Source organism: Zea mays, chromosome 7, assembly GCF_902167145.1.
Source record: "Zea mays cultivar B73 chromosome 7, Zm-B73-REFERENCE-NAM-5.0, whole genome shotgun sequence".
Lineage (NCBI taxonomy): Eukaryota > Viridiplantae > Streptophyta > Magnoliopsida > Poales > Poaceae > Zea > Zea mays.
In genome coordinates, this window is record NC_050102.1 from 126,327,427 (window position 1) to 126,399,515 (window position 72,089).

The window sequence follows — 72,089 nt, forward strand, 5'->3', positions numbered from 1 at the left end:
AAACCACAAAGAAATTACACACGGCTAGACCCCCTATGCTGCCACATTTGAGTTGATATAGAATCTCTTTGTTGGGTCCAAGTTTGGTTATCATGAACTGCATCAATGGCACCTTCCACATTGGCAATGTTTAGAGCCCAAGTGTTTTCCGAAGAAAAATGTGAATCCAACCCATATCTAAGAATCCAGTTGTGAAGGATGGTGCATGCTAACACAAGCTTAACTTGTGTCGGATATGGATGAAAAGGCTTGTTGTATAGAATCTTGAATCTATTCTTCAAGGCACCGAAAGCTCTCTCAATTGTTACTCGGAGGGAAGAATGCCTTAGATTGAAGAGTTCTCTTGGATTGAGTGGATGGTTTCCTCCACCAAATTCTCTTAGATGATATCTTGTGCTACGGTATGGAGGTAGAAATCCAGGTCTAACAGCATAACCAGCGTCAACTAAATAGAATTTTCCTAGTTCAAAGAATTCTAGTTAGTTTGATTGTGAAGTAATTTAAAAGCATATTCAAACATGTTATGGAATTACCTGGTGGCACAATGAGGCCATCAGATCTTTCCAATGCATTCGATACAATCAAGGCATCATGAGATGAACCTTCCCAGCCAGCAAGAACATAGGTAAATCTCAAATCAAAATCAACAGCTGCTAGAACATTTTGTGTCGTTGTGTGCTTTCTACCCATGAAGGCTGCTCTCATTGAACTAGGAACCCTAGCCAATACATGTGTGCCATCAATGGCACCAATGCAATCCTAAATGTTTAAGTTAAAATGATTAAAACAAAGACAATACTAACATATTTCAATTAAATGGTTAATGTGCAATCCTAAATGGAATGGAAAGTACCTTGAAGTATGGGTACCATCTTCGACTAACATGAATTTTGGGATGGACAGAGGTGGAAGGAGGGGTGATCATCTCAGTGCGTAGCTCACCAATTGCACTTAACACCTCATGAAAATATCTACTAATAGTCTTAGTAGATCTTCGGAAGGTGAATTTGAGAACCCTAAACCTTTGATTATGACCAACAACATGTAGAAACATTGCAACTTGTTCTTCTACAGAACTGTGAATACTATCCCTTAGCAAGTGTCAAGACCGAAACAAACCACAAAGCTCAAAGAAAGGGACCTTAGACATTCTAAGCAGCTCCACACATTGGATGTCATCAGATTCATAGATAAATCTAAGATTTGCCTGCCTCTCAATGTCCCTTTGAAACATTGGACCATATGTGACACGAGGATGAAAGATTCTACGCCTAAGGCATGCAAACAACCAACAAGATATAGCAACAACCAATGCCGATGCTCTCAACTTCAGCAAATGACGATTTGGACCCAACATATCTGAATAAAGGGAAAAATTGTTGAATGAGAAACAATTGTACTCTGCTCAGACTGAAAAAAACAAGCCAGGGTTGCCACATCTAATGATGTTCCTCCAAACTGGCTTGATAACATCACTGAAAAATTGTACTCTGCTCAGATTAAAAAACAACACTGAGAAATTGAGGTCTGCTCAGATTGAACCAAAAACATCACTGAAAAATTGTGGTCTGCTCAGATTGAAAAAAAACATTACTGAAAATTGTGGTCTGCTCAGATTGAAAAAAAACATCACTGAAAAATTGTGGTCTGCTTAGATTGAAAAAAAACATCACTGAAATCTGGTCCTAAGCTCAGACTTTAAATAATTTCATCACTGAAAAATGATCAGAATAAAAGAAGAGAGTTATGGAGGTAGCAGCATAATATAATGCATTAACTACCTGCATAGTATAAAAAGAAGATAGTTATGGAGGTAGCTGCATAATATAATGCATTAATCCATTAAATTAAACAAGACAAGAAGCTACAGAGGGGGAGAAGAAAGGATGAACAAAGGTAAGATTGTTGTAAGGGAAGAGGAAACAGGAATAGATGAAGGTAAGAGGGGGAGAAGAAAAGAGGAACAACTAGCTACTTAATATAATAGACAGATTATGCTAGTTGCATAATCCATTAAATTAAACAAGACAAGCATGACAAACATGTTAAATTTAGTTAAGTCAATAAATAAACATGGCAAAACATGGACCAAACAAATAGTAATATTGAAAGATGGCTTAACTGAAAATTGAAACTATGCAGGTTTTTCAGTTAAGGTCAGTTAAGTTCAGTTAAGTTCAGGTCAGTTAAGTTCAGTTAAGCAGATCAGTAATGAAAAGATGCAAGTTTTTCATCCAAAACATGGACCAATCAGATATCCACCAACAATCAGTTATATACTAATATGAAAGTACATCACTGAAAAACTATGCAGGTTTTTCAGTTAAGTTCAGGTCAGTTAAGTTCAGTTAAGCAGGTCAGTAATGAAAAGATGCAAGTTTTTCATCCAAAACATGGACCAATCAGATATCCACCAACAATCAGTTATATACTAATATGAAAGTACATCACTGAAAAACTATGCAGGTTTTTCAGTTAAGTTTAGTTAAGTTCAGGTCAGTTAAGTTCAGTTAAGCAGATCAGTAATGAAAAGATGCAAGTTTTTCATCCAAACATGGACCAATCAGATATCCACCAACAATCAGTTATATTAATCAGATCTAGAATGAGAATATTTTGCCTAGATCAGCTAATATGAAACTAATCAGCTGCTTTGCTAGAATCAGCTGCTTTGTTTTCAGTTATATTAATCAAAGCAAAGCAGATCGAGAATATAACTAATTAATACAACAATGAAGCAAAGCAAACTGATTAATAAAACTAATCAGTTATATTAATCAAACCCTAATCAGATTAATACAATAATCAGTTTGCTAGAAACAGCTGCTTTCTAGACCAGATCTGATTAACATAAACAAAGCAAAGCAGCTGAAAACAGATCATTGCTAATATGAAACTAATCGGATCTAAAATGAGAAGACAAAGCAGATGAAAAACTAATCAGATCAGTAATGAAAAGCAGATCTAGAATCAGTTAACAATCAGACCTAAACCCTAAACCTGAGAACAGATCGAGAATAGATCAGCTAGGGTTCACTCGCAGCTGAGAACAGATCGAGGTCGTAGGAGAGCGATCAAACCTGAGAAGAGGGAGACCACACAGCTTTGGTTCACTCGCAGCTTAGAACCGATCGAGGTCATAGGAGAGCGATCCTTGCGAAGCAAATGAAATCAAATGAGAAGACAAAGCAGATGAAAGTAGATGAGCAGCCAAGAAAAGGGCTAACCTCTCGTCGCCGACAGCGAAGCAGATGAACCCGAGAGGCGAGAGCGAAGCAGATCGACAGAGAAGCAGATCGAGCTCGTCCGCGGGCATGGTGTCGTCACCACGGGTCGAGAGAGATGACGGCGGCGAGGGAGCACGGTGGCTGTGAGTGAACCCGAGAGGCGAGAGCGAGTGAACCCGAGAGGAGAGAGCGAGAGCGAGAGCCGCGGCGGCGGCGAGTCGCGAGAGGAGAGACTACAAACCCTAGACTGCGGCGGCCAGGCTCAATCGCGAAGGGAGATATCTGCGTTCCAATCAGGCCTAGCCACAATATTGCGTTGGGCTCATCTCAGCCAGGCCCCCAAGCTGGGCCAGGCAACCAAACATGGCGCTGTTGATTCAAATGGGCCTGACCGTGCACTGGGCCAGGGAACCAAACATATCCATAAGTCCCTTGCAGTTGATGGCATGATGTCATGGCTTTGTGCGGTCGCTAGGAGCAGACGAGCGTGTGGCTACATACTCTTGCAGAGTAATAGCTGCAGCCACACACGTTCGATCGACTACTAGCAGATGGCCACGCGCGTAACTGCAACGCCGTTGGTTGTGTCTTGCCCCGGTCACTGGCCGCCCAACCCCTCACGACCACACCGTCGGTCATCGGGGAATCGCCGCATTGGGCCTCAGCGGCTCAGCCCCACGCGTGACACCACGGCGAGCTTCGCCGACCCACCATCCACCGACAAGGCCAGTGTGGGGGACAGATATCCCCTGGGTCCATTCGAAGGATAAAAGACCTCACGAAAGGCCCAAGAGCCCAATAACCCGTGAGGTCACTCCTTCATGGGCCTAGAGAAGAACGACCAGCGAAGCAGATCGACATAAGGCCGGGTTGGCGCAAACCCGGATGGCCCCACCGCGCAGAACAAGTGACCGCAACAGAAGACCCGACTTTCCCGCGCTGGAGCCCCGCACAAAGGAATCGGGCGAGGATAAGTCGGCCGAATCATAGGGAGATAAGCTCAAACAGTTCACTATCTTATAGGTGCACGTTGTTATCATATCGGCTTGTATTGCCTCACAGTCAAATATATAAGGCCTAGGAGGCACCCCTTCGAGACAATCAATCCCAACTCTACTACTACTTAGCCATCCACCTCAACTCTCTACCTTGTAACCCATTACACAAAGCATATTCGCCGGGACGTAGGGTATTACGCATCTCAAAGCGGCCCGAACCTGTAAACACTGTCCATTGTCTCTCGTGCATCCGGCACGAACCATTCAGCTACAGTCGGCGACACCGTCCTACTCCTAAAACACCTCGAGGGGCAACCCTAGGTGTGCGGTCGGACCTAAAACACCGACAGCTGGCGCGCCAGGTAGGGGGTGTGTCGACGATCTAAGCTAGCTCAATGGTCGTCACCTTCCACAGCAAGATCACCTTCCGTCCCGGATCCATGTTCTGCTTTGGAACGATCTCGTCCATAGCAGACGAAGAGGGAACTCTACACCGCATTGCAGATCCGCCAAGAAAGAAGTCTCCTCCAACAAACTCCGAAGATACCGGAGAAGCGCAACCTCCAGCTCTCCGAAGGAAGATTGCCACGACAGTCGCGCCATTCTACCCCGATGTTCTTTTCATCGGGAGAGTGGAGTCACCTCCCGTCTCCGACGACGAGCCAACCACGCCTGGGGAAGAACCACCTCAGCGGGAGTCCCGTTGACGAAGAAACCGGCGCCGAAACATCCGGCGACATCACCAAGCCGGAGAACGGGATCCGGAGCAGCCTGTCTCGCGAGAAAATCCACTCTTCGGTCGCAACCTGAACCCCGACTTCGCCCGAGCCATGAATACGCCGAGTGAAGTCGGAGGAGTACTAGCTCGGATAGCTGATGGACTCCCTCGGACTCCCGATGCCGAGGGCTATCGACGCCTGTTCACCCAAGCAGCCAACCATCTTCTACCTCTCGCTCACCCGCCGAACGATTTGCGACACGCCATCAACAGTCGCCGGGACGCGCGAAGCTCCATCAACGCTTCGCGTGAACGACAGCATGAGAACGAGATCCGCCGCCGGGAGGAGTACGACAGGGATCATGGCATCCCAACTCGGAGTCAAGCCACCAGAACCGAGTCAACGACGGCCTCGACTGGCGGTACTACCCGGGGACGGTCGAGGAACCTCAACAACTACTCCCCTCCCCGGGACAGACATCATCTCCGACGACAGGAGGACACATGTGGAGTTGCTGCCCTTACTCCGCGCCTTAGGGCCATTCAGTGGCCCCCTAACTTCAAGGTATCCAATGTCGACAAGTATGAACCCAAGCAGGACCCAGGAGGCTGGCTGGCCGTCTACACCACCGCCGCTCGAGCCGCCGGAGCATCCGAAGATGTGATGACTGCGTACTTACCTATTGTCCTCGGGCAAGACGCACTGCAATGGCTGCGACATCTACCTCGACACTGCATCGACGACTGGAGCGACTTCAGTCGACGCTTCACCACCAATTTTCAGTCCCTCTCCGACAAACCGGCGCAACCATGGGACCTCAAATCCATCAAGCGCCGGGGGGACGAAACTCTCCGGTCGTACCTCAAAAGGTTCCAGACCATGAGAAATCGTATCCCCGAGGTCACGGAGGCGGCTGTGATCGAGGACTTCTACCGGGGATCCAATGACTCGGCCTTCGTCCGAGCCATATTGCAGAAAGCGCCAACTACCTCTGAGCAGCTGTTCCGGGAAGCCGACCTCTATATCACCGCCGACGAGCGAGCTCAAGACCTCATCGGAGGAGCGAAGCCCGCACCGACAGCACCACAACGCGACGCGAACCAGCAGCCCGACAAACGCTGGGAGAAGAGACCACGTGAAGAGGTGCATGCCGCCAGACCACCTACCTCTCGCGCTCGGGGAGGACCCCGCGGAGGCGAGCGTACGCTGGACGACATCCTCGACGCCCAGTGCCCATACCACAAGGACATGCGCCACACTCTTCAGAACTGCAGGGACTTCAAACACTCTGTCGGGCACGGCCGACCCTTCCAACCTCTACCTCCTCCTCCGCCGCGGGGAGGACCAGAAGAACCACAACAACCCCAGCAGCAGGAGGAGGGAGGAGGAGGAGCCTTCCCGCGCGTTGACAGGGAGGTCAACGTCATCTTCGGCGGGCACGGATCGCAGGAGAACAGAAGACAACAAAAGCTCAACGATCGCCAAATACTGGTGGCAGCCACCGGTCCTCCCGCTCCGTACCGATGGTCGGAGCACCCGATCACCTTCACTCGGGCGGACCAATGGCTCAACTTCGATCACCCAGGCAAATACCCACTCCTCGTCGATCCGGTGATCCGAGAGAGCAGGGTGAAGAAGGTGCTAGTGGACGGGGGGAGCAGCATCAACGTCACCTTCCCCCAGACACTCCAAGGCTTGGGAGTTCACCTCAAAGAACTCCACGAGTCAGACACTCCTTTCTTCGGCATCGTGCCGACTGAAGGGGAATACCCGCTAGGCCACATCTACATGTCCGTCACCTTCGGAACTCCGGAGAACTACAGAACTGAATTCCTGAGGTTCGAAGTGGCGAGCTTCGACTGCGGGTACAACGCCATCATTGGAAGGTCGGGATTGGCAAAGTTCATGGCCATCCCGCATTACACGTACATGATATTGAAGATGCCAGGACCACAAGGAATCATAACTGTGCGCGCTGACCTCCAAGGCGCCGCGGAATGTTTTCGAATAGCCATCCAAGCGGCCCTCACCATCAAACCGTCGGCGACTTCTTCAGCGCAGGCGAACTCTAAGCCTGAGGAAGACCATACAGCACCGGCGAACGAAGCTCAAGCCGTGACCTCTATGCGGCCGACTGAAGAAACTAAAAGGATCAATCTGGGGTTTACTGATGAACGCAAGACTGCCATCATCAGCTCCAGCCTGGATGATAAATAGGAAGGCGCGCTCGTCCGGTTTCTGCAAGACAACCGAGACGTATTCGCATGGCAACCTGCGGATATGCCGGGAGTCCCGAGAGAACTGGCCGAGCACAAACTGAAGGTCTACCCCCAGGCAAGGCCGATCCGGCAAAAACTACGTCGTTTCACGCCCGACAAGAGAGAGGCCATTCGCGCTGAGCTAGCCCGCTTGGTCGCGGCTGGGTTTATTAGAGAGGTGTTACATCCCGAGTGGCTGGCCAACCCTGTTCTTGTACTCAAAAAGAATAAAGTGGATTGGCGCATGTGCGTCGACTATACAGATCTCAACAAACATTGTCCGAAGGATCCCTTCGGGCTCCCTAGGATAGATCAGGTGGTAGACTCCACCGCCGGATGTTCTATGGTGTCTTTTCTGGACTGCTATTTCGGATACCATCAGATCAGTCTGGCGAAGGAAGACGAGGAAAAGACAGCGTTCATCACTCCCTTCGGTGCTTTCTGCTATACCTCCATGCCGTTTGGCCTCAAAAACGCTGGAGCGACTTATCAGAGAGCCATTCAAACATGCTTAGCCGATCACTGGGGCAAGCGTGTAGAAGCCTACGTGTATGATGTGGTAATCAAAACAGAGAACTCGGAAAACTTCATCGAAGACTTACAGCTCGTTTTCAACAGTCTACGGTGATATCGATGGAAGCTTAATCCCGAAAAATGTGTCTTTGGGGTACCGGCAGGGAAGCTACTCAGATTTATTGTCAGCCACCGGGGAATTGAGGCTAATCCGGAAAAGATTGAAGCTATCATGAAAATGGAAGCTCCACGATCACAAAAGAAGGTTCAGCGACTTACCGGATGTATGGCAGCCCTGAGCAGATTTATATCCAGGCTGGGAGAACAAGGTTTACCATTTTACAAGCTACTCAAGAAGGTGGACAAGTTTCAGTGGACTTCAGAAGCGCAGGAAGCCCTAGACGCACTGAAGAAATTCTTGACAACCCCGCCAGTACTGAAACCACCACGGCGAGCCACATCGACTCAACCGGCTGAAGATCTGCTGCTGTATATCTCTTGCACGACTCACGTGGTAAGCACCGCGTTGGTAGTCGAGCGAGCAGAAGAAGGACATGCCTACCCAGTACAACACCCTGTTTATTTCATCAGTGAAGTTCTGGGTCCCTCAAAGAAAAAGTATCCTCAAGTTCAGAAGCTATTATACGCAGTACTTCTAACTGCCCGCAAGCTACGTCACTACTTTGATGACCACAAAGTCATAGTAGTCAACCGTTTTCCAATAGGGGATATTCTTCACAACAAGGAAGCCATTGGCCGAATAGCCAAGTGGGCCTGTGAACTGGGATCTCATGACATCGAATTTCGACCTCGTACTGCCATTAAAACCCAAGCATTGGTTGACTTCGTATCAGAATGGACTGAACAACAAGTACCAGAGAACCCAGAAACTGCAGAAGTATGGAGGATGTATTTTGATGGCTCGCTGAAGCTGTAGGGAACAGGCACGGGAATTCTCTTCATCGCACCTGGAGGCGAACACCTCAAATATGCCCTCCAGTTGTTATTTCCAGCCTCTAACAATGCAGCCGAGTATGAAGCTCTGATCCATGGACTAAACATCGCCATATCATTAGGCATCAAGAGATTAATGGTATACGGAGATTCTCTGGTAGTCATAAGCTAGATAAACAAAGAATGGGACTGTTCGAATGATTCAATGGGAAAGTACTGCACTGCCGTCCGGAAACTAGAAGATAAATTTGAAGGCCTAGAATTTCATCATGTAGAAAGAGATCGAAACACGGCAGCCGATGTATTGTCCAACCTAGGATCCAGTCGAACTCAGGTCCCACCCGGAGTCTTTGTACAAGAAATACCACAACCAAGCATCTCAATGGATCAGGCAGAAGAGTGTAATATCATGAATCAACCTGAGTTAGACTTTGATGACTGGAGAAGGCCGATCATCAGATATATAAAGAATGAAGAGGAACCAGATGACAAAAATGTAGCCAAGCGCATCGCCAGACAGTCAGCCCACTACACACTCATTGGGGAGACATTATACAGACGGGGCGCGTCAGGCGTCCTCATGAAGTGCATTCTCTCATCAACTGGGAAGCGACTTCTAGATGAGGTCCACGCTGGGCAATGTGGAATACACGCAGCATCCAAGACGCTAGTCGGGAAGGTCTTCAGGTCAGGATTCTATTGGCCAACCGCGAAAAGCGATGCAGCCGAGTTAGTGCAGAGGTGCGAAGCTTGCCAGTACTTGTCAAAGCAACAACATCTAACAGCACAACAGCTGCAGACCATACCAGTAACATGGCCGTTCGTATGCTGGGGACTAGATATGATTGGACCTTTCAAGAAAGCTCAAGGAGGATACACTCATGTACTGGTAGCAATCGACAAATTCACCAAATGGATAGAATTCAAACCCATTGCTTCTTTAACTTCTGCCAAGGCCGTGGAATTCATACAAGACATAATATTCAGATTCGGAATACCAAACAGTATCATAACTGACTTAGGATCCAACTTCACAAGTTCAGAGTTCTTCGACTTCTGCGAGCAAAAGAGCATTCAGATCAAGTATGCTTCGGTAGCGCACCTGAGAGCCAACGGGCAGGTCGAACGAGCTAACGGGATGATATTGGAGGCACTCAGGAAAAGGGTCTTCGAAAAGAATGAAAAGTTTGCAGGAAAGTGGATAAGGGAATTGCCCTACGTTGTTTGGAGCCTAAGAACTCAACCTAGCCGAGCTTTGCATGGAAACACCCCCTTCTTCATGGTCTATGGGTCAGAGGCAGTATTGCCTGCTGATCTCAAGTTTGGGGCACCAAGGTTGATCTTTGAAAGTATAGCGAAAGCCGAAGCAACCAGGCTGGAAGACATTGATGTACTCGAAGAAGAATGGCTGAATGCAGTGATTCAATCAGCACGATACCAGCAGACTCTGAGACGCTATCACAACAAGGCCGTGCGACAACGATCCTTCTCAGTGGGAGATCTCGTCCTCCGCGGAATTCTAACGGGGGAGGGATGACACAAGTTGTCGCCCTTATGGGAAGGACCGTTCATAGTAGCAGAAGTCACTCGGCCGGGGTCATATCGTGTGACTCAGATGGACGGCACAGAAATCGGGAACTCCTGGAATATAGGACACCTCAGGAAGTTTTACCCCTAGCTGAATTTCAAAAGCTATCGGGACGACAATGTACTCTGTAAAATGGGAAAAATGTCATCAATAAAAAAGGCTTCAAGAGTACTCAGTTTGCTCATGATGGACGTGCATTCTTACTTAAGTCAGGGTGACCACTATGCCCTTCTAACGGAGCAATCGGCTTAAGTCGGTAACGACTTGAGGCGGTGCAACATGCTCACGCTTACTTAACTCGGGGTGACCACTATGCCCTGCCAACGGAGCAATCGGCTTAAGTCGGTAACGACTTGAGGCGGTGCAACACGCTCACGCTTACTTAACTCGGGGTGACCACTATGCCCTGCCAACGAAGCAATCGGCTTAAGTCGGCAACGACTTCAGACGGTGCAACATGCTCACGCTTACTTAACTCGGGGTGACCACTATGCCCTGCCAACGGAGCAATCGGCTTAAGTCGGCAACGACTTAAGACGGTGCAACATGCTCACGCTTACTTAACTCGGGGTGATCACTATGCCCTGCTAACGGAGCAATCGGCTTAAGTCGGCAACGACTTAAGACGGTGCAACATGCTCGCGCTTACTTAACCCGGGGTGACCACTTTGCCCTGCCAACAGAGTAATCGGCTTAAGTCGGCAACGACTTGAGGCGGTGCAACATGCTCGCGCTTACTTAGCTCAGGGTGACCACTATGCCCTACTAACAAAAGCAATCGATTTAAGTCAGTACCGACTTAAGGCGATCTCGCATGCTTACGATTACTCATATAAGGGTGACTTCTATACCCCGTAAACAAGTTTCGAAACCATCACTCAGCATTTTACTACTGCAAATTTATGTACTATTGAAATTCTAAAACAATAGGAGAGTAGCAATATCATTCAAATGCTGAACTGGTGTCCTCTAGCAAATATCCGACCATGCTAACTGCGCGATCAAAGCATACAAAATATTTCTCTATTTTGCAATATCTTTCTCAGGAGCAACCGACGAAGACGGGCGACTTGAGGAATCAGGAGCAGCATTCACATCAGCCCTTATGTCGTCGGGAATAACTACGCTGGGTCTCCTCATCAAGATCCGCCCCGCACGAATGGCTTTATCCATAGCCCTGTCGCGCTGGGCCCTCAGAGTAACGGAAGTCTCTTCAGCAACTTTGACGGCCAGCTGAGCGGTCTCCAGCTCCTGGGCGATGGACTTCTTGGAAGCGCGCAGTTCCTTGATAGCAGCATCCTTAGCCGAGATCGACTGCCTGAGACGGATCACGTCATCCGTGGATTCCTGCAGCCTACAGCGAAGATTATCTAACTCCTCCATGGTGAAACGATGACTCCTTTCCAGAATGGTCAACGAGTTGCTAGAGTCACGATACAGTCTGTCTAGATTATCGCGAGAAGCAACAAGGGCACGTTTCTCTTCCTGCAAGCAAGAATCAACTTCTTCAAACATCAGGCCAGCAATAAGAACACAGCAATACAAGGCGCAGTTTCACAAGTCACCTTTTCAGAATCAAGCTGAACGCGAAGAGTAGAGTTCAGCGTGTTAGCAGCATTTAGAGCAGCAGAGACCTGGGACAGCTCAGTTTGGCTTTGGGAATACTTTTCCTCAAAATCGGAACACCGCTGGACCAGTTCAGCCTGACCTTGAGAATGTTTTTCTTCAAGAATGGAAATCTGTCGAGCCATATCTACCAAGAGACAATCAAGCAAAAAGAGTTAAAATGTAAAACAGTTCAGTAAGATAGACAAAGAGAAGCGAAAGAGTACTAACCGGCATTCGTCGCCTCCAAATCAGAGACACGATGTTGGAGCAACACCGGATTCCAACGTGCCAGAGATGAAGCTCCTTCTGGAACAGAAGCACCTTGCAACCTCAGCTGACTAGCCATCCCGTCCATCAATGCCTGATAGGGAGAATAGATGAGCGTGTTGATAGCAGTTCGTATGGTGTAAAAGTCAGGCCAGAATATATCACAGTACCTGGAGATTGGAGAAGAACGAAGGGACTCCCAAATCATGAGAGAGCAATTGATGACCTAGCATAAGGTCACCACCCGAAACAGCTTGCAAAGAACCAGCAGGGACCAATTCGGCACCATCAACGGGGCCCAAAGCTTGGTCAGCGAGAACGCTAGCCTCTAAAGCGACTCCCTGGCCTGAAGCTTGGGCTACCACCATGCCACCAGAGAGTGGAGGAGATCCGACATGAACATCCATGGAAGTACAAGAGGGAGACCCCGCTCGGACACCCTCGGGGGCTGGGTCATAGCTCACGCTACCCACTTGAGCCGGATCGTCTCCGGCAACACCCTCGGGGGCTAGGTCGTGACTTACGCCACCCACCCGAGCCGAACCATCCCCGGCAACACCCTCGGGGGCTGGGTGAGCGTTAACACCATCCCTGAGGGTCAAGCTCTCTACGGCAGCCACCTCTAAGGCTGAAGGCCCCTCAGTTACTTCCATGAGAGCAAGACAAACAAAGTCAGTTTCCTGGCCCTCAAGACCGCGCTCTAAGGTCGACGAGGCGCGGGACGCTGCCCGGGATGACCCCAACCCGGCGTCGAGCACATCAGCACAAACCTCCATCACACCATCATCCGCTGGCTCTGATAACAGGTCTTCTGGAACCATATCTTCAAGAGTCTGATCAAAGTTTGCCAGGGACAACTCCTGCAGACCGACGAGGGCTGACAGAGCAGGAGAAGGAACTCCACTACTCTCCCCACTAGCAATATACTGCCAACTGTTCTTCCGAGTCAAAGGGACCTCATTTTCTTCCTCCCCGTCATTTTCATCAACAACACACCCATTGGGGTCAGCGGCAGTTGGATCACACCCATTGGGGTCAGCGTCAGTAAATTCAGGCACGGGAACTTCTTCAGCAGCAGGAACCGAGGGACCAGCGCCCCGATCCAAACTAGATACTTGCCGAAGACGTCTCTTTTTCCTTTTCTGCTCATCAGCAGAAGGATCAAGTTGATTGGCTCGGCGAGGGCGTCTCGGGCGAACACTGACAGGTCTTTGAACATCCAAGGTTGTACCAGCTTCTAGGAGAGGCGCCACCGCCAATGTCCCAGCAGGAGCAACATCAGAAGAATCTTCGGCCAGCATATCAAGCATAGCACTTATTTCTACATCATTAGGATCCAAAGGCACCTCAAAGTGGACTTGTCGTTCATCATCGGGAATTTCTCCAATTGAAACAACCAAAGCACTAACTTCTTCAGCAGAGGGTCGCACTCTAAGGCCCAAACTGCCATCAGCGACAGGTGGATTCGACACAAAATGAGTAAAAGCCTTGGAAGGAGGCAAGTTCCAGGCCGAGTATGCGACTGGGGCACCAACATTTGATACCTTGCCTCTAAGAATCATCTGAAGTCGGTTCACCAAGTCTACAGAGGGAATCCTTCTGTCGGTAACCCGAGTCGGGTCAGCTAGGCCTCTGTACAGATAAGCCGGGTAAGCCCTGTCCTTCAACGGTTGAATGTTCTTGAAAACAAAATCAGCAACCACAGCCTCTGCAGTCAGACCCCTCTCCTTCAACAGTCCAACTTTAGCTAGCAAAGCCCCAGCCTCAGCCACCTCCTGATCTGTGGGGGACTCGGTCCAACTCGGGGTACGAATGTCCGGCTGTCTCCCCGACCATGGGGGAGAGAATTTCCGTGGTTCTCAATGATAAACCACTCCAAACGCCATCCCTTAATACTGTCCTTGAGAGGGATTTCAAGATAATCAGGCTTCCTTCCACGGCACATCTCTAAACTAGCACCCCCAACCAGCTGATGCTGCCCTCCGGCCATTCCAGGGCGACAGTGATACAGATACTTCCACAGTCCAAAATGTGGCAGAACGCCAAGAAAAGCTTCGCACAAATGAACGTAAATGGAAATTTGCAGAATAGAATTGGGATTCAGATGGGTCAAGTTAAGACGATAGAAATCAAGGAGGCCGCGGAAAAAGGGGGAAATAGGAAGAGCGAGACCGCGGAGAAGAAAAGGAACGTAAATCACGGATTCATGGGTATCCTCTGTCGGAACAGTGACCCTGTGGCAAATCCGCCAAGAACAGAGCTCCCTCGGGGGAAGAACCCCGATAGACACGAGGTGGAGGAGGTCAGGCTCGGAGACAACAGACATATGGTTACCTGCGAAAGGCAACTGGCTGTTGGGGTCGATGGGGGGAATCACCGCAGTGGATGAACTCGAGGCCTTTCTCTTGGGCGCCATCTCAACTCTACTGGCGAACAGAGCGAGAGCCGAATTGCAGAGAGGATCTGGAGGCAGGAAAGCAAGAACTAGGGCACGGAAAGCAGAGGCGGCTGAAAGCGCAGTATATGCGGGATATTCCCGAGTCAGATACCGTCTCCAAAAGCGCCCAGTCAGCACCCGGTAGTTACTTCTAAAACACCGGCGTGCCACGTCGGCATCCGGCGGCTACTTCTAAAACCCCGGTGTGCCACGTCATCACTCGGCTATTATCCTCAAAGTGGCCGACACGGCCCGTTTTAACTCGGCTGTTATTTCTAAGACGCTGACGTTATCACCAGTCGCTCGGCATTTATCTCTAAAGTGCCGACGATATCTTCAGTCGCTCGGCAGCTATCTCTAAAGCGCTGACGATGTCCTCAGTCGCTCGGTGGTTATCTCTAAAAAACGCTGGCGTTGTTACAGGTCACTCGGCTGTCGCATCTAAGAGCGCCGACGTGGTCAACAGTTATTCCGACGCTGGCATGGTTTCATCATCACTCGGACTCTATTTCAAATGCGTAAATATCGACAATAATAAGCCCGGCCATCACCCCTGAAGCGACGATATGATGCCCGAGTTATTCAGTTACTATTCCGAATGAATCAACTCCACAAATAAGAGATCGACTTACTACGAAGCAAAGTAACTGGTACAAGAGGAGACAAAGCCATTCTTCATTAAGGGAAGTAACAATACTTACAAATCAACTCATTATGAGTTGATACTTCCCTACTGCTACTACTACTACTACTACACTACACTATACTATTCTACATTACTAATACTACTACATTATTTCACTATACTACTTCTAATCTATACTAATATTTAAAAACCAGTGGCATTTAGCCACTGGCCTTGTTGCTGCCCTTGCTGCTGCCGCCGCCGCTGCTGCCCCTGCTGCTGCCGCCCCTGCTGCCGCCGTTGCCGCCCCTGCTGCCCCTGCCGCCGTCGTCGCCGCCATCGCCTCCGTCGTCGTCGTCGTCGTCGCCTTCGCCATCGCCGCCACCGTCCTCCTCGGACGAGTCCTCCTCATCCGAGGAGTACTCCGACTCATCCGAGCCCACGAGCCCGGAGCGCTCGACGGCCCGGATGTAAGTCCAGACCTTCGCGGCGATCCCCTAAGACTCAGACGACGCTAGGGGAGGGACGGGAGCTGGAGACCCCTCGGACTCAGAGGAGAACTCCTCCTCTGAGTATTCCGAGTCTCCAAAGTCCTCTGATGGAGGGGTCGGCTCACGCTTGCGTTTGTTGTTCTTGCCCATGGTTTAAATGCAAGGAGAGGAAGAAAGTAAGCAGCAGAGAACAGCAAGAGATGTGAAAAAACGAGAGAGGCAAAGGCACTATTTATAGAAGAAGAAGGCAACCGCTCACCTCCAACCACGGTCACTGAACAGTCGCGAAGCATTCAATACACACTTCAACCCGTCTGAAGACGCGTCAGGCGGCTGACGCCGTTTCACGCAACGCAACACCCATTGGGACTCCAGTCAACAGCGCGGATGATATGATTACACCCGCCGTCACATCACATTACTACTCAGAAGCAGCCGGCTAAAACACTCAGCGTACCAAGCCGTCCCTTGCCCACACCCATTGGGGGGGACGCCCAGGAATTATCAGTATATTTTTCAAAACTGTCACATCCGTGCAGGGCGTGCAATGAACACCTCAAGACAAAAATGAGATATCAGTAAGGATCAAAGGAAAGCCAAATATAGCCGGTGAAGTACAAAATCTGACCGACGGAAGCGACGTGAAGACTAGCCAGGGAACGTCCATCAAATGTCCAATCAGTCGCAGAGCAAATAAATTGCACCACCTAGCAAGATATGGGCGGATCATGAACTCGGCTGCAAAAGACAAAATACATGCTGACCTCGGATGCATAATATTGATGACATAATGCTGACCTCTAAAGCATAATATGGATGACACAATGCTGACTTCTAAGGCATTCAAAAAAAGAGAAAATATGACTCTCGGCAAAAGGACACGAAATAAAGACCTTCGAGAGGATTGTTTTCAAAAATCCACTCAAAGCTCGGGGGCTACACCCATTGGGTGCACCTTCGGTGCACCCCATGGATCACCATTTCAAGCCAAGATAATGCTGACTTCTAAGGCATAGGGCAAGATTAAAGACAAGGCTGACCTCCAACCAAAGTGCAAGTGGGAAATAGAAGTAATTTCTGATGAAGACCTTCGAGTGGATTATTATCCAGAATCCACTCAAAGCTCGGGGGCTACACCCATTGGGTGCACCTCCGGTGCACCCAATGAAATTCAAGGTCCTACAAAATGAAATGCCGACCTCTAAGGCACAAGTATGAGGCAAAACTACAGATTTCGAGTGAAGCAAAGCAGAAGAAGACAGTAAGAAATCGTTTTCACCAAACTGCCCGAGAAGCATTTCTTGTCGTAAACAAAGCCTGCAAGTTGGGCCTAGGATCTTTGGGCCGATTATCTCAAAATGAACCCAAAGATCGGGGGCTTGTGGGGGACAGATATCCCCTGGGTCCATTCGAAGGATAAAAGACCTCACGAAAGGCCCAAGAGCCCAATAACCCGTGAGGTCACTCCTTCATGGGCCTAGAGAAGAACGACCAGCGAAGCAGATCGACATAAGGCCGGGTTGGCGCAAACCCGGATGGCCCCACCGCGCAGAACAAGTGACCGTAACAGAAGACCCAACTTTCCCGCGCTGGAGCCCCGCACAAAGGAACCGGGCGAGGATAAGTCGACCGAATCATAGGGAGATAAGCTCAAACAGTTCACTATCTTTTAGGTGCACTTTGTTATCATATCGGCTTGTATTGCCTCACGGTCAAATATATAAGGCCTAGGAGGCACCCCTTCGAGACAATCAATCCCAACTCTACTACTACTTAGCCATCCACCTCAACTCTCTACCTTGTAACCCATTACACAAAGCATATTCGCTGGGACGTAGGGTATTACGCATCTCAAAGCGGCCTGAACCTGTAAACACTGTCCATTGTCTCTCGTGCATCCGGCATGAACCATTCAGCTACAGTCGGCGACACCGTCCTACTCCTAAAACACCTCGAGGGGCAACCCTAGGTGTGCGGTCGGACCCAAAACACCGACAGCCAGCGCCCCCTGACTCATGCCCCGCACCCTCGCCTTTCATCGGTTTGGCCGTTGTCCCTCGCCCGCTCTCCGGCTCCGAAGTTGGGATGTAATGGGATCGAATACGAACGGATATCACCAAAACCATATTTGTTTTCACATTTTTATTTGGATTCGAATTTGAATATGCATAGCTTCGGATACAAATATGAATATGGATGTTTTCGAATACAGATACGGATAGCTGAGTGTCGAATACGGATTTTTTTGTCGGATACCATGTAAGATGCTATTCCACACATATCATGGTTGTAATCATCTATCAACTCCTTGAGTCTAAACATTTTTTAGCATTACATGTGTACATATGCCACGTCTCCGTAAAATTTCATGAATTTTTCGGCTATGTCCATCCAAACCATTGTTCACCATCTTTGAATCTGAAATCGGACAGATATTTTCTAAACCATATTACATTCCTACTCCGAAGTCCAACTTCTATTTTTCTTATAAGCTCGATAGTCCTTCTACTCAAAGATAAAAATTAATTCGGCTAAAAATGATTATGAGCACAAATATATTTCAAATCTTGGTTCTTATCACTAGTATTGAATAATTTCAGTTGTTAATTATTAATCTTATGCTCATCTAAGACTTCATTTTGTTTGATATATATCATGTATAAGCTATGAAGTTGTTGCTATGTAAATATGTAACATACTGCGGTATTATATACACCAAATTGTTAGATTTTATATAGTATTATGCTTACCAATTCTTTTTACCCCTTAGTAATTTTGAATACCCATCTTTGCAATTCTGGACCCGCCACTATCCGAGTCGTCATCGTGTCTCTCCGAAGGGTTGCCGACGCTCAAGACACTATTGTCGTTTTGCAAATGCGGTCCTTGCACACCAGTGCCACGACATTTCATCCCCATACATGTAGATACTGCGGAGATGTTGTTGTTGTGCTACGATATTGATTAGCACGAGGGCGAGTGAACATGTTGTTGCCAGTACGTGAGGATGTTCCACCCTACATCAATGTGTTCTTTTGCTACGATGCACGTCTAGCGGTAACGATCCATTATCCTCTACTTTCATGCGATATATGTTGAACGTAGTAGATTTTCTAGTGCATAGCATACATTTTTCTAATAGTGGTACCACACCTAGGTCATTGATTTTTTGATCTGCATGGTTTGCGTATCTATACATAGTAGATTGGATTTACTTTTGCTTTGATTATCGCACAAATTAGGACGCATGTGATAATTATTAGTATAGTCGCACAACTTATTTGTCTCTATCAGTTGGAATCACCATCAAGACATAAGATCAACAACTCACTTTCCCTCCCCACCACTCGCACAACTTGCCCATATAGGCTGTTATCACCATCGGGGCTAACTGTGTGTGTATCTTTTAGGCTGTCTCTAGTAGCTTACCCATCATATCTCCTATTTCAAACTTCACTCTATACTAGGTGAGTGCCCGTGCGTTGCAATGGGAACATATAATACCACGATAACTTATATACAAAATGTGTGTTATATTGTTATGAGAAAATGTTTCATAATTCATTTGTGATCCTGGCCATACATAAATTTTGTTATTTTAATTTAGTTGTTTCACTACTAGATTGCAACCATCAGTATCATGCAGACTTCGATTCACGATTTGCGTGATCTCATCATTGGAGAGCATGTCCCACACCTGCTATAGAAGTTTCCTTGTACATTGTCAGTCATTAGGCATGCACCATCATACACGCTTGCTTAAACAAAAAGGCAAGTGCGTGTGTTTGTGAAGAGAATTAAAGGCAGGCCGGCACAAAAGTTATCCTGACGATGGCGAGTGGTCATTGATGTCAGTCCTTCTCTGCGTCACCTCCGGCGCTAAGATGACGCCACAATCCTTGATATAGTAGTCGTCGAACGCACGCGACATGGCGAGTACCAATGGCTCTTGGCTGGGCTGCTAGACGAAGTGCACCCCAGGTTCATCAGTGAGGTAGTACACCTGGCCATTGCACCACAGGATGCACTACTCCTCTACATACAACTTATTCAAGGACACTCACACAAGGTTAGAAATGGTTGTTGTCCCAGCGCACAAGAATTCATGGCCGGTCAGTAGCGGCTTACGTGGCAGGTTGGTCTTCAGGTGGATGATGAGCTAGATGGCGTGATGGCGCCGTCGCCGGATGAGGTGCCCAAAACAATCCAAGAGTCGCCGGTATTGGCGATGACCATGAGGTCCCTCTACTGGACGATAGACAGCGCGGTGCAGTCGCTCTGGACTGCATCCAAGCGGCGGCTGCGCCGGAGCTTAGCACATGCGGCCACGTAGGACTGCTTCCAGAGGTCGAACTGGCAGTTGCCAAGCTTCTTCTCATCGTCGATGAGCGACACCAACGCGAGCGCCTCCTGCTAGTGGTGTTTGTTAAGAAACATGGATTCATCCTTGGCGTTGGTTTATGAAAATGACTCACAAGTCAGATCCACGGAAAAAATATTACAGAGAATAAATGCCACACATGCAAAAAAGGAATTTAAGTTGAAAACATTATTCAAACAAAAGAAATTGCATGCAAGGCTCTTCTTTAAATACTACTCTCTCCATCCAAAAATATAATTCAAGAATCTCGGTGATACTTATCTACTAATACGCATTGTGCAAGGGTAGCAGGTGTGCTTGGGAAAAGATGTAGTAGATGTTTTTCCTATCATAGATGTAGACATAAACACACATGTGGTGTAGTGGTAGCTACGAGCACATTTGCTTGAGGGCCGCGGGCCCCAATCCCATTGGGGCCATTTGTGTTTTTTAATTTTAGCTAGACGTGGGTTGTACGAGTGAATGGAAATGGGTTTTGTGGGGAGGGGGAATGAGAAAGGAAGAACAAGGAATGAGAATGGCAGAACATGGGAATGGACTGTGCGGGGAGGGGGGAATGTGAAAGGCAGAACAAGGAATGGGAATGGCAGAACAGGGAATGGTGGCAGAACACGGAATAGCAGCCTACCCCTTGCTGCCTTAATAAGTAGTAGAGATACAGTGCAGTTTACAGTACAAAATAGTGTTTTGCATGACCATATGCATGATTTATTGGAGACATAGATTGTGAATGACAACATATCTTAGTTGGATGTACTATTACCATTATACCTCACACAGTTGTCAACATATTTGACTTTGAAAATAGAGGCTCATAACTGACTATGAATGTCTCAGAATTGGGTTGATTTGATCAATGCCATGAAATTTTCAAAGCAATTTTCTTGTTATGATCAATAAATTTCCAAGAGGTTTCAGGACGCTAACCTGAGACCACCATTTATGTACAATGCTTAGATTGCTTGGAAAATCCCTTTTTACACCATATGGTAGTATTCGGTTCTCAGTCTAACTTGGTTTTGTAGGGAATAATGTCAATGGTGATGACCCAAATGTAATTCCCACACAAAAAACTTGGTGATAGATATCACCATGATAAGGGGTTGTATTATCTCACGTTTAAGATATCTATGATATTTTATTTTTCTATCACACTATTCATCCATGTGTGAAATATGATAAATTAGCTTCTTTTCAAAAAAATCAAGAGTTTATTTTGATGAATTTCTAAATGTTGCGCCTATAAATATTCTAATCGTCACTTGGTAGGTTTGCCAAAGCATTGTGCCATCGATTATTTTAATCTAATAGGGTGGATCGGACATATGAATGCATAGTGTTGTTTGCTTAACAAGGCTATAAAACTAGATTTGGGCCTTAAGCATGATTTCAGGAGCCAAACATTAGATACCACACAACAAATAAGAGTCACTTAGGATGTAATTAGCAAATGTTACTTACCTATGTCATTATGTTTCTAGCCAGGATGCCAAAGCTCACTAGAAGTTAGTGAGCATGGATCTTGCCCACTATATATCATTTAGAGGGAAGACATTAGCACAACATATAGTGGGAGAATCTTTTGTTAAATTGCTTAATGAAAGGTTAAAGTAAATATAGTGCTGAACTTTGCTTTTTATTTTGTTGTAGTGATGGCTACTAATGCTTCTGCTAGTTTTAATTTGCAATCAATTTTTGTCAAAGAAAAACTCAATGAACAAACTTTACTGATTAATACCATCATAACTTGAGAATTGTTCTCAAGCAAGAGAAAAAGGAGTAAATTTTTGAGACTCCCTATCATGATGAGCGAGCAGATAATGCAAGTGATGATGATCGAAGTGCTTATGAGAACTACATGAATCAAATAATGTGATTCGCTAGTATCTACCTCCACATATGAGCTGTTCATTTTGAACTTTCTAATGAATAGCATGGAGAATACCTTGGTTTAGTTGCATGGGATGATTAAGATAGATGAGAGCATTATAAAGAAGTCTATTCATATGATGATGATTTAGAAGGATAGTAAAAAGCAGAAATGCTTTATGAAGGGCAATGGCAAGGCTAAAGATAATATCTCAAAGCCAAATGCTAAGCCCTAGTCTAGCATTTCTCCTAAAGACAAATGCTTCCATTGCAGGGACCTTAGCATTAGTCTAGGAACTGCAAAAAGTACTTGGAAGACAAAATGAAGGAAAGCAAGACTTCTACTTCGGGTATATATGTTATTAAAATTAATCGTGTTGTTTCTTTTAGCGAATCATGGGTATTTGATACCAGATCTATGACTCAATATCAAATAGTTGCAAGGACTAGAAAGTACTAGAAAATTTGCAAGAGGCGAGTTGAATGAGCGTGTAGTCAATAGAGCAAAGGTTGTTGTGCTGGCCATTAGCACTTATCGTTTTTCATTACTCTCATGATTAGTTTTGGAACTGAATAATTCTTATTATATTCTAGCTTTATGTAAGAATACTATATCTTCTTTATGCTTAGAGGAAGATGATGGTTATAACTTCTAAGATAATAACTAAGAACAAATGTTGTTCCATTTATTTGAATAACATGGCATATGCATGCTTTCCATTGGTGATTGATTTGTTTATCCTATATCTTGACAATAAGTATGTTCATAACATTAATACAAAAATGCTCTGACCTAATGATTTAAATCTCACTTTTATTAAGCATTATCGCTTAGGTCATACAAATGAGAAATGCATAGAGCTTCTCCATAAAATGGTCTTCTCAAGTCTTTTGATTTTGAATCATTTAACACTTGTGAGTCATGCTTACTTGGTAAGATGGCTAAGGTGCCATCACTAGTCAAACTAAGAGAATAGGCGACTTGTTGGGTCTAGTACATACTGATGTATGTGGACCAATGAGTTTCGTAGCCATAGGTGGTTTTCGGTTCATCACTTTTATGGATGACATCAGTAGATATTGGTATGTCTACTTAATGAGGCATAAGTATAAATCATTTAAAAGTTCAAAGAATTATAGAATGAGGTACAAAATTAGTTGGATAAAACTATTATGTTTTTAAGATCGGATCGTGGAGCCAAATATTTGAGCCACGAGTTTGGCAGTCGTCTAAAACTATGTGGAATTGTTTCATATTTGTCTCCACCTAGTACACCTAAATAGAATGGTGTCTCCAAGCAGAGGAAATGGACTTTGTTGGACATGGTTCGATCAATGATGAGTCAAACTGGTCTTCCATTGTCCTTTTAGGGATATGTTCTAGAAATGCATTTACACAAAATAGAGTTTTATCTAAATGGGTGGATAAGACACCATATGAGTTATGGATCGAAAAACGTGTTAGACTATCATTCCTTAAGGTATGGGGTTGCGAGGCTTATGGGAAAGGTTTGACATCTGATGGGTACCCTAGAGAAACCAAAGGATATTATTTCTACATCGGGAAACAAGGAAAAATTTTTGTTGCCCGAAAAGTATTTTTGGAGAAATAGTTTGCCTCGAAAGGAATTAGCGGGAGCAAGGTGCAACTTGAAGAAATTTGAGAAACACTTGAAAAAGGTTTCATGACCTATCGATCTTCCATAAGAAGTACAAGATATTGTACAACCAATTATCAAGACACCGCCCCTATGTAGGTCAAAGAGAGCATGTCGTGATATTGACAGCTTGTCGCTCCTAACCATAGGGCAACACGACGTATTATTGTTCTACAATGATGAGCCCTCAAACAACGCGAAAATAGTGGTGGGACCGGACTCTATGAAATGCCTTAGAGCCATGAGATCCAAAATAGTATCCATGCATGATAATCAAGTTTGGAACTTGGTTGATCTACCAAATGGTTGTCAAATGGATTTGCAAGAAAACTATAGACATGGATTTCATAAAGCATTAGCAAAAGGTTTCAAACAGGTTCAAGGTGTTGATTATTATAAAACCTTTTTGCTCGTCATTATGCTAAAGTCTATTTAAATCCTCTTAGCATTTGTTGGCCATTTTGATTATGAAATTTGGTAGATGGATGTCAAAATGGCTTTCCACAATGAAAAACTAAATGGGGACGTGTAAATGACATGGTCTAGATGTTTTGTTGATCCTAAAAATGTTAGAAAAATATACAAACTTCAGAAGTTTATTTTTGGATTGAAGCAAGAATCTCGAAGTTGGAATTTTGGATTTTGATGAAGAAGTTAAAAGGTTTTGCTTCATAAAGAACGAAAAAGAGTCTTGTGTTTACAAGAAGGCTAGTGAAACCACACACGTAATCTTGGTCCTATATGTAGATGAAATATTATTAATCGAAAATGATATTTCTATGTTATAACCTGTGAAGTCTTGGTTAAGGAATATTTTCTCTACGAAAAATTTGGGACATAACTTAATCTCCATCCAGACCATGGAGGGAGGTTCCCACGACGTCGCTTAGGCCTGGGCCTAGGCCCGCTTGCACATGGCCTCCAAAAATTGAGGGCACCAACAACTAACAGATCTATTTAGTTTTGTAATCTTCTACAACACATGTCTACTTGCGTGATTGAAGTTTTTCTAGATTAAAGCTACTAAAGTCATATTTATGTTCTACTACGACACAACAAAGACGTATTATTTAGCCACAATAGCACTCGAGAGTGAAGTGTTGGAGAAGATTGAATATAAGTATGTCATAGGAGATTTTATTTAAAAACCTACCAAAAAGAATGATGTAATTCAAATAAAATATATATATTTCTTTATATATTCTATTACAATATGTGTTTATGAGTTTTAGATTATTATTAATTATTTTAATAACAATATAGATCCTACTACTTTGGATTTGACACAAGGCCATAAATTTTTCAGGCCCCGCCCTAATGTTGCCCATGTTCTGTTGTGTTACATCCATGTAAGGGTTTGTTGGATTATTCCTATCCGACGTGGATTGGATAACATTGAAAAAATTATGAATTTTTTTAATTTGATTGAGATTTAAATCCACTTAATTTTATTTAATCTATATAGGTTAAGAGCAAAACGAATAAACACTGACCTGTACAAACACACGACGACATACAATTCGGAGTTGTCTCTGTATTCTCCTTTCTGCTTTCTGCAGCGCGCAACGGAATCCCGGACCATGTGCTAATCGATTTGGGCCGTCGCTATCGGATTAGTTTGCAAAAACCAGCGTGTGCTTTGTACACTTGCATCGTAGTGCAGTACAGTGGTCGCCGGTGTGAAGCTGCAGACGGGACGGACGGGGCGGTCCATGTCCGTCGTTTGCTAGTCCTAGCTAGCACTATATCCATACTCTCTCTACATTGACACTCGATCTCCCCAAAAGAAATTAGCCAGCAAAGTATATACTCCGTCCGTCAACATGATTTAGTCGCTTTGAGTTTTACTAAGTCAATCACTATCAACTTTAACCGACCGGTTATATCGAATGGTTTATAAAAAATTTATAACGTAAAAGTAAAGTTGCTAGATTTATTATATCTTGATTCTTGAACTACCATAATATATAATTCTTTTAATTTAAAATAATTTAATCTTATATATATTATTGTTAAAGTTAAATTAATTTGATTTAGAACAAACTCGAAACGATTAAATCACGTGGACGGAGGGAGCGCATGCTAGCTTTTATTTAGACCTAGCTAGCTAAAGGCTTGACAGCCATCACTGCATATTATCAAAAGAGGCCTAAACCTGAACTCGAGGGTACATTTGCACCAAGTTCCTCATTGGTCACTGGTACTTACTACAACTCCTACCACTTATTAAAACAAAAGCTAAAATGTGAAGCTGTCGAAGTGGAAGACCCCAAGTCCCCCAAATGCGTGTATCACCAACTAGCTATATGCATGCGCATCTTTTCTGCAGGCAAAAGAGCTAGCCACTAGAACAAAGCTAGACTTCGACACTTCAAGGCGAAACTGGGGGGATAACATAACCATACATACAGCTGCATGCTATTGAGCCTTGCAAGATACGACGGTTTTGGCCCACTCATCATCATCTGCCCGCCTGGTCTCCAACGTACGTGCTGCTCACGGTATTTGACCTTAAAAAAACGTGGTGGTAGCAGCAGCATCATCAGTACGTGATCTCTAGAATCGCTAGCTTCTTCCTCCTACTACGTTCTTTTTTTCTAGACTCTAGCAGCATGCAGTCTTCTAGCCAGTATATATATATATATATATATACTAGATTTCTCTAGCTAGCTAGCTAGTGACCTTAAACTGCATCTACTCTATAACTAAGCATGGCTATCATATATCCAGCATGATTATTAGCTCCCAAAAAAAGTTGTGCGATTTGTATACACTTTCTTTAGAAACGGACAGATTCTCCTTGTATGAGGCTGAGTAAGTAAGGATGGGCCAGGCGACGCACCAAAAAAGAATGGAAATCTGGGTTTTAACTTGCAGATGTGTGGATGAGCTCGGCGTGGAATGGACAGCATCCCTCTCCCATCAGAACCTTGTCGAAGGATCTCTAAGATGATGAGATGCTTTAACAACCCGTGACCCAACTGCTAACTGATTGCATTGCTCACGATCACGAAGCAGGATCACAAGCGCTAATAAGCGTGATTTAGTCAATCTCTGCTCCCCACAACACATGTAGGAAATGGTCGCTTTGCCCTCTGTTTTTTTTTTTTCTTCTTCGTCCTCTTTGCATGATCTTTTATAATGGCGAAAAACGAGAGGCACGATAGCCGTGTTCAGGTGTTCTACACAGTGCGTTTAGTAGTGGCGGACCGATGAACAGGCCGGCTCCAGGAGCTTTTGCTTCCCTTTATTAGAGTCAATTCTTATTTCAGAACGAAGGCGGGACGACACGGTCTTCCGTCTCCTTCGCTTTCGGGTAGTAAAAAATGAAGCTTTTACCTACTACCTCCGTCGCCATCGTCGAAACGAACGAGCGTCTGCGCCGGTCACTTGGGCGTGGTATAGGTTTGGTTCACGGCCAAAAGATGATTCGTCCTCGAGTCACGGCTGCTCACCATTTCTGTTTTGTTTATATATAATAACAACTTACTCACCATGTTTTCGAAGGACGAAGTCACTGCCGAGGTTCTTACTAACGACAAATTAACCAAATTTTTCAAGAAAATCAAGTATCCAAACAAGACCTAAGTGTGCCAATTATATCTCGCTGGTCCCTAACACCAGTGGCGGTCCTAATATTTTAGGGGCCCAAGACAAAGTTTCAAATAGAGACTCTTCAAATTATTTTTAATATATAAATGTTACTAATTAAACACTCAAAATACATCTAAAAATATTTATATCAAATAGTAAATAAATAAAAGGATATATATTATAGTATTACATTAAAATTTTCTTCTAACATGTTTAGATATTCATTACTTTGTTGATGGATATTGGATTACATGACTAAAATTGGACCCTATAAATTCGAGGGCCCGGCGCGACCACCCCTCTGCCCCACCCTCAAGGCCACCACTGCCTAACACAAACTCATTCTACTCTGGAGTCCAGTCTCTGGAGTTTGACCTGAACTTTATACCAACGCTTCGTTGCCCCCAATATTCCTGCATGTAGCTTTGACTTATTGACGATACCACGGTTCAAAAGGACTGCAACTTTGAGAGGAGGATGAGTTTTTGAATTAGTTAAGTCGTTGTAGAAAATTTCATGAACCAAATCTTTTTTTCTTGAATATTTATGAAAGTTTCGACATGATATATTTGCTTACATATTCTAGATATTGATACTTATGATATTAAACAAGTACCGTTCGATTCGCTATGAAGTATATTTTCGTAGTATACGCACTTGGTGTCATGAACGTTGGTATATTTCTCTTTATCAGATTTAGGATGATTTAACTTATGACAAAATAAAATGCCCTCAAGGACATGGCAGTAATAAATAAAATGGCATTACTAGTGTTAGCCTAACAAAAAGACATTGGTGCTCTAGTACCACTTGTAGGGTCGAGATGGTGAACTATGTGGGATGTATATAGTCCTTTCTAAAACTAATTACGTCTAATTGAAATATATGTGAAAATAAAACTATTCTTTCTATCCAAGATTATACCCCTTTATCTACCACAAGCACATTAAGCAACTAAGGTGTCGGTCTAGGTAGAGCTCACCTAAACAATTCTAGTTGGCAGGATTACATAAGCCTATGCAACTAATACTCAAACAAGCTACAAACATCTACATATACTAGTGAGCAAAGTGTACAAAGCCTAAGCACACTAGCACTACTCAACTAGCAAAGCTACATAAGATAAACCGAAGAGTTAAACAACTTGACTACACAAGTTAAACAAGACTAATAAGCTACACAAACTATTAGTACAAGAGGATGGCTACTTTACAACACAAGTAGTTATAAGAACAACACTAAACACTAGCTTAAGAATAAACAAGAATGAACAAGCTAGTGATAGGGAGTTGCAAATCAATGGGAAGACAAGAGCACGATGATTTTTCTTTTGAGGTTTGGTGGTTTGCTAATCACTCAATACCCATTGAGACAAGTCCAAGGTTGCCACTGATCCTCATGCTACTGGTGACCCTCAAGTCACACTCTCTCACATGGAGTGCTTACACCCGAGATCTAGCACTTGATCCAATTGGACCACTTGGCGCTCTTCACACTTCGCTCTACTAGTGTTGCTCTTCATGTCTCCCATGGGGTGAGCATGGTACCCCTCACAAAGACTTCTCTAAGGCCACACACAACTTCACATGGGCTTTCATAAAGCCACAACCCCCAAGCTATCTAAAAGGTGGCAACCTCCAAGAGTAACAACCACCACTGACTTGCAACTCAATGATTTAGTGCCATTTGATGCAATATCTCAACACAACACACTAGGAATCCCACTCAAACACTTGGATATGTTCTCCAGCAAACATGTATGTGAGTAGAAGCCCAGGACTAAGCTCACCACTTGGACAATTCAACCCAAAGGTGCTTTATATCTCTTACATTCTTAACTCATATGCCATGGACAGCTAACCCCTCTATTTATAGCCCAAATGGATAATTAGCTATTGCGACTCTAACTAGGCTACTGATGTGACCGTCTAACGGTGGTCCAACACTCCATAGTTGAACCATTATTCATGGTCTAATGTCGACTGATCGTGCCATGTGTATTAGCCATTATGGCCCAATGGCTAACAGATAAATAGTCTAATGCCCTTGAGTAAAAAACCATCAGACCAAGAACTCTAGGTCCAATGACCTACATAGAGAAAACCCGAGAGCAACCAACTCTCATATGACCAGTCTAGGGTCTAGCGTTTACTTTGACATTGCCCACTCCTAGACCATCACACCATAACCTTTCAGTTTGATGCCTCCTATGAAGTCGTGACTGAGAGCACCTAGAGGGGGGTGAATAGGTGATCCTGTAAAAATCAAACACTTGTAGCCACAAAAACTTGGTTAAGTGTTAGCTCAATAGAAACAAGTGGCTAAGGACCGAGCTCTTGTGAAACACAATAGTCACGATGAACACATGCACAAGAGACACGATGATTTACCCCGTGGTTCGGCCAAGTAACACTTGCCTACTCCACGTTGTGGCGTCCCAATGGACGAGGGTTGCACTCAACCCCTTTTAAGTGATCCAATGATCAACTTGAATACCATGGTGTTTTCCTTTCTTTTACTCAATCCCGTTTGCGAGGAATCTCCACAACTTGGAGCCTCTCGCCCTTACAAATGAATGATCACAAAGAAGCACGGAAGTAAGGGAGGGAAGAGCAACACACACAAGACTCAAAGCACGAACACAAACACGCACACAAGTCACAACTTGAGCTCACAACACAATGCGGGGAGTTCACTACTCAACTAGAGCTCAAGTCACTATCACAATGAATCAAATGCGCGAGAATGAAGTCTTGGTGCTTAGAGATAATCAAAGAATGCTTGGTATACTCCTCCATGCGCCTAGGGTCCCTTTTATAGCCCCAAGGCAGCTAGGAGCCGTTGGAAGCAATCTAGAAAGGCAATTCTTGCCTTCTGTCGGGTGGCGCACCGGACAGTCCGGTGCACCACCGGACAGGCACTGTTCATAGTCCGGTGCAGATTGCCTTCCAAAAATAGAAAAGTCGACCGTTGCAGAAATTGAGCCGTTGGCGCACCAGACACTGTCCGGTGCACACCGGACAATCCGGTGCCCCCTGCCGACCGTTGGCGCGGCCACGCGTCACGCGCGGATTGCGCGGCCGACCGTTGGCGCAGTCGACCGTTGGCTCACCGGACAGTCCGGTGCCTCACCGGACCGTCCGGTGAATTTTAGCCGTACGCGGCTGAACGATTCCCGAGAGCAACGACTTCGCCGCAGACGGCTCACTGGACAGTCCGGTGCACCACCGGATAGTCCGATGAATTATAGCCGTACACCGCCGTCAGTTCCCGAGAGTGGCCTGTTCACCGGAGGCTGGCCTGGCGCACCGAACACTGTCTGGTGCACCACCGGACAGTCCGGTGTGCCAGAATGCGCTGAGTCTTGGCTGTTCCAGCCAAGATCTTTTCTTCTTCTCTTTTCTCTGATTCCAGCACTTAGACAAATATACTAGTACACAAAAACCAATGTACTAAGTCTAGAATCATACCTTTTTGTTGATTTGCACTTCATCAATCATTTGGCACAAGATTACTCACTCAATACGTGTTGGGCACTTAATCACCAAAACTATACTAGAAATGGCCCAAGGGCACATTTCCCTTTCAGTGACCTTACACTAATAGATAGGCTATGTCTTAGATCATTCGATCTGATGTTACCCTATTGGACCAACCACTAGGTTCTGACTCTCTCTTAGTGCATGCCCAAACCTAGGGATAACCGCCAAACACTATCATCAAATGGTATGGTGACCAAGTAGATAGGGTTTAATGCCTTGTGTTGCCCTTTACTCAATGTGCCAACACCCCAAAATGTTCTACCAACTTTGTGTGAGTGAGTTAGCCATTTAGAAACATTTTCCAATGGGATTATCACTCCCTTCTCTACACACCAATCGATCTAAGTACGTCACATAGTTAGATCTCACAAGTGGCACTAAATGATCGATATGCAAACAAGTTTGCCCCTCATAATAGTATGGCCATCTATCCTAAAACCGATCATGCACTCTATTGCGTCTTGACTAGTAAATGAAATGTCTTGGGTTATACATTTGGTTTGCATCTTACTTTTACGTCTTTTTGCAAGTCTTTGCTTCTACATCATCAATAACCTCTCTAGATCTAACCGTGTGAAAGGGAAATAGGCTTAATCATTTCCTATAATCGATTTTGGTGTTTGACGTCCATCACAAACCATGTGGACTAACTAATTTGCCTAGTCATCATTTCTCTCAGGTGCATAAGGTTCAACACAAACCAAGAAAGAAATTAAGTTGGGGACTCAAATAAATTTAGAGCAAAGACTTGGAGTGGTGCTACCAATGGCACACCGGACACTATTCGGTGCCTAGGCCGAGCACCCTCCCAACTGGCCAGTCTCAGGTTTTTTAAGGATGCGCTCCGCTATAATTCACCAGACTGTCCGGTGTGCACCGGACAGTGTCTGGTGAGCCAACGGAGCAACGGTCACTGCGCACAACAGCCGACTGCAAAAGTGTACAGTGCGCGGACAGAAGTCAGAGCAGGAAGTGAGAACGCATCGGACATGTCCGGTATGCCACCAGACTGGCCGGTGCAACTACAGGACAAAGAACTTCAACGGTCAACAGCTCCAAACCCCCAACAGTGCACTGATGTGGCACTCACCGGACAGTGAACAGTGTCCTGTCCGGTGCACCACCAGACTGTCCGGTGTGTCCATCGACAATAAAAACAGCCAACAGCTAGGAAGTGGTTGGAGGCTATAAATACCCCCCAACCACCTGCTTCAATGGCATCCAAGTTTTATGAAGTTCACATTCAATACAAGAGCAGTAGCATTCACTCCAAGACACATTCCAAAGATCAAATCCTCTCCAAGCCTCCAAATCAACTCAATTCCTTAGTGACTTGAGAGAGGGTGTTTTGTGTTCTTTTGTTGCTCTTGTTGCTTGGATTGCTTGCTCCTTCTAATTTATTATTCTCTAAGTGCTTTGTAAAGCTAGCAAGAGACACCTAAGTGTGTGGTGATCCTTGCGGGGTCTTAGTGACCTAAGTGATTAAGGAGAAACATTGATTAGGCCTTTGTGGCCTCCTCAACGGGGACTAGGTTCTTTGGAACCGAACCTCGGTAAACAAATCACCGCGTTCACTTGCATTGATCTTCACTTGATTTGTTTCCCCTCATTCCTCTCTCTAAAGTTCACTTGCTCGTATTGATTTGAGTTTGCTCCCAAACGTTATCCGCATTGATTGAGCAACTCCAAGAAAGGAGAACTATCTTTCAAACTCTGATTTAAATTTTAACGCTAACCTCGGCCTTAGTGCGAGTTTAAGTTTATAAATTTCAGGTTTCGCCTATTCACCCCCCTCTAGGCGACTTTCACCATGTTAGGCATTTCGTTTGCCTTACTTTTGTCATTCTTCTTCATTATATAACACTTGTTCATTTTTTGTGGACTTCAACCTATTTCATTCACAACACTTAAAATATAGGTTAGTTGACATAGTTGTCTCAATTACCAAAACCACACATTAGCTTTTTAGGGTTGTAGCCTAATAGTCTGAATCCATCTTTATGCCTACCTACTAAGATAACTCTTGTGTAAGAGTATCCGGATTTGGTCTAATTGTTCCCTCTTAGTGTATGTGGACCCCTCATCCTGTTAAATGGTACTCAACCCCTACCTTTTATAGTGCAAGGGAGGAGAGATGTTACATGAACCTTGGATTCTGCCAGCTAAGACCCAACTATCATGTTCTTATCTTGTTCTTGGTGAAAGTCGCCTAGAGGGGGGTGAATAGGGCGAAACTGAAATTTACAAAGTTAATTACAACTACAAGCTGGGTTAGCGTTAGAAGTATAAGCGAGTCCGAGAGAGAGGGTGAAAAACAAATCGCAAGCAGATAAAGAGTGAGGCACAAGGATTTGTTTTACCGAGGTTCGGTTCTTGCAAACCTACTCCCCGTTGAGGTGGTCACAAAGACCGGGTCTCTTTCAACCCTTTCCCTCTCTCAAACGGTCACTTAGACCGAGTGAGCTTCTCTTCTCAATCACACGGGACACTAAGTCCCCGCAAGGACCACCACACAATTGGTGTCTCTTGCCTCGGTTACAATTGAGTTTGTCACAAGAAAGAATGAGAAAGAAAAGAAGCAATCCAAGCGCAAGAGCTCAAATGAACACAAGTCACTCTCTCACTAGTCACTATTGATCAGAATTGAACTAGAGACTTGGGAGAGGATTTGATCTCTTTGGTTGTGTCTAGAATTGAATGCTATAGCTCTTATAAGGTGTAGAAGTTGGAAAACTTGGATGCAATTGAATGTGGGGTGGTTGGGGTATTTATAGCCCCAACCACCAAAATGTGGTCGTTGGAAGTCTGCTGTCGCATGGCGCACCTGACACTGTCCGGTGCGCCAGCCACGTCAGCCAGCCGTTGGGGTTCGACCGTTGGAGCTCTGACTTGTGGGGCCTCTGGGCTGTCCGGTGGTGCACCAGACATCTCCTGTAGACTGTCCTATGCGCCAACTGCGCGTGCTCTGACCTCTGCGCGTGCAGGCGCGCATTAAATGCGTTGCAGTCGACCGTTGCGCTTGAAGTAGCCGTTGCTCCGCTAGCACACCGGACAGTCCGGTTTGCCACCGGACACTGTCCGGTGCATACACCGGATGGTCCGGTGAATTATAGCGGAGCGGTCTCCATTTTCCCGAAGGTAGCGAGTTCAGCGTCGAGTACCCTGGTGCACCGGACACTGTCCGGTGCGCCAGACCAGGGTGCCTTTGGGATTTCTTTAGCTCTTCTTATTTGAACCCATCTTTGGTCTTTTTATTGGTTTATTGTGAACCTTTGGCACCTGTAAAACTTATAGACTAGAGCAAACTGGTTAGTCCAATTATTTGTGTTGGACAATTCAACCACCAAAATCAATTAGGAAAGGTGTAAGCCTATTTCCCTTTCAATCTCCCCCTTTTTGGTGATTGATGCCAACACAAACCAAAGCAAATATATAAGTGCAAAATTGAACTAGTTTGCATAATGAAAGTGCAAAGGTTGCTTGGAATGAAACCAATAAATATTACTTACTAAATGCGCATGGATGTCTTTTCTTCTTATTAACATTTTGGACCACGCTTGCATCACATGTTTTGTTTTGCAAAATGTTTTGGAAATTTTTTTCAAAATTCTTTTGCAAATAGTCAAAGGTAAATGAATAAGATTTTGAGAAGTATTTTCAAGTTTTGAAATTTTCTCCCCCTGTTTCAAATGCTTTTCCCTTTGATTAAACAAAACTCCCCCTTAATGAAATCCTCCTCTTAGTGTTCAAGAGGGTTTTTAGATATTAGTTTTGAAGAGGGTATACCAATTTGAAATTATATCAAAATAAGATGCCAATTGAGAAACTTCTTTTAATACCAAATAAAAGACTATAATTTGTTTGAAATTGGTAGTGGTGGTGCAGTCCTTTTGCTTTGGGCTAATACTCTCTCCCCCTTTGGCATGAATCGCCAAAAACGGATGCTTGAGTGAAATATAAGCCCTTTTAAACTACTCTCTCCCCCTTTGGACGGAAGTAAAGGAGTGAAGATTATACCAAAGTTGGAGAGTTGGTGCGGAGCGACGGCGAAGAATAAATGATTCGATGAAGCGGAGTGGAAGCCTTGTCTTCGCCGAAGACTCCTTTTCCCTTTCAATCTATGACTTAGCATGAAATGGACTTGAGAGAACACATTAGTCATAGCACATGAAAGAGATGATCAAAGGTATACATATGAGCTATGTGTGCAAAACATCAATAAAAGTTTCTAGAATCAAGAATATTTAGCTCATACCTAAGTTTGGTAAAAGTTTGTTCATCCAATGGCTTGGTAAAGATATCGGCTAATTGTTCTTTGGTGCTAACATATGCAATCTCGATATCCCCCTTTTGTTGGTGATCCCTTAGAAAATGATACCGAATGACTATGTGTTTAGTGCGGCTATGCTCAACGGGATTATCCGCCATGCGGATCACACTCTCATTATCACATAGAAGAGGAACTTTGGTTAATTTGTAACCATAGTCCCTAAGGGTTTGCCTCATCCAAAGCAATTGCGCGCAATAATGGCCTGCGGCAATATACTCGGCTTCGGCGGTTGAAAGAGCCACAGAATTTTGCTTCTTAGAAGCCCAAGACACCAGAGATCTTCCCAAGAACTGGTAAGTCCCTGATGTGCTCTTTCTATTAATTTTGCACCTTGCCCAATCGGCATCGGAATAACCAATTAAATCAAATGTGGATCCCCTGGGGTACCAAAGGCCAAACTTAGGAGTATAAACTAAATATCTCAAGATTCATTTTACGGCCCTAAGGTGAGTTTCCTTAGGATCAGCTTGGAATCTTGCACACATGCATACGGAAAGCATAATATCCGGTCATGAAGCACATAAATAGAGTAAAGAACCTATCATCGACCGGTATACCTTTTGATCTACGGATTTACCTCCCGTGTCGAGGTCGAGATGCCCATTAGTTCCCATGGGTGTCTTGATGGGTTTGGCGTCTTTCATCCCAAACTTATTGAGTATATCTTGAGTGTACTTGGTTTGGCTAATGAAAGTGCCCTCTTGGAGTTGCTTGACTTGGAATCCTAGAAAATACTTCAACTCCCCCATCATCGACATCTCGAATTTTTGTGTCATGATCCTACTAAACTCTTCACATGTAGATTCGTTAGTAGACCCAAATATGATATCATCAACATAAATTTGGCATACAAACAAATCATTTTCAAGTGTTTTAGTAAAGAGTGTAGGATCGGCTTTTCCGACTTTGAATCCATTAGCAATAAGAAAATCTCTTAGGCATTCATACCATGCTCTTGGGGCTTGCTTGAGCCCATAAAGCGCCTTAGAGAGTCTATAAACATGGTTAGGATACTCACTGTCTTCAAAGCCGGGAGGTTGCTCAACATAGACCTCTTCCTTGATTGGTCCATTGAGGAAGGCACTTTTCACGTCCATTTGGTAAAGCTTAAAGCCATGATAAGTAGCATAGGCAAGTAAAATGCGAATTGATTCAAGCCTAGCTACGGGTACATAGGTTTCACCGAAATCCAAACCTTCTACTTGTGAATATCCCTTGGCCACAAGTCGGGCTTTGTTCCTTGTCACCACACCATGCTCGTCTTGTTTGTTGCGGAAGACCCACTTGGTTCCTACAACATTTTGGTTAGGACGTGGAACTAAATGCCATACCTCATTCCTCGTGAAGTTGTTGAGCTCCTCTTGCATCGCCATCACCCAATCCGAATCTTGGAGTGCTTCCTCTACCCTGTGTGGCTCAATAGAGGAAACAAAAGAGTAATGCTCACAAAAATGTGCAACACGAGATCTAGTGGTTACCCCCTTATGAATGTCGCCGAGGATGGTGTTGACGGGGTGATCTCGTTGGATTGCTTGGTGGACTCTTGGGTGTGGCGGCCTTGCAACTTGCTCATCCTCCTTGTCTTGAACATTTGCATCTCCCCCTTGATCATTGCCATCTTCTTGAGGTGGCTCATCTTCTTAATCTTCTTCTTCGTCATTTTGAGCTTCATCCTCATCTTGGGTTGGTGGAGATGCTTGCCTGGAGGAGGATGGTTGATCTTGTGCTTGAATGGGCTCTTCGGATTCCTTAGGACACACATCCCCAATGTACATGTTCCTTAGCGCGACGCATGGAGCCTCTTCATCATCTAATTCATCAAGATCAACTTGCTCTACTTGAGAGCCGTTAGTCTCATCAAACACAATGTCACAAGAAACTTCAACTAGTCCAGTGGACTTGTTAAAGACTCTATATGCCCTTGTGTTTGAATCATATCCTAGTAAAAAGCCTTCTACAGCCTTAGGAGCAAATTTTGATTTTCTACCTCTTTTGACAAGAATAAAACATTTGCTACCAAAGACTCTAAAATATGAAACATTGGGCTTTTTACGGTTAGGAGTTCATATGATGTCTTCTTGAGGATTCGGTGTAGATACAACCGGTTGATGGCGTAGCAGGCGGTGTTGACCGCCTCAGCCCAAAACCGATCTGAAGTCTTGTACTCATCAAGCATGGTTCTTGCCATGTCCAATAGAGTTCTATTCTTCCTCTCCACTACACCATTTTGTTGTGGCGTGTAGGGAGAAGAGAACTCATGCTTGATGCCCTCCTCCTCAAGGAAGCCTTCTATTTGAGAATTCTTGAACTCTGTCCCATTATCGCTTTTAATTTTCTTGATCCTTAAGCCAAACTCATTTTGAGCCCGTCTCAAGAATCCCTTTAAGGTCTCTTGGGTTAGAGTTTTTTCCTGTAAAAAGAATACCCAAGTGAAGCGAGAATAGTCATCCACAATAACAAGATAGTACTTACTCCCGCCGATGCTTATGTAAGCTATCGGGCCGAATAGGTCCATGTGGAGGAGCTCCAGTGGTCTGTCGGTCGTTAAGATGTTCTTATGTGGATGATGAGTGCCAACTTGCTTCCCGGCTTGGCATGCGCTACAAATCCTGTCTTTCTCAAAATGAACATTGGTTAGTCCTAAAATGTGTTCACCCTTTAGAAGCTTATGAAGATTCTTCATCCCAACATGTGCTAGTCGGTGATGCCAAAGCCAACCCATGTTAGTCTTAGCAATTAAGCAAGTGTCGAGTTCAGCTCTATTGAAATCAACTAAGTATAGCTGACCCTCCAACACTCCCTTAAATGCTACTGAATCATCACTTCTTCTAAAGACAGTGACACCTACATCAGTAAATAGACAGTTATAGCCCATTTTGCATAATTAAGATATGGAAAGCAAATTGTAATATAAAGAATCTACAAGAAAAAACATTTGAGATGGAATGGTTAGGTGATATAGCAATTTTACCCAAACCTTTGACCGAACCTTGGTTCCCATCCCCGAATGTGATAGCTCGTTGGGGATCTTGGTTTTTCTCGTAGGAGGAGAACATCTTCTTCTCCCCTGTCATGTGGTTTGTGCACCCGCTATCGATGATCCAACTTGAGCCCCCGGATGCATAAACCTACAAAACAAATTTAGTTCTTGTTTTTAGGTACCCAAACAGTTTTGGGTCCTTTGACATTATATATAAGAACTTTGGGTACCCAAACACAAGTCTTTGCTCCCTTGTGTTTGTCCCCAACATATTTGGCAACTACTTTGCCGGATTTGTTAGTCAAAACATATGATGCATCAAAAGTTTTAAATGAAATGCTAGGTTTATTTGATGCACTAGGAGTTTTCTTTTTAGGCAATTTAGCACGAGTGGATTGCCTAGAGCTAGATGTCTCACCCTTATACATAAAAGCATGATTAGGGCCAGAGTGAGACTTCCTAGAATGAATTCTCCTAATTTTATGCTCGGGATAACCGGCAGGGTAGAAAATGTAACCCTCGTTATCTTGAGGCATGGGAGCCTTGCCCTTGACAAAGTTAGATAATTTTTTTAGTAGGGGCATTAAGTTTGACATTGTCTCCCTTTTGGAAGCCAATGTCATCCTTGATGCCAGGGCGTCTCCCACTATAAAGCATACTACGAGCAAATTTAAATTTTTCATTTTCAAGTTCATGCTCGGCAATTTTAGCATCTAATTTTGCTATATGATCATTTTGTTGTTTAATTAAAGCCATATGATTATGAATAGCATCAATGTCAACATCTCTACATCTAGTGCAAATAGAAACATGCTCAATGGTAGTTGTAGAGGGTTTGCAAGTTTTTAGTTCAACAATCTTAGCATGTAAAATATCATTTTCACTTCTAAGATCAGAAATGGAAGCATTGCAAACATCTAACTCTTTAGCCTTAGCAATCAATTTTTTATTTTCAATCTTAAGGCTAACAAGAGAGGCATTCAATTTTTCAATCTTAGCAATAGAAATAGCATGATCATTTCTAAGATTGGCATATGAATCATCACAAACATTTGAATCAACCTTAGCAATTAATCTAGCATTTTCATTTCTAAGGTTGGCAATAACATCATGACAAGTGCTTAGCTCACTAGTTAATTTTTCACATTTTTCCATCTCTAGAGCATAAGCATTCTTAACCTTAACATGCTTCTTATTTTCCTTAATTAGGAAGTCCTCTTAGCTATCCAAGAGTTCATCCTTATCATGAATAGCGTTAATCAATTCATTTAACTTTTCTTTTTGTTCCATGTTAAGGTTGGCAAAAAGAGTAAACAAATTATCCTCCTCATTACTAGAATTGTCTTCATCACTAGAGGATGCATATTTAGTGGAGGATTTAGATTTAACCTTCTTTCTTTTGCCGTCCTTTGCCATGAGGCATTTGTGGCCGACGTTGGGGAAGAGGAGTCCCTTGTTGACGGCGATGTTGGCGGCGTCCTCGTCGGAGGAGGAGTCGGTTGAGCTCTCGTCGGAGTCACACTCGCGGCACACATGGGCATCGCCGCCCTTCTTCTTGTGGTACCTCTTCTTTTCCTTTCTTCTCCCCTTCTTGTCGTCGCCCCTGTCACTGTCACTAGAAATAGGACATTTTGCTATAAAGTGATCGGGCTTACCACACTTGTAGCAAACCTTCTTGGAGCGGGGCTTGTAGTCCTTCCCCCTCCTTTGCTTGAGGATTTGTCGAAAGCTTTTGATGATTAAAGTCATCTCCTCATTGTCGAGCTTTGAGGCATCGATGGGGAGCCTACTTGGTGTAGACTCTTCCTTCTTCTCCTCCGTTGCCTTGAATGCGACGGGTTGTGCCTTGGGCGTGGAGGAGGTACCTTGCTCGATGATTTTCTTTGAGCCTTTAATCATTAGCTCAAAGCTCACAAATTTTCCTATAACCTACTCGGGAGACATTAGCTTGTATCTAGGATCACCTCAAATTAATTGAACTTGCGTAGGGTTAAGAAAAACGAGGGATCTAAGAATAACCTTGACCATCTCATGGTCATCCCATTTTATACTCCCGAGGTTGCGCACTTGGTTCACCAAGGTCTTCAACTGATTGTACATTGCTTGTGGATCCTCCCCTTGGTGAAACATGAACCGACCGAGCTCCCCCTCGATCGTCTCCCGCTTGGTGATCTTTGTCACCTCGTCTCCTTCATGCGCGGTCTTGAGCACGTCCCAAATTTCCTTTGCACTCTTCAACCCTTGCACCTTATTATACTCCTCTCGACTTAGAGAGGTGAGGAGTATAGTAGTGGCTTGGGAGTTGAAGTGGTGGATTTGGGCCACTTCGTCCGAATCATAATCTTCATCCCCTACGGATGGTACCTGTACACCAAACTCAACAACATTCCAAATGCTTGTGTGGAGTGAGGTTAGATGATGCCTCATTTTGTCAATCCACATGTTATAATCTTCACCGTCAAAAACCGGTGGTTTGCCTAATGGAACAGAGAGTAAAGGAGTACGCTTTGAAATACGAGGGTAGCGTAGGGGAATCTTACTATACTTCTTGCGCTCATGGCGCTTAGAAGTTATGGACGGCGCATCGGAGCCAGAGGTGGATGGCGATAAAGAATCGGTCTCGTAGTAGACCACCTTCCTCATTTTCTTTTTCTTGTCGCCACTCCGATGCGACTTGTGGGAAGAGGATTCCTTCTCCTTCCCTTTGTTGCAGGACTCTCCCGATGGAGCCTTCCCATAGCTTGTAGCGGGCTTGTCGCCGGTCACCATCTCCTTCTTGGCGTGATCTCCCGACATCACTTCGAGCGGTTAGGCTCTAATGAAGCACCGGGCTTTGATATCAATTGAAAGTCGCCTAGAGGGGGTGAATAGGGCGAAACTGAAATTTACAAAGTTAATCACAACTACAAGCCGGGTTAGCGTTAGAAGTATAAGCGAGTCCGAGAGGAGGGTGAAAAACAAATCGCAAGCAAATAAAGAGTGAGGCACAAGGATTTGTTTTACCGAGGTTCGGTTCTTGTAAACCTACTCCCCGTTGAGGTGGTCACAAAGACCGGGTATCTTTCAACCCTTTCCCTCTCTCAAACGGTCACTTAGACCGAGTGAGCTTCTCTTCTCAATCACACGGGACACTAAGTCCCCGCAAGGACCACCACACAATTGGTGTCTCTTGCCTCGGTTACAATTGAGTTTGTCACAAGAAAGAATGAGAAAGAAAAGAAGCAATCCAAGCGCAAGAGCTCAAATGAACACAAGTCACTCTCTCACTAGTCACTATTGATCGGAATTGAACTAGAGACTTGGGAGAGGATTTGATCTCTTTGGTTGTGTCTAGAATTGAATGCTATAGCTCTTGTAAGGTGTAGAAGTTGAAAAACTTGGATGCAATTGAATGTGGGGTGGTTGGGGTATTTATAGCCCCAACCACCAAAATGTGGTCGTTGGAAGTCTGCTGTCGCATGGCGCACCGGACACTGTCCGGTGTGCCAACCACGTCAGCCAGCCGTTGGGGTTCGACCGTTGGAGCTCTGACTTGTGGGGCCTCTGGGCTGTCTGGTGGTGCACCGGACATCTCCTGTAGACTGTCCGGTGCGCCAACTGCGCGTGCTCTGACCTCTGCGCGTGCAGGCGCGCATTAAATGCGTTGCAGTCGATCGTTGCGCTTGAAGTAGCCGTTGCTCCGCTGGCACACCGGACAGTCCGGTGTGCCACCGGACACTGTCCGGTGCATACACCGAACGGTCCGATGAATTATAGCGGAGCGGCCTCCATTTTCCCGAAGGTAGCGAGTTCAGCGTCGAGTACCCTGGCACACCGGACACTGTCCGGTGGCACACCGGACAGTCCGGTGCGCCAGACCAGGGTGCCTTTGGGATTTCTTTAGCTCTTCTTATTTGAACCCATCTTTGGTCTTTTTATTGGTTTGTTGTGAACCTTTGGCACCTGTAAAACTTATAGACTAGAGCAAACTGGTTAGTCCAATTATTTGTGTTGGGCAATTCAACCACCAAAATCAATTAGGAAAGGTGTAAGCCTATTTCCCTTTCACTTGGAGTCATATCGGGCCCATGCCCAAGTCGTGTCACAGTGTTAGAGATGTCATTTCTTAGGTGGTTGCCATACCTACTCCAGGGCATGTATGATATATCTCAACACTAGGCACTAGGGGCCATGCCACCTAGTACGATGTACTTGGTAGCCAGTGTAGCCTTTTGCACTTGATAATACTTCATAGTATACTTCATGAGTGCATGTGTGGCTACATGATTGATGCACATACCACATAGTGATCTTAAGCACCCTATAGCTAAGTCATGGTAACAACACACTTGCCAATCATATAATGACACGCATCACACATTTAATATGTTGTACCTAAGATTTATTTGTTAAGCTAATGCTATGGACATGTCTTTAGGTATTAAGATGTGGGGTCCCTTCGTGAGGTCATACTACCCCTAGTGGAACCAATAACATCCTATTATCTTATGATTGGGTTATAGTTAGGCACAATGAGTCCCTTGTTCCCATGGGGCTTTAGACCTTGAAGGGTTTGGGGCTTGGTCGCTTTAGTGATTTGCTCCAAAAGACGAATCTACATGCTCACGAGAAATCTACATAAACTATTTGGTAGGGATGATCCTCAAAGGTCCTTACACGTATCCGTCCAACCAAAATAAACCCAAACTATTGGAACACTAAATCCATCAAAAGGGTGAAGACAGTGAATTAGAAAGAGAAAAAAATCCAAACACAAGTAAGAACTCAAATTAAAAATTTCAAAGAAATGATTAATTTATTTTTGAAGATCAACCAAGTCTGATTCTTACATGGGAAAGATAACACAATAGAGTACTCACTCCATATTGCAGATCTCAATAGCTAAAACCGGATGAAAGATTAAAACTCATACAACTAGGACCTAGGCTAGGAATGACTCGAGATATAAAATTGAAGAGATGGCTAGTTGGACAACCTCATGTCTTATTTTTAGAGCTATTACACATCCCAACGTGCATCCAGTGGTCATGGGCTCTTCACGACTTTGCTTTGCCTTGACGCAAGGTTCACGATGATGCCATATACCTCCTCATGTTTCCACCAAAATTTTAATCAGGTTTTGAGACCAAAAACCAAGAAATTGTTTGCTCGATGATTTTGAGGCCCAAACCACTATACGCCTCATGAGTAGCATACATGATACACTCAGTTCATGATCTCGACACGTGTCACCGACAGCCCATGATTGCCTAATCACCAAGTCATATAATGTATTTGCTTGACTTGGTTAACATGATATGTTCCTCCATCTACCTTTTGCACTTGTTGATTCACTAGGTGTCAACCATCACGCTCATTGCTTCGGTTTCTCCAATTCCTCAATTGAAGTCTGAGCGTCCGTCCTCCACCACTCTAGTCCATCAGCATGAACTCACTTAACCTCATCTATGTGCTTCACACCTACACATCACGAGTCAAGAGTTGTATTGTACAACATTATACTCACTACATGAGGTTAGTCAACACTAAACTAAAACCAATCATCGATAATCAGTTATTGTACTTAAATACCATGGGTAAATATCAACTACATATTTATATTTTTATATTCAGTTATTAGTTATATACAATGTAGCTCGTTCAGCAAAGCACAATATTGCTACATGGCACCACACAAAGGTATTAACATTAGATACCTTTGTGTTATATCACTTTTTTGTTACTATTATGCTCAGCAAAGTTTTTTTTATAGTTCCATGCAATACCATGGTATTTAACAAGACTTTGATATTTTATACAGAAAGATGTTTGGTAAATGTTTTAAAAACTATATATTAAAAACCACATTATTATGAATACTATAGTAAAACCATAGTATTGAAAAATTTGGTCTAGACCAATGTCTTTCCTTGTTGCGTGTGAAACTATGGTATTGCAAAATTATGGTATTGAAATATTTTGTTTATGATATAGCATTAAAAAAATTAGTATTGTAAAACTGTGGTATTAAAAAACTTTGCTTCTAAACAGATGCTACATGATATCAGTTTATTTAATGACTATAAAACTATTACGAAACTTTGTAACCTTATTGAGGCTGACCTTAGCAAATCTGTATCTACTCGCACCATAATCCGCCAATCCGAAACGACCCTTCCTTTGCGTGTTTGAAGCTCACCACTCACACCATAAACAGTGGACCATGCTGGATTTTGGTCTGATTTTGCCAACAAGGAACGCGCCGCGCCGCACTGACCACCGCATCTCGCTCGTTTGGAAGCGTCTGTCTGAGGTTCTCCAAATCCACATCAGACCAGCCCACCGACCGCGTCTCCCACGTCCGAACCGAGCACCGCATCGCAAACTCGTGGCGCATGGAGCTTCGTTTTGGGGTGTGCCGCACCCACCCACCCACCCAGCCCAGCCCAGTCACAGCCTTGCCTCCAAAAAGCGCTGCTCGCTTCGGCACTCGTTGATAAAGCGGCTAGCCGAGCGCCGTGGCAGAACCGCGGAACGCAATAGCCAATAGGTAGCGGAGCACCGCACCGCGAAGCAAACGAGAGGGGAAAAAAAAGCACGAGGAGGCCGCGCCCGCGAAGGAATCACTTGCCCGGGCGTGGGCCGCCCACCGGCCACCGCCCAGCCGCTGCCGCAGTGCCGCCCGCCTGCCTGCCTGCCTGGTGCGGTGGTGCCTGCCCACGGGAACGGGATAGCTGGCTGACGGACGCATTGCGGAGCGGACTGGGAGACTACGGGTAAGATAATAAAAGGGCCAGGCGTGGCGGGGCGCAACCACCGCTGTGCCTCGGAGAGGAGGACAGCTCTCGCGCCGCGGCTGCCGCCATGTGGACGCCGTCGCGCGGGAGCAACGCCCGGCGCAGCGGCCACCGCCGCATCGCGGACTACCTGGCGGACGACCAGACCACCACCACAGCCACCGACGCCTCCGACAACGAGTCCTACACTACCGCCTATGGGGAGGAGTTCTTCGCCGCCGCCGCCGCCGGGAGCGGCGGCGCCGGCGGCATGCTGCCGGCATTCCTGGCGGACCAGGGGGACCTGGTGGAGGTCATGCTGGAGCTGGACGAGGAGTCCATGGTGGTGCGCAGCGTCACGCCCACCAGCGCGGCGCTCTACGGCGCCGCCTCCCTCCCGGCGCCGCCGTCCGCGGGGGTCCTCGGGGTGTCGCCGTCGCCGCGCCGCGCGCCTTCGGAGGGCGGCGGCCGCCTGAGCCGGTGCTCGTCGACGTCGTCGCGGATACGGAAGAAGTTCGCGTGGCTCCGGTCGCCGTCGCCCTCCCCGTCCCCGTACCGCCCCACGCCCGCCGAGCTTCAGCGGGAGGCCGCCATGGCGGCGCGCGAGCGGCGGCGGGAGCAGGCGCAGCTCAACCGGTCCCGCGCCGGCGCCAGGCGCGCGCTCAAGGGCCTCCGCTTCATCAGCCGCACCACGGGCTCCGTCGAGGCCGCCGAGCTCTGGCGCCGCGTCGAGGAGCGCTTCAACGACCTCGCCCGCGAAGGGCTGCTCTCCCGCGACGACTTCGGCGAATGCATCGGTACGGCCACACTCGACGCCGCTGCTGCTTCTTGCCTGCAGTTCACATTGTTATCCTCCGCACACGCGAGGAAACAGCTCGATCCTACTGTAATTGCGACGTCCTTATCCGCGATCTTATGGCGCTCCACGCCCAAACTGCAGGAATGGTGGACTCCAAGGAGTTCGCGGTGGGCATCTTCGACGCGCTGGCGCGGCGGCGGCGGCAGAACCTGGAGCGGATCACCAAGGAGGAGCTCTACGACTTCTGGCTCCAGATCTCCGATCAGAGCTTCGACGCGCGGCTCCAGATCTTCTTCGACATGTACTGAGCTAAATTTCACGCGCCCCCATTTCTCTTCCTTTCCCCGGGTCCCAAGTAAAGTAACGTCACAAATCGATCCGTCCCAATTCCCGGTGCGTGCGCACCTGCACTACGCTTTGCGCCCCCGCAGATTCTTGACAGTAAGCTTTCTTCTCCTTCTGGTGCCGTTCTCGGTCCCAAATTCAGGGTGGACACCAACGTGGACGGGAGGATAACGAGGGAGGAAGTACAGGAGGTGACTTTTCTAATGCTCTTCACTCCTCTCTGCATCTCTGTGTTTAGTTCAAACTGCCAGCCCCAAAAGAAAGTAGAGCACCATTAGAACCTTCTTGTGGGCACCCTGCTCTGATTACCAAACCGCTGCTTCCAGTACCAGTGCAGTGTACCATACATACTGATCTTGTTTAATTAATTAAACCTACTTACTATTTACTGCGGTAAACTATCCACGTGCTCCGCCGCTAATCCAGCGAGATGTTTGGCTTGGTCTCCCTCCTGCCACCGCAGCTGATCGTGCTCAGCGCGTCGGCCAACAAGCTGGCAAAGCTCAAGGAGCAGGCGGAGGAGTACGCGTCGCTCATCATGGAGGAGCTCGACCCGGAGAAGCTTGGCTACATTGAGGTACGTACGCGCGCGGGCCGTATGCCCTACGGGCTACTGTCTTTTTGACCAGGGGAAATTTGGGGGGGTACGTACGCGTGCTGCCGCCGGACTGACACGTGTGCTGCCTCTTCCCTGTCTTGCCAGCTGTGGCAGCTCGAAGCGCTGCTGCTCCAGCGCGACACCTACATGAACTACAGCCGCCCGCTGAGCACGGCCAGCGGGGCCCAGTGGAGCCAGAACCTCGGCGTCGGCGGCGCGCTGACGATAACAGGGGGAGGAGGAGACGGCGGCTGCGGCGTGGACGGCGACCACCCGGGGCCTCCGCGCGAGCGTCGCCGGAGCTGGGGCGTGCGGAAGGCGGCGGCGCGGGTGCGCGTGGCGGCGGAGGAGAACTGGCGCCGCGCCTGGGTGCTGGCGTTGTGGTTCGCGGCCATGGCGGCGCTGTTCGTGTGGAAGTTCGTCCAGTACCGGCGCATGGCGGCGTTCCAGGTGATGGGGTACTGCCTCCCCACGGCCAAGGGCGCCGCGGAGACGCTCAAGCTCAACATGGCGCTCGTGCTGCTCCCCGTCTGCCGCAACACGCTCACGTGGCTCCGCTCCTCCTGGGCCCGCTTCTTCGTCCCCTTCGACGACAACATCACCTTCCACAAGGTAAATTACGAGCGGACTCTACTACTGTACTGTGTACTCCATGATGTCCGTGCAAGCTCCCCACCGCCAGCCGCTTCCGCAAATATCGTCGCGTCCGACGTGGCGAGCCACCTACCCACGGTAGATTCGTCGCCCATGATGGTAAGTAACATCCAAGCGGTCGACGACGACTCACGGGTAGTCACTTGCGGTAAATATTCCGGCGGCCGATGGGTCGGTGGTTAGTTCGGCCGTCGCCGTCGGAGACGAGGCGCGGAGGCCGTGTCGTACGCGGCGGGAACGTGGCGTCCAATGATTGGCCGCCCACGTAGGGGGGGTCCCGGATCCCGTGTGGAAGGGCCGCTGCCGGCCGAAGGCTGCTCCGGACCCATGTGGTAGCTTGAGACTTTGGGCTTACTATACACCCATACTACTACTACATGTGCAGCGTACTCATCTACGGTGGGTTCCCCAGATACGCAGGCGGTAGGCCAAGTCTCCATCACATGTTCCGTACTGCACTGCGGGCAGCGGCGCGGACACGCGGTCTAATGATTCTGTCCCGGCGGTAAGTGGGGCCGTACGGCACAGAAGATCCCTTGCCCACGGTTGGGACAAGTGCGTGTGCGTGCTGCCAAAGCCCAGCGCAGTAGTAAGGGTCCAGTCAAAAGTCAGAGCCGCTTCCCGGTCGGTGAAAGTTGGCACGGACCGAGAATTGTCTCTGCAGGCGGGCCACAAGTGTCCCAGTCGCTGCTGGGTCCCCAGCAGCGGTGCCGGGTTGTTCTCTGGAAAGTAACCGTGGAGGGCACTGTCAGTCACGGTAACGACTCGTCGTGACCGAAGCAAAGACAATGACGTGCGTTTGCGTCCACTTTCACTGCCGTAATTGCAGCAGCTGTGAAAATTTTCCAAGAAACTTGATCAACTAAATATGCTTTTATTTCATTTCCTCTGATTCAGATGATCGCGACGGCGATCGTGGTGGGGATCACGCTGCACGCGGGGAACCACCTGGCGTGCGACTTCCCGCGGGTGATCGCGGCGAGCCCGGAGGAGTACGCGCTCGTCGCGGGCGCGTTCGGCGCGGACAAGCCGACGTACGCGGGGCTCCTGTCGGGCACGGAGGGCGTGACGGGCGTGGCCATGGTGGTGCTGATGACCGTCTCCTTCACGCTGGCCACGCACCCGTTCCGCAAGGGGGAGCCCAAGGGCGCGGGCGCGGCCGCCGGCACGTCGCGGCTCCCGGCGCCACTGAACCGGCTCACCGGCTTCAACGCCTTCTGGTACTCGCACCACCTCCTCGGCATCGTGTACGCGCTCCTGCTCGCGCACGGCTACTTCCTCTTCCTCGTCCGGAGGTGGTACGAGAAGACGGTACGTACGTGCATCCCCCGATCGATCCCTTTCCCCATCTGTGTGTGATGTGGATTGCGATTTGGTTTCGGCGCGTTTTTTTTCCCCGTCCGTTCCGTGGCACGCACTTGATCGATTTCATTGCTTGGGCGAGGTTAGTTGGGCGTTGCTGGTTGCGACACGTCGCGTAGCTTTTTTTTTGGGAGGGTGACGATTTTCTGTTTTGGCCCGTCGCGCGAGGGCAAAGGTGATGGTAACCCGCGTCGCTTTTTACTTTGGACACGCCGTTGTCGCGTCCGGTGCTCCCCGCCACTGCTTGCCTTAGCTCCTCCTTCCAGGAACGATGCCACTCGAGATTGTGCTATATTTGGTCATGCAGTCTGAACAGCTTCGGAGAATTACTGTTGCCATGACGATGCCACTCGAGATTGTAGCAGCGCGCCAGCGTGCGTGAAGGCCGGAGTGCCGTGGGACGTGGGGTACAGCCGGTACAGGGAGTGATGGTGGTGTCGGTGCCGCCGGAGTCAAACCGGCCGGAGCATGCTTGGCTGTTTCCAGCCGGAGACCTGCTCGGAGCCGCCGCCCCGCCCCGGTCGAGATCGTCAAGGGAAGCGACGCGTCCGTGTCGGGTCGGGTCCGTCCGGCTAGGCTCTTAAAAACACGGCAGGCTAAGAGGTAGGCAGGTAGGCAGGCAGGGTAGACCGGCCGGGATAGAGACGAATACGGTAGCGGTGGCGGCAGCGGTCGTCGCTGCGAGCTGTCACGGCCTTGCGCGGCACGCGGGCAGGTGGTGATATGCTCCACAGCTCAGTGCCGGGTGCCACGGCGCGGTGCTGACTGCTGACGTGTGGAGTGGTGGCCGGCAGTCGCCGTGGTCCTCGTCGTCGTCAGTCTCGGGATCGGCTGATCCATGAACGGGCACGGACGCATCGAAACAACTGCGCTGCGGAACTCGGGGCCCCGCCCCGCCCATCCTGTCAGCTCTGCCCAGCCGGAACGTGGGCGTGGGGGGCTCTTAAAAATCATGGTGTCGTCTTTTAAGGCCAGGCCAATTACATCATTTTCGGCAGAGGACTAGGGCCAAATTATATATGAGCTTCTGTTCCCTTCCCTTTCGGATGTGTACAGTTGTATCCCTACGCGTTTGAGTGTTTATGATGGCCCCTGCCCTTGTTGGTGGATCTGGCTAGTGTGTGCTGTTGATGGGGGCCACTTTACAGGGCACTTTCGTTTGGATCTTTGCGCTGAAATAGGTGGTGAGGATTGCGCGCCGAGGCTAATCATCGACGTAGATGGACCTTATTTAGTGCTGTCCATGGCCACGTACGAATGGCCCCCCTCCCTGCGCTTTACAGGAAGGAAGCACTGTTTTAGCAGTACGCGAAATTAAACCCTCCATCTCCTCCTACTAGTACACAAATCCAATCCATCATCCGTCGCTGGATCATGGTTTTTGAACGCGTTCTTCCGTTCCCATCCTATAAAACCTAGCAGCCTTATTACCCCCACTCTGTTTTGTTTTTTATTTTGTTTTTTTTGCCACGAGGGTCGGTTACCTGCACTCATATCGCTTTAGCTTCACCACACACACACCCCGCACGACACCCCCGAATCTGCAAGCGACGGGCGTCGTCGCATGCCTTCGCCTTTAAGCTTCCTTCCAGTGATGGGGTATGCGCAGCGCAGGGAAGCTTCTCCCTTTGTGCTGCTACGTCGTTTCTCGGTGGTGGCAGGCAGTATACCGGCCGGCGCATCTCTCCCTCTCTCTCTCTGTCTCTCTATTTCGTCCCACATTTAATTCGCGGCGTGGAGTAGAAGTAGACACGACGTTGTCAATCGATCAGCGGCGCAGCAAGCGACCAGCTCGTTTTGACCCAGACCACATGGCCACCGCCCACCGGCGTATAGTATAATGCACGGCCGCGCCACCTACTGCGTACTGCCCCCGGCAGCAGGCGACGCGACGACCCGACTCGCACTCACAGTTTTGTTGTATTCATGTGGGTTCGTGGCCACTAAATTTGGCATGGCCGTGACTTGGTGCCCGTTCCCGTCTCACCAAACCTCCCGCACTTAACAAACGCTAGTAGGAGTACTGATTAGTGGAAACGCCTTGGGTCCCTTACCACATGTAGGCAGTGCGGAGGCCGCAGCACAACGCTGTCCAACGATTTGCGGTGTTATCTGGGGACGCGCTGAGTTGTAAAGGGGGGCAAAGGGACCATGGCATAGGGGCGCGGGGTGTGGTGCCGACGGCATCTCATTCTTCTCGTCTTGGGATCGAATCCGATTAAAGAGCCTGTCTATACTCTAGTCTTATCTTGCTAGTGATGAAAGGCAAAAGAGAAACAACTCCAGACGGAAAGAAAGAAAGAAATGCGTACTACTCGCGCCTAGACGGAAAGTAAGAAAGAAGAGCCTGTGTGGCATTGTACTAGGCGCCACACTCGCCCCTAGAAACTTGACGGCCGCGTCGTGTGAGTGTGTGCCCGTGCGTGGGACTTGTGACTTCTCGTGCAATTCGGATTCGTGCGTGGCGCGGGCCTCACGCGCTGCTCGCCGGTTACCTTTTTTTTTTCTCCTTGGCGTGGTGCTGCAGTGGGAGCCTTGTGGCGGCGGGCGAGAGGTACCGGTCAGGGACCACCGTTGCGTTCAGGGGGGAATGCAGTGCAGAGGGGGAGGAGGGGGGGGGGGGGGGGGGGGGGGGGGGGGGCTCCTCTGATGCTTCTCGCAATTGCTTTTCCATAGGCGGCATTGGTTAATAGCTCAGAGGCGTTGGGTTCTGTTTGTTCTGGGTCGCGGGTGCGGTAGGTTCGGCCGGCCGACGGTGATGTCGATGTCAGGCAGATATGTAGTGCTGTACTGAGTCATCCGGAAAGAATGCCTTTTGGGACCTTGTTTATTAGTAATAAAAATATGTCATTTTGCTTGATCAATCCCCCGTTGACCCCCCCCCCCCCCCCCCTTCTCACCAAATCAACACTTATTCTGAATTCATGTCTCAAGGATGGCAGCGACCGCGGTTTCTACACTATTTATTTGATTGGATTGGATATATGCCATTTGCGATTGCACAACCTCGGAGGCTCAGGTGTCAAAAGGTACGCTCCAGGGTCCAGGACAATGCCCGGGTGTTGGTGCCGGTCTGGGCGCCAATCACTGTGATGAGTACCGGCGGCGGTGCTCTCTGCGGAGAAGCGGACGGTCCGTGACCTGGTGTAGAGGCTAGAGTTTCTGTCTGACGAGCCGGATGGTCCGCGCCTGGTGGCCAGATGGCCCGCACGTGCATAGAGGCGACGGAATTCGCCGAACAACACCTGGATCTCGCTCCTGGGAGGGACCCCGTCGGCGAGAAGAGATCCTAGGGTTTGTCTTGAGATCGGTAGGTCACCCAAGACGCATCTAAACAACGTAGAGCCGGAGAGAGGTGAAGATTAGAGAGGGAATTCTATACTACTGTCTATTCCTTTGATTGATGATTCGATTGTTAGTTCTTCAATCGTCTGTACCCCTTCAAATATATGAGGGAAAAGGTCTAGACTCATTTATAGGCGTCCTCCAACAGCTCCCGCGAGATTAGAGGGATAAACACGTGAGGAGATAGAAGTTTAATTGCCTGATCTAATCTAATCACAGACCGTCCGCACCTATAGCCGGACTCAGGGGCGGAGCCAGGATTGTGATATAAGGGGGGCCGGCCAATTCATCAATACTATATGATAAAAATATTGTATAATATTATCAGGTGACAACTTTAGTTGAAATTTGTAGATTTTATTATCCACAAGATCTAATATAGTATGTATATAAGTTGTTGCCGCTCATTCTGCTGCTTCGCGTGAACACCTTCTTTGTACTTTGATTGTGGGGCTATGGTAGAGGCAAGTCAAGTGGTCAGTGGCAATCGGCAGCTGCCTAGCCAGACAATACGATAAAGTATAAAGGGTGAGGTTCAGATATCAACGTCTGCAGGTGAATTAGTTTTGACGTTTAATGCATTGATTGGTCATTTAACGAATATTTTGTCATTTTTTTCCTTTAGACTTTAATTGACATACTACACTAGAGTTATGGATCATGTATTACTAACACTATATTAAATCTTTGATTAATTGCACTACATAAAATTTAGAGTATATATATATTTACACACAAAATTTGAACTCTATATATATATATATATATATATATTCTATTGTATGTGTCACAGCCTTGGGAGGGGCCATGGCCCCTGCCGGCCCCCCTTGGCTCCGCCCCTGGCCGGACTGTCCGTAGGGCGGACCGTCCGGCCATGCCCAGTGCCACAAATGGTGCTCTATACCGGGTAGTTTAGAGCTATTTTGAACTACAACTCTTGAATATATTTATTATTGAGCTACCATGGTTTCAGCGCTGCTGTGAGGATTTACGGTGTGGCAGGACTTTCCCGACCACAAAGTTTGTTTCCAGTGGCGTGCCGGGCCGGCCCATGGCCCGACGGGCCTATAACAATATATGGTGTTTAAATGATAAAAAAATCCTAAAAATATGCATATTTGAGGGTTTAAACCATATTTATTAGCTCTAAACATTTATTTACACCCATATAACCAACAAAAACACATGTTTCTTGTGTTTTATACTCTACTCTATATTCAAGTATAATATATGTGCCGTGCCGGGTTTCGGGCCGCCCGACAAGTCCGACCCGTTTGGACATGTATAAGTTGTTGCCTTTTTCGCCGGTGTTGCTTTATTTTGGTGGTGGTCTTGTTATCATCTTCGTGAGTGTTGAGGTTTTCTTTTTTGTTTTATTTTCTATTGTATTTGGTTCTTTATCTATCAAAATATGCCTGGCATGCTTTTAATTTTTTTAAAAAGAAGTGCATGGGGATAACGATTCAAGTATTCAACACACTGTGTCGTATCATTAGGAAGCACGGGAATCTGACAGCTGCCAAGCTGAGTGGTTCCCCTTGCTATTTTAGTTCGTGTTGTTTATCTCAACCTCTTTGGAACAACGCCATGTGGGAATTTCTCCTCACAGGCATTCTCATGTAGAAACAGCGGTGCTGTCTGTCTGCCATGACTTCTGCACGCCCTCTGATCATTTCAGCCGCTCCCTGTTCACGAGCTGGTGTTGAGTTTAAGCACATGTTTTTTTAATACGCTAATACTGATCTCATGGCGGTTTCAGACATGGATGTACATTTCGGTCCCGCTGCTGCTCTACGTCGGTGAAAGGATGCTTAGAGCCTTGAGGTCAAATGCTTATACCGTGAAAATTCTCAAGGTGAGTACTGGAGTTTAACTGCAATGGCAAATTCATTCAGCTTACAAGCGTCGATCTTTTTTTTACTCTGTACCCCTGGTACTTCTAGTTGTTTATCTCCACATGTTGATTGCTTAGTGTTTAAGACTAGAACAGTTCCTTCATAACTTGCACAACTAGCCCTCAAAGAACAAAAGGCGAACAACTTGAGCAGATTCAGTAATTAGTGACCCATTACAGGATCAGATTCCATGTAGTTTGGTACACAAATTTAGCTTCAATGCACATTTTTCCTTTTTAAAAAAGGGATGTGTATGTGGAGTGGACATCAGCAATGAAGAATTTTGTTGCCTAGTCATGGTGCCACCACTAGGACATCCACAAAAGAATATAGGCCCAGCTCGAACATATCTGTCCTTCAGAAATTGCCTGTCGCTCTCTAATGATTTCCATGCGACCATGCCTCGAAGGTCCACGCTTTTGGTTTATTGTTTGCTACTTTATTCTTTCCTGGGTGCCCTTCTGCCAACCAAATCACACATCAAACACATACGTGTAATCACTTTTTTTAACATCTAAGGGATTTTCCTCAGGTTAAGGTTGTCTCTAGAAAATCGTGCATATGGTCGTGTAAAATATTATTTTGCACTGTAGATTACGTTTTTCATATAATAAAGTTTGAAATAGAGATAAGATGAGAAATATGATAGGTAAGCTGCTGGAGACAGCCTAAGGCTATCCCACAAGCCTCACTATCCCATCTTCTATTTCAAACTTTACTATAGTGCCAAACATTTTTTTGTATGGCCATATACATCCTCTGTTGAGCACGGACTAAGCAGTTTGATAGGCGTGTTTCTGTTTTTTTTCACCATACAATTGCACCTGAACAGAATAATCGTCTAAGTATTAGGTGCTACAGTAACCATAACGAACGGTCAAAACGAGAAAACAGGATGTGCATACAGAAATTGTACATTTAACATGATGTTTTTTGTTTTGACGAAATGATAGAACCTTTTTGCCAAAATTAAATCAATGGATGGATATTTTCTTACGTAAATTTCATTACTGCAGGTGTGTCTTCTACCTGGAAATGTGTTGACCATAACGATGTCAAAGCCCTATGGATTTCGTTACAGAAGTGGACAGTACATATTTCTTCAATGTCCAATAATTTCTCCATTTGAATGGTCTGTATGAGACTCTCGATTTGCATCTCCTCAATCTGCTCTATAGTTTTCTGGCCAATTTAGTATTCACCTGCTGCGGCTCTGTGTTTGCAGGCATCCTTTCTCCATCACTTCAGCACCTGGAGATGACTACCTCAGTGTCCACATCCGGACAAACGGTGACTGGACACAGGAGCTCAAGCGCATATTTGTGGAGAACTACTTCTCGCCGCATCTCAACAGAAGAGCTTCGTTTAGCGAGCTAGGTGCGGCAGAACCAAGAAGGTCCATCAATCTCTTTTCCCCCATGGCTGCTGCTTTACATACCTAAACAGAACCGAAACTGAAAACGTGTTTGTTTCCTATTCCACAGCTTGCCAAAATTACTCGTAGATGGTCCCTATGGTGCCCCTGCGCAGGATTTTAGAAACTACGACGTTCTACTTCTCGTCGGCCTCGGAATCGGGGCAACACCGTTCATAAGCATTCTACGGGATCTGCTTAATAACATTAAGATAGCTGACGAGCTGATGGTACTGCTTCATCTTGATTTGTTCTGATTCAAACCTTTTGCTGCGCAGATATTCCTATTCCCATTTGTAGCTTACATATTTATTTTGGGGGGATGATTATTAGGACTTGGCAATGGAGACCAGCAGGTCTGAAGACAGCGCCAACAGCTTTAGCGTCTCAACGGCGAGTAGCAACCGGAAGAGAGCATACAGAACAAGCCGTGCACATTTCTACTGGGTCACCCGAGAAGCCGGATCCTTTGAATGGTTCAAAGGGGTGATGAATGAGGTTGCAGAAATGGACAAGAAGGTAGAATCTTCTGTGCTGACATTGGAACTCGTTGCCATCCGTCTTATTGACGTCTTTCTGGTCGTTCCTTCAGTTTACAGTATTCCCACAGTATTTTCTGTGCTGACATTGGAGCTCGTTGAAACCAGGGTATCATAGAGCTGCACAATTACCTCACTAGCGTTTACGAGGAACGCGACGCACGGACAACTCTGCTGTCCATGGTCCAGGCTCTGAACCACGCCAAGCACGGCGTCGATATCGTATCGGGGACCAGGGTACGTCAGTTCTCTGAAACTAGCGGCACAAGATCCTGTTTCTGTTACTGCAAGTGTAGATTACAGCTGAGCATTTTATTGCGCACCCTGTAGGTGAGGACGCATTTCGCCAGACCCAACTGGAAGGAAGTCTTCACCAGGATCGCCTCCAAGCATCCGAATTCAACAGTTGGTAACAATCTGCTCGGCCATCTCTAGAACGTTTCCTCAAGATCCACGAGAATGTTTCTGATGCTACATCACGCGTGCAGGTGTGTTCTACTGCGGCGCACCGACGCTTGCCAAGGAGCTGAAGGCTCTGGCGCACGAGATGAGCCACAGGACGGGCACTCGCTTCCATTTCCACAAGGAGTACTTCTGAGTTTCGACGGATAGAATGGGCAGTCGATGCTCGTTCTAACGTGATCTGGTCTTTTCTGATCTGATCTCGATAGCGTTAGGTACCGGTAAAGAAGACAGAATTTTGCACAGATGCAAGACAAACCAAGCTGACCTCTCCTCCTGATCTGGAACTGTACATAGCATAAAAGAAGCACCACAGGGTTAGCTTAGTATACGTAGCACAATTCAAATAAATATATTGACAAAGAAAAGAGAGACAGAGAAAGGGCAGGATAGAGGCTGTTGTTGTTAACTCGAAGATATTGATGATAGGCATGGCGGTATACGTGTATACATTATAGTTAGGTGCTAGGTGGTAGTTATATATATACTGTATATGATATGGGTCGATGAATATACGAGGAGCCACATGCTGCTGCCATTCTCAAATGTGGACGTGCATTCTTCAGGCGTGTTCGTGACTGTTTGGCTGGTGGTTGCCCATGTGAGGGGTTGCTAAAAATGATTTCATGCCGTAGCCTGAAGCCCTGAAGGCAAGGCAAGTTGGAGGACGAGAGGATAGGGCTGAAAACGATAAAAAAAAGGCTCCACCACTTTCACGAAAACGATACGATATTGTCAGAAACGAAAATGGTATCGATAGATATATTGATAATAATGTCGATAACGAAAGTAGACCATCGAAAATGCATAAAATTACTAAAACAATTATTTTAAATCGATAAACATATCAAACTATAGAACATATTAGCCATATAAGTATATGACTTGATCTTATACTTGATCGATCTCATACAACAATATGTGCGAATCAATTAGAAAATAGATTTTAGTTTGAATAGCCGGACCACTTTAATAGATTTTGCGAGATGTGCTACTTTTGACCATCTCCGTAAATCCAGTTTAGGAGATGAATATTTTTTTAACCAACTTCGTAAATAAAATAATTGTCTTTAAAAATCTTTATAGAAGACGACCGTAATAGATAGATCTCTCAAAACTATATCAAAATCTTATAAATACAAGTGATAAGCATTAGCACACATATATATAGTCAGAAAGTCAACATAATTGATATCATCCTGTTCCTTCTAAGGCCCTCGTGCAAATTGTGAATATATGTATCGAGAGTAATAATAGGAAATAAACTATAAATAAGAGCCATAAAAGTTTTTGAACAACTTTAAAATACATATCATTACATAGATCTTGATTTTACGAAAACAATAAAATTTGTTCCATATTTTTCTAAGTTAAGATGAATTTATTATGAATTTACAAAGACTAGTTCAAATTTAATAATTTTCTGAAAAATTACTTTACCGACGGTAGAAAATAAAATACTCTGTAATTTTTGAAAACGGCTGGAAGAGACTCAAACCATTTCTATTTTCGTTTCCGTATTTTCAGTAATCTTTTCTGTTTTTGTTTAGCTCTAAATTTCGGTACAATTTCGAAAATGATTCCCGATAACCAAAAATTATCGTTCCGTTTTTCACCTATACCGGCCGAGCCTTCGATTCCAGGCCTTGTCTGGTGGGAAAAAAAAATCTTTACAAATTGGCTACAACATGATTCGGATTTGCGATAACGTGATCATGTGGTTTATTGGCTTCGGTTCTTTTTGTATATGTTTCGATCGTAGAAAATTATAGTAGTAGATAATTGGTAAGTAGATTATAGTAGTAGATAATTGGTAAGCTGTAAGCTGCAGGGTATTTAGGATGTCCTGCTCTATAAATTTCAGCTCTATGCATAAATCAGTTGCCAAACACTCTCAACTCCAATTAGTTCCGCTCCGAAAAGACGTGGAGTTTACCCTAACTCCACAAATTGAGTGGAGCATGTGCTCCATATTTCTACCGTCCTCATAGAGTTGGTATGAAATTATCCACCATACTACTCATTACACACCGATTCGCATACTACTCATTACACACCGATTCGTTCTGTTTTATTTTCCTCCGCACGTTTCTCGTTCAAGGCCAATTAACTCAAGCCATGTTTAGAGTTGGAGTTACAGGACTTATGTTTAGAGTTGGAGTTATCTTGTAAGTCAGTTCAAAAACTCTATAAACTCAATGATAGAGCTACTCCATGACGAAGTTGGTGGAGCAGCCTAACTGTAAATTATGGCAGCCCCAAACACCTCTCGTAAATTTAAAGCAGACCAGTGCTTCTTCTCTACGGTCAGCTAATTTTTTTCCCGTCTAGTGGCTACTACACTATCCAGTGGGCCACCCGGCGCCGGCCAACCCATGACCGATGGTTTCGCTTCGGTATATAGTCACATACGCTATATGGGCTTGGCAACTGAGCTAGTTGTCACGGTGGAAGCTCACGTGTAGGGATGAAAATGGAACGGGCAACGAATACGAGTACGAAAACGGAACATATTTTCTGATACAAATACAAGTATTTTTGTGTCGGGACGGATATAGATACTGTTAAGTAACCCTAGTTAGGGTTATGTGGGCAAATACCGGCTTTGCCCCTGAGGGGTCTCACATCTCTATATAAGGAACCTGTACACCCCATCATATGATAGAGAAGAGAAAGAGGCCAGAGGCCCAACCCTATACATTGTGTCTCGTGTGTTACTCTGTCGTGTTTATGGGAAGGGAGACGGGTCCTCTACAGCTTCTTGCGTCTCTACTGCTGACGGGAGGGAAGGGAGCGGATCTGGTGATCCGTGGTAACATAATTCTCAACACGTTATCAGCACGCTCTACCTCAACGTTGCTACGGGATCGGATCTGCATCAACTCCCCGTCACGCCGGCAGGTCTCTCGGTCTTGCCGAACTGTCCTACGCGACAGATTTCACTTCCGTTCTGCATCAAGAAATATGGTATACAATTTCTTGATTGAATCTGCAATTTACTTTTCAATCGAGAGAAGAATCGCAGAAGATTAGAAAAAAAAAGCTTCATGTACTAGCCGCAGGCATGTGTCCATCCATGGCACTGACGTGCAGTACCACCATCACGGCCACACGAATCCACATCGGAAGGAGGCCGAATTCTCTCTGCACTCGTTCGTATGGCTGCGGAGAACCCATGCCTTGTTGGCAATGCTCACGCCTACGCGCTGGGCTGGTGGCCCTACTAGCCGCACGCCGAGCAAGCCGTGTGTACCGTCCTGCTGACGATCTCCGCACGCGTCGTCCATACCGGTGTGTAGTCTGCTCTCTTTGGTGCAACGACACGTGCTCCAGTTGCCGGCGAGTCTTGCCGAGGGGGTCGACGGGATGAGGCCGATTTTTGCTCGATCTGAGCCGCTGAGACGTTGACCCGTACGGGTAGATATCCCTACTGCGTGATACGGTCGAGCCCCACCTACATGCGGCATTCAACGTTTCCTGGTGATGGCCGGGAATCTAGGCACAAAGAGGAGCGAGTCAAACGTTGTTTTTAATTATTTTTTCTCCTGTCATCCGACCGGTCGTTCGTAATGGTTCTGGTAGGATTTTCTCTCGTTGATCCATGGTTTGACCGCTTCCATTTATGAGCACGTGAATTCTTCCACGGAAAATTATAGATTAAATGTGCATGGACACTCGAGATTGTTTTAGACTGTAATTTCTATTTTAATTAATTATTTCCCGCAGTAAATAATTAGTAGAAAAATGCATGCTTGGATATGAGAAAATGTCTTTCATATACCTGATCTACTTATGCTTATGCATTAATTGTAGTATTGTTTTTCTGCTTTATTTCTCGTAATAAATAGTTAGCAGAAAATTATTAAAATGCATGTGAGAGCTATACTTCGTATATTCAAATCGCTCGAAATATTTGGGTTGCGTTGAGCTTTCGTGCTCACGTCGAGCGATTAAATGATATATTGGGTACTCACACGTGTCAATCGGGCTGCGTTATTAATCGACTGCGTTATGGCATTGGCTGCGCCCTGGCAACACGACGCAGTATTTGTGTCGTACGAACTTGGCTGTGTCATGTGATTGCTATGTAGCATTCTTGTTTAATCGGACAGCTCCCGTTGAGTCGAATCGCCATCGCTGAGTCGCGTATTTTTCGCATGCCCTGTAGGCACTGTCTGTCTGTCGTGATCATTAAGCCACAATTGCGCCTGTTGCGCACGTTGCGTGGACTTATCGTGTACCCCGATTACCGAGCCATAATTGTGCCTGTTGCGCTTATTACGAAGACTTGTTGTGTTGTCGTGGCCCTGATGGCCGGACACGCGTTGACGCCAGATACGCTAGAGCTTGTACTCGCGTGGATTGTGGTGAGTTGTTCAAGGCCCTGAAGTCATATTATGCACAACCTTCCTAATTTTTTTTTGTTTGGCTCTATATTTTATTTGATTGTGTTGTGTGGCATCATATATTTATATATATCGCCAAGTGGCCATAACAACTATATCAAATCTGGGAAATTAAATCGAAATACAATGAAACACATAGATAAGTTAATTCTTTGCTCTCTCCTCATGCATAAAGTTTTACCCGAAGTAACCCGAAGATATATAATATAATGCATCAAAGCCTTTTTGGCATTGAAGATATCACAAATTGGGATTATATTAGTAAGCAAAAAGACCTTACCAAATGATTTAAGATCAGAAATCTCATTCATACATTGCTCAACCAGATGTTAGCACATTGCTCTATTTGTCGCTGGATGACATGAAGCAAACTATGAGATAAAAGGACATTTAACCGCTAACAACACGAAGTTGCGAGTATACCGAGAGGTTATTCTGAGAAATTTTTCACTATGTTAGTGTGAAAACCATAGTGAGTTCCCGTCGAACCACTTGTTCCATCTAGGACCTCTATGCTTGTGTCGCATACATCTCTCAGAATTGTAAATACTTATAGTCACTGAATTTACTCGGGATAGTCCTTTGACAAGTTTGGTATACATTGTAAGCTAAATGGTAAAGGTCGGTCCTGAATGGACACATACCTGGGGTTTATGTAGCCGAACTACACTGAATTCCACCCTTTGGCATGCTTACCATTATCTACCTCTGATCTACCAGAAGTGAGAAGAGTAGACAAATAACTATGAAATCCCACATCACCACAGAGCTTGAAGCTAAATTAGACATTAATATGTCCTTGGTCCTCGAAGCCAGAAGAGCCATATGTCTTAACCACTAGACTACTAGTGATGATAATTTGTGATAGAAATATGAAGATCTTGTAGAGTCTTGTTGTATCCTCTCTACTCCTGATAATTTCTTCGTATGAGAGCAGTAATATCTGTTGTTGAAGATGGATCCTAGGCGGATACCAGTATTGTTTCGTTCTTGCCAAGCAGTTATCATCATTTGCTTCATCAAAAGCTGGTTATATGGTGATTTTCCCAGATAAAATAATTTCTTGGTCTTGTATGTTCTATTCTAAAGCTTCTCTTTTTGCTGAACAATGAAGAGATCGAAATAATGCTTTATAGAACAAGTTGGTATATAATATGAGGAGAAATATTTGCCCTGCTGGTGACACCATAAATAATTAACTGTTGTTATAAGTTCTCTCTCAAAATTATAATACCTAAAAATGTTGCATAACTTGAAACCCAATTTCAGACCGGTATGAGTAATTGGGTAAACCATGGGCAATGGTAAAACGAGTTGGACTATACATCTCTGCATATAAACATTTGTGCTTGACAGCATTGGCCTGATGCCATGCACTTTACTACCATTATATGTGCACACATTTTCTTATGTGCTCAAAGCACAATGCAACCAGTGAATGTCTTTGTGAGCGTTAGACCCTGATGGTCATTTTACTTGTTGATCTGAAGTCAACTAATGGCTCCAAATGATGAATGGTATTCATGAGCCCCTGAAGAAGCCTTATGGATAAAATAGTGTTGTGCATCTCAGTCTAAATCTTAATGATTGACTGTGCACTTGGTAATATTAACAATAAGTTTGCAGAATTGTCACCACGAAGCAACTTGTTGTTGCGTGTCTCGCTAGATGTTGAGACTAACCCTTCATGTTGAAGGACAAATATGTAGTATTCATGCCACTACATTAATCTAAGTCCAAAGCTCACTGCATAAAACCCCTATCTGTAATGTGCGTAAGATTTCCCAAATAAATCACCACAATAGCATACATTGCCCACAACTGGATGATTGTGGTTGGGGATTTTATCTGTATGCTTTTAGAACATCTCGGCATTAGGGGGAGAAATGCCCATATAGTGTAATGCCTCAATATTCTATTAAACGCACAAAAGCCAAACTGAACGCGTCGTTCGAAGTGTACTCCTGTGTATATGGAGTTTGCCAGAAATCGTTGAGGAGTAACCATATTGGTTTGAATGCTTCTACCTGATGTAGATGTGGATATACCCGGGATTAATATCATATCCACATTTGACTTATTGGAATTTGATCTATTCTCGGGGACGCCTGCGAATATGATCCATTGGCCTTAGTCAAAGCATATGCTCTGATTGCAGATTCACGTGGTCTGTGATAACTCTCCTCCGATTAATTCACCCTGATGGTGATTTGCCTCACGAAGAGGTTCATCTTGATGATGAAATTCCTAGCAATGCGCGCAATATCATTGTGCTGGGAATACGGAACAATGAATCTTTCGTTTTGGGAAATGACGAAGATCATTATTAAATGTGGGAGACAAATATGTCGACACCTATCTTGCCCCTCTAGATTGCAAATGGATCCAAAACAAAGTCCTAGGCATGAGTGCTTTAAGCTCTCTTATCGGGTCATTGATAAATGCAATCGAGGCTGAACCAATAATCGCAAAATGAAAGTCGCGAGCTTGAAGTTCGGACATTTATGGGCACTATTGAAATAATGTGTGGTGAATGCGATGGTTCAAGTGGTCTTGTGAGAGACCCATCCCACGTATGTGTTGAATAAACACTGTTCCGCTATGTAATATATCTGGCAAATGGCATGAATTAAAATATGCAGTTAATAGGATTCTGAAGATCCGTCATGAGATCCTAGGAGGACTCATATATTTAAATTATAAATATGCAACATATAAATCTCATACCGAATAATACATTCCTGATGAATGATCACTCTCCTATGTAGGGAGAATATCTCGTAGTTGAGACTATCGTTCCCAGATGGAACCTATCCAGAAGAAACAAAGTCTGTGTTGAACACCAAAGTTTGATAATCCCTATAAAGGGATAAAGACCCATACAGACCCGAAAAGGAATAAGATGAGGTACCAAAGGACTTGAAGTTCACCGAATAAGCACATGTGCATTCCATGAGTTTTACTCATGGTAATTTTCACTAGATGTGGAATTACGGTATCCTCTAAAGCCCTGATGGCAGAAACCTATAAGGTTTAGGTGTTACTGGCAAAATATCCCCATTGTGCCAGAATGACAGACTATAATGATGTATCTGATCGATGAAAAATCCCTGATGGATTACGATCTTAGATGGATTTTTGTGACACCATCATAGATGTTGCAATGGATGAACGCCTCGAGCGATGTATCATATTTAGAATATGTACTATTGCAACTATATTATCCCCTAAGTCCTATTGAAGGACATGTTATTTGCTTTGCACAACTATGTATAAATTGTGGTGTAAGATAGAAAATGATAGCACCTCAACCTCATCCATTCTCGTTATTCCAGATGAACAATGAGACATATATCTTGAAGAATATGCTTGAGTAATGAGGGATAACGACTTTGACAGATGTCATCGTCAGGGGGAGCGAATGCTTATATTGATCACAACCGTGAGACAATAAATGTCTTATTCTATGCCCTGAAGGCGTGAGCTTGATGATCAATATGTGAACCTTTATGGAACTTTCTATCAAATATATAGATCCAGTCGATCGAACACCATCAGTCAAAGTGGCTTATTTATATTGATACGTGCACTTACCTCGTATATCCTAGAACTGAGTAGAGGTAAAGTTCCTGTAATAGTCCTTGCAAGGATATGCAATCCGTTTGCTAAATCTTTATGTGCATATACTTCCAGAAGAAGATGTTTTGCTTTATTGATACGGTTTTGCAAGGATCAGGGGGAGCACATTTCTAAAGTTAGCCCTTGTAGAAGATTCGATAGAATCTAGATCCCAGAGGATCGAAATCTGTCCCGATGACAGCTGTTGTACTCTTTTTCCCTTGGTGAGTTTTCTTGAAGTTTCTCACATGAGGTTTTTAACGAGGCAACAAAGTGCAAATGCAATTTGTATCACCATGCACTCTTTCTCCATATTTTTCCCACTGGGTTTTTCGGAGTTTTAACGAGGCATGTGTTGGTCGCGGTATTCGCCCAAGGGGGAGTGTTAAGTAACCCTAGTTAGGGTTATGTGGGCAAATACCGGCTTTGCCCCTGAGGGGTCTCACATCTCTATATAAGGAACCTGTACACCCCATCATATGATAGAGAAGAGAAAGAGGCCAGAGGCCCAACCCTATACATTGTGTCTCGTGTGTTACTCTGTCGTGTTTATGGGAAGGGAGACGGGTCCTCTACAGCTTCTTGCGTCTCTACTGCTGACGGGAGGGAAGGGAGCGGATCTGGTGATCCGTGGTAACATAATTCTCAACAGATACTACCGGGATATTAAACTCTAGATAAGGGTAGGATACGGTAACGCTACAACCCGGTAAGTACCCATAAATCCCAGTTAGAATATGGGTACCTTCCGGTCGGGTACCAGGTTTGAAGTGTAAACTGGTCTGGTCTATGGCTGCCCGTGGACCGTGCGCGTGCGTCCTGGGCTGGGCCTGCTCTACTGCCTTGCTATGCTATGCACTGTTGGCCCATTACGACATTAAGCAAGCTTCTTCCTTCTAGAGTTTGACACGGGCAGTCAGGTAGGTGTCCATTCGTCTAGACTCCAGGGCGTTGTGCTCGTGCTCGTCTATTCCTAGGCATAGACGTAGCCGCTGGTCGCCGGCTGCCGCTTCCTGGAGTGGATCCTACCTCATATGTCGATCGCTGCTACACCCCCGCAAGGCCGCAACACACTTGAGCAGCTTCAACGAGCAGGTACCAGCCGACCACAACCAGCGCCTTTGCCTTTGCCTCCCGCCTCTAGCTCACAGCCCGTCCACCTGTCGTCGACTCAGGCAGTGCCGCACCAGTGACCAGTCCCCATCGAGGCATCGACACAGCACAGCACGTCGCTAGCCGCCTCTCCCCTCAATAGCTAATAGTAACACTTGAGCAAGCCAGCAAGGTACTTCACACTATGGAGCTTCTTACAATCGCAGATATAACTGTGTTCTTGTTTGTAAGAGATAATGTGTGCTATATGTCTGAATTTTTGTACTCGTGAATGATAGTGCTATGGATGTGGATGATATAGTTGATATTGGGAATGGGTCCAATGAGAATGAAGTGCAAGCCCCAATTATGGAGGATGGCAATGCTCGCGGCGATGACCAAATTGCTTGCGGACCTTCTAGGGGTCTCTTCTTGGAAAGAAGAAATTCATGGGTGTAGACAACTATGTGGTGAAACAGCCGACCACTACTCCTATGAGAAAGCTCAATGCATCCAAGGCAGTAGCATCAAGCAAGGATAGAGCTATTGTTTTAGTGCCATCACTTGCAAAAGGTTTCTATATTTTCAACTTGCACCAATTAGTTTCACAAGCTCTATGCAACTGGTGATTGTGTGTTAACATTTGATTTTTTTGTTTCAGTTGTGCAAAGCGCAAATGCAAGTCAAAGTGCAAATGCAAGTGCAAGCGCTTCAAGTGGAAGCGCTACAAGTGCCCAAGGAAGTATTGGAGACAACGAAGAAGAAGACGTTGATGTCAAAATTGGAAAAAAAAACTCACTTCATGAGTTTGGGAGCACTTCACAAGGTATGGGTTAGAGGTTCAGCAATCTGATGGTTCCATCATTAAGCAATTGTGGGCTAAATGCAACAGATGTACGCATAAAGCTAGGGTAGAAAGTGCTAATGGTACAAAGGCTTTTAGTAACCATTTAAAGTTGAAGCAACAAATCTTGAAAGGTCAACAAATTCTTAATCAGAGTGGAAATGCCATAGCAACATATAAATATGATGAGAATGCTAGTGTGAGACTTCTATATTATGCCATAATCATGCATGAGTATCCTTTCAGTATTTCTCAACACAAGTACTTTTTGAAAATCATCAAATCATTAAAATCATCATTTCCTATGAAGTCTTGTGTTGCTGTTCGTAAAGAGATCTTTGATCTTTATAAGGAGGAAAAGAATCTGTTGTATGCAAAATTTAGTAAATTGTCATGTTATATTTGTTTTACTATGGATACATGGACATCTATTCAGAAAATTCATACTTGTGTGTTACTGCACATTGGATTGATGATAATTGGAATATGCAAAAAAGGACTATCAACTTTATGCATCTAGAAGGTAGCCATGAAGGAATAAAACTAAGTGATACCTTTTATGCAAATGTTCTGAATTTGAATCTTGATAAGAAAATGTTTGCTCTTTCTTTGGATAATGCTGCTGCAAATAAAGTTGTGGTTGAGACAGTGACTCAAAATGTCAAAGAGTTGCTTGTATGTGATGAAAAATTCTTTCATATTAGATGTGCAAATTATATATTGAACCTAATTGCTAGAAATAGGTTATCATGCATTGGAAGTGTCATTGGAAACATTAGAAAGTTTGTAACAATTATCAAAACATCACCTCTGCAGTTGGAGGCATTTGAGAAGTGTGCTAAAGAATGCAATCTGGACCATAAAAAGGTTCTTTCCTTAGATGTTGCTACTAGATGAAACTCTGCATAAATCATGATTAGAGATGTCATTTACTACAGCAATGCTTTTGATCATCTTTTTAAAAAAGATAAGGACAAATATGGTCATATCAATCCTTCAAGCACTGAGTGGTTGGATGCTGCAAATATCAGAAAGTGTTTGAAAAAATTCTATGATGTCACATTGCTTTTTTCTGGCACTTCATATCCTACTGCAAACCATTTCTTTCACAAGTTTTCTGAGATTAAGATGGCTATTGCAAGATGGTGTGTTGGAACTATATTTTGATGTTTGCACTTCTTCACTTGTTGTGTTGTTCTAGACCGGACATGATCAAATGACTATCTATTGTGATTTGTGTTGTTTATTTTTTTGATGTGAAAGTATTGAACACTTGAACATGTTAATTAATGTCAATTGTTGTCGGTGTTTTGAAACTCGCTCCGACAAGTGAAAAAAATACAAGAGACAGTCTCTTCGCGAAGAGCTCGTCTCTTCACGACTTTCCATACACGTTGTCTCTTAACTGTATTTTTGATCCAAAATCTTAGGGATGTACTATGCAATATCTTAGTCGTCTCTTATACTTGGAAACCTGAACTTGTGTCTTAGGGTTGTACATGCCCTAAGGGTCCATGCAAGTGCGGAGGCAGACTAGGAAGAGCCATTATGTTGATCCTCCTTAGGTCCCCATGCATGGAGAAACTCGAACATTGATTTAAACAATTGGTGATAGGTAAGAACATTTGTACTTGTTTGTTTTACTTCATTTACTTTGCAATGTTATCCACTTTTACCTTGCAAAAGATGCATTCATACCACCTTTCAGGGCCACAAACGCCATAGGCATGTTAATGTTGTCTTAGTTAACCTTATGCGATTGCACTACCCTAACATGGTGACTAGTGACAGTTAGCGTATTCTAACCCATAAGTGGAAAATTTACTACCTTTTTAATGATCTCAGACATGGAGATGCGCATGGTTTAGTTTGGGATGACTTCTAGGTAAGCTGCTCTTTTAGCTTTTTGAATTTGCATTATTTATGAGCAACTTTTTTAACGATAATTTTCACATTTGATATCATAGAAGTGATTCAATTTGGATGATCCTAACGATACGAAGCACACAAAAGTTATCATCCAAAACTAGCGTGAATAAAACTAACTAATTTATATTGGCTATACGAAACTGTCGTAAATTAATTTGAATAACTTATATCTATCGTCCAAAAAATCAACATGAATTAAATTTTTCCCACATGTTTTATCTATCATAGCTTAATGAAATCGCCTAGAGGGGGGTGAATAGGCAAAACCTGAAATTTATAAACTTAAACTTGCACTAAGGCCAGGGTTAGCGTTAGAATTACATTCAAGTGCGGAAGATTGTTTCTCTTGCTAAGAATTGCTCAATTGATGCGGATGATGTTTGGGAGCAAACTCAAAACAATATTAGCAAGGAAACTTTAGAGAGAGAAAATAAGGCAAACAAATCAAATGGAAATCAACACAAGTGAACACGGTAATTTGTTTTACCGAGGTTCGGTTCCAAAGAACCTAGTCCCCATTGAGGAGGCCACAAAGGTCGGGTCTATTTCAACCTTTTTCCTCTCTCAAATGGTCACTTAGACCGGATGAGCCTTCTTCTTAATCAATCGGGTCACTAAGACTCCGCAAGGACCACCACACACTTAGGTGTCTCTTGTTAGCTTTACAAAGCACTTAAGAATAAGAATGGGGAAGAGAGAAGGCAATCCAAGCAACAAGAGCGCAAATGAACACAAAAACTCTCTCTCTCTCTCAAGTCACTAAGTGGTTAGTTGATTTTGGGACTTGGAAAGGATTTGATCTTTTAGAATGTGTCTTGGAGTGAATGATATTGCTCTTGTATTGAATGAGGATTTCAGAAAACTTGGATGCTTTGAATGGATGTGGTTGAGGGGTATTTATAGCCTCCAACCACTTCCTTGCCATTGGCTGACTTTGCTGTCGATGGGCGCAAAGGACAGTCTGGTGGTGCACCGGACATAGCACTATTCATTGTCCGGTGCGCGCCACGTCAGCTATCCGTTAGGGTTTGGAGAAGTTGACAGTTGGTGTCTTCTGTTTTCAAGCGGCACCAGACAGTCCGGTGGCACCAGACTGTCCGGTGACCTTTGACTTCGTTGCTCTGACTTCTGCCGCGCACTGTTCGTTACTGTTCACTTTTGCAGTCGACCGTTGACGCCAGTTAGTATTTGCTCCGCTGGCTCACCGTACATGTCCGGTACACACCGGACAGTCCGGTGAATTATAGCGGAGCGCGCCTGGCTAATTCCCGAGAGTGGCTGGTTCATTCGCGCCTAGGCCTGGTGCACCGGACAGTGTCCGGTGCGCCACTTGGCAGCACACTCTCATGTCTTGCTTCAAATTTGATTGTGTCCCTAACTAAATTTCTTTCTTGGTTTGTGTTGAACCTTATGCACCTGAGATAAATGATATCTAGACAAACTAGTTAGTCCACGTGGTTTGTGATGGACGTCAACCACCAAAATCGATTATAGGAAATGCTTAGGTCCATTTCCCTTTCACTTAATTTATGTCGATCACGTCTAGTGGACATAAATTAGCAACATTGGTGAACCGTCGTAAACAAGTTTATTTACGGCATCTAGACCGACGTTGGCATGTTCAACCTAGAGCCTTTAGATCGGTTTTCTTGATACAATAGAGAGTTAAAAGATTATATAATACAACTCTAATCCCTAGATCATTAATACATTTAAGTGACAATCCCTACTACTTATTAAAGCAGTAAGGGGTAGGCTGCCATTCCGTGTTCTGCCATTCTCATTCCATGTTCTGTCTTTCCGATTTCCCCCTCCGCGCACAGTCCATTCTCATGTTCAGTCACCATTCCTCATTCCCATTCCCACGTACATCCCACGCCTAACTAAAATTAAATTAAAAAACAGGCCTAAGGGGATTCGAACCCACGACCCCTCAAGTAAATGTGCTCGTAGCTACCATTACACCACATGTGTGTTTATGTCTACATCTATTATAGTAAAAACATATACTACATCTCCCCCGAAGCCTACATGCTATCCTTGCACAATGTGTAGTAGTAGATAAGTATCACCGAGATTATTAAATTATATTTTTGGATTGAGGGAGTAGTATTTAAAGAAGAGCCTTGTATGGAATTTCTTTTGTTTGAATAATGTTTTCAACTTAAATTCCTTTTTTTTGCATGTGTGACATTTATTCTCTATAATATTTTTCCATGGATCTGACTTATAAGTCATTTTCATAAACCAAAGCCAAAGATGAATCCATGTTTCTTACTTGGAAACCCCGAACAAACACCACTAGCACGAGGCGCTCGTGTTGGCGTCGCTCATCGACGACGAGAAGAAACTTGGCGTCTGCCAGTTCGACCTCTGAAAGCAGTCCTACGTGGCCCATGTGCCGCTGTGTACAGCAAGCTCCGGCGCAGCCGCCGCTTGGACGCGGTCCAGAGCGGCTGCACCGCGTTGTCCATCGTCAAACATGGGGACCTCATGGTCGTCGCCAATGCCGACGACTCTCAGGTTGTTCTGGGCACTGCAACCGACGACGGCGCCATCACGCCGTCCAGCTCATCATCCACCTGAAGCCCAACCTGCCACGTAAGTCGCTACTGACCGCCCATGAATTCTTGTGCGCTGGGATGACGACCATTATTGTTGTTGTGTGAGTGTCCTCGAACAAGATGTATGTAGAGGAGTAGCACATCCGGTGGTGCAACGACCAAGTGTACTACCTCGCTGATGAGCCCGGGGTGCACTTCATTTGGCAGCCCAGCCAAGAGTCATCGGTACTCACCATGTCGCGCGCGTTCGACGACTACTATATCAAGGATTGTGGCGTCATCTCGGCGCCGAATGTGAGCAGAGGAGGACCGACAACAATGACCACTCGCCATCGTCGGGGTAGCTTTTGTGCGAGTCTGCCTTTAATTCTCTTCGCAAACACACACTTGCATTTTTTGTTTAAGCAATCATGTATGGTGGTGCGTGCCTGATGACTAACGATGTACGACGGAACTTCTACCGGCAGGTGTGGCACGTGCTCTCCAATGATGAGACCATGCAAATCATGACATATATCGAAGTCTGCATGATACTGATGGTTGCAATGTAGTAGTGAAACAACTAAATTAAAATAACAAAATTTATGTATGACTAGGATCACAAATGGATTATGAAATATTTTCTTATAACAATATAAGACACATTTTGTATATAAGTTATCATGGTATTATATGTTTCCGTTGCAACGCACGGGTACTCACCTAGTATTTATATAAAAGTCATGAACCCGTCTCTTGATTTTCTTACACATAACCATCTAAAGACCCCTCAAAATCTTCCTCAATTAATGGGGTTGTACATGCCCTAACCAAACATAAAACCGACATATGTAGCTATTTATGTTGATTTGGACCTTATCAGCATTGGTGTTTGGCACATAAACAAAATTTCCAGTTTGATGTATTGTGCAGTTTGGCAATTTGTGGTGTGGAAATGAACTTCCTTTGTGTGGTAAGCTTTGGCGGTGCCGTGACTTGGGCGACCAAACAAACGCGTGACTAAGGTCTTATTTGTTTCTCAAAGATTATATAATTTAACTTATGGATTATATAAACATCTATTATTTTATTTATAAATTATCATAATCTAGATATCAAGATTATATAATTCACCTCATAATCTATATTTTTATTTAACTTTCAATTTTATTTAAGTTAGATTATATAATCTGGAGGGCAAAAGGAAAATTTAGGTAGAGAGTTCACCATGCAAACGCGGTTAGGTCACGTCATAAAGCGGACACACCATAGTGGCACATTGTGCCGAAGTTAGACGATGTAGCAAGTTTTGTTATCAATAAGACATGCTAATCTTCAAATTAGGGTCTCGCACAACTTAGGACCTTTCTTTAGTCTAGGGACTAAAGTTTAGTTAGGAGACTAAAGTTTAGTTTCTATCATGTTTTGTTATAGGAACCAAAATTATCCA

At 45.4% G+C, this 72,089-nt stretch overlaps 1 protein-coding gene across 3 annotated transcripts; it reads left to right on the top strand.

Annotated features, from left to right (window-relative positions):
- Window positions 1–44,531: 44,531 nt before the first annotated feature.
- LOC100502415 (uncharacterized) lies at window positions 44,532–56,813 on the top strand. Of its 3 annotated transcripts, none has more exons than XR_004851268.1 (14): window positions 44,532–45,591; window positions 45,735–45,894; window positions 46,081–46,129; window positions 46,402–46,515; window positions 46,642–47,148; window positions 48,088–48,501; window positions 53,657–53,752; window positions 54,809–54,924; window positions 55,018–55,169; window positions 55,277–55,436; window positions 55,540–55,725; window positions 55,854–55,982; window positions 56,076–56,154; window positions 56,234–56,772. XR_004851268.1 is itself a non-coding variant. In NM_001365550.1 (14 exons), the coding sequence occupies exons 1-14, from the start codon at window positions 44,883–44,885 to the stop codon at window positions 56,341–56,343; spliced, it is 3,000 nt and encodes a 999-aa protein (NP_001352479.1). In that variant the 5' UTR covers window positions 44,556–44,882; the 3' UTR covers window positions 56,344–56,813. The 3 variants fall into 3 exon arrangements, 2 of the variants coding, with proteins under 2 accessions (XP_008651821.1, NP_001352479.1); NM_001365550.1 differs by having other exon boundaries at window positions 44,556–45,591; window positions 55,018–55,188; window positions 56,234–56,813; XM_008653599.4 differs by lacking the exon at window positions 48,088–48,501 and having other exon boundaries at window positions 44,539–45,591; window positions 55,018–55,188.
- The last annotated feature ends 15,276 nt before the right edge of the window (window positions 56,814–72,089 follow it).

Bases quoted from the DNA above. Each gene is read 5' to 3' on its own strand.
- LOC100502415 (NM_001365550.1), top strand. From the start codon at position 44,883: ATGTGGACGCCGTCGCGCGGGAGCAACGCCCGGCGCAGCGGCCACCGC. The intron at 45,592-45,734 runs GTACGGCCACAC...CCCAAACTGCAG, and splicing joins CGACTTCGGCGAATGCATCG to GAATGGTGGACTCCAAGGAG. The intron at 45,895-46,080 runs GTACTGAGCTAA...TCCCAAATTCAG, and splicing joins CTCCAGATCTTCTTCGACAT to GGTGGACACCAACGTGGACG.